At 55.1% G+C, this 70,013-nt stretch overlaps 1 protein-coding gene and 1 pseudogene across 1 annotated transcript; both read left to right on the top strand.

Moving 5' to 3' along the window:
* Window positions 1–11,986: 11,986 nt before the first annotated feature.
* Window positions 11,987–12,855, top strand: LOC101975845 (methylosome subunit pICln pseudogene; annotated as a pseudogene).
* A 5,308-nt stretch (window positions 12,856–18,163) lies between these two features.
* Rspo4 (R-spondin 4) lies at window positions 18,164–52,564 on the top strand. The gene is made up of 5 exons (XM_005320633.4): window positions 18,164–18,407; window positions 44,686–44,874; window positions 45,446–45,586; window positions 48,102–48,287; window positions 50,969–52,564. Exons 1-5 carry the CDS (start codon window positions 18,227–18,229, stop codon window positions 51,073–51,075), a joined length of 804 nt encoding a protein of 267 aa, XP_005320690.2. The 5' UTR covers window positions 18,164–18,226; the 3' UTR covers window positions 51,076–52,564.
* The last annotated feature ends 17,449 nt before the right edge of the window (window positions 52,565–70,013 follow it).

Here is a 70,013-nt window from a genome sequence, read left to right on the forward strand (position 1 = left end):
TAGCAACTGTCCAGCGGTCCCAGCAGGCGCCCAATAACCTGGCTGCCCCCTGAGCTTCCCTCGGTTCCTTCTCACAATTTCATTCTTCTTTCCTTCTCTTGGTCTCTGGTTTTATTACGTCTGCAATAAGCAGATAACTAAATTTTGTTTAATATTATTATTATTATTATTGCAACATGGAGGGACACAAATGATTTTATTTCCTGCTCACAGCAGGCATGATGCTGCTCCAGGAGAGGCAGCAATTTGAGACAGGGCCTCCGGGAGTCAGTGATGTACAGACTGACTCTCCATGCCTAATGGTTCTGTATCTGAAGAGAGGAACCATCCATCAGGTATGGATGGATGGTATTCGCCAAAATTCTTTCATTGTCCAGTGAAAGAAATCCTGTTAAATAAGCAAAGGGAATTGCTTATCCACAAAAGGGGCAAACTCAATGGGCTGCAGGCATGGCTTGATCCAGGCACAGGGGAAAGGGGGCTCTCTCTCCCTGCACACTCAGCTTGGCTTCTCTCTGCCTCTCTTTGCTGGGTGAGATGGTCCTGTCCTGCTTCAGACAGCTTCATTCCATGAGAGGTAAATGCAGCACCAGCAGACCCAAGGCTACACCCCGAGAGTATAAAGAGGGAGCCCCTCCCCTAGGCCCCACAGCAGGAAGGATTCTGATTGGCGCTCCCTGGAAGGCCCTCCCTTGCGTGCAGAGCGTTGGGCATTCAGAATCCTGGACCCGAGGAGAGTCCCCCAGAGACGGGGACGGGGCTGGGAAGGGACGGGTGGGCACCACGTGGAGTCCTGAGAAGCAGAGCGCTCCCCACGGGGAGGAAAGCAACGCTGGTCCCCAGCGGCCAGCCCCCAGGACGGACTCTGGCCTCTCAGTGACGGGGACTTGTCTTTCCCCCACCCCTGAGCTCTGGGGGGCGTCGGTCCGCTCACCCGCCTGCCCCTTCCTGTCACCTTCCAGCCGCCAGCCTTTCTTACAGCCGTGACTGTGCCCAGCTCGGCCAGAAGAGGGGGGCGCCGCTGCCTGCGGGTGCGTTGGATTTGACTGAGATGCACCTTCCAAGGGTGGCTCAGGGGCTCAGAGAGGCCGAAGTTCCCAGTGGAGAAGGCAAAGGACACACCTATCCTGGTCCCCAGGAAATGGAGGCCATGACTATTAGTCACCCACAGTGTGCCCTGCCCGCGGCGTTTTTAATGTGCCCAATCTGCTTTAGGGTCCCCACCCCGGTCAACCGCTGTCAAGTAAATACTAATTTACAGACAAGGAAACTAAAGTTCAGAGAGGGAAAGTGGCTCCCCCAAGATCACACAGCCAGAGTCTCCAAGAACTGGGATCTGAGTTGTCCAAGGGTCCTGTCCTCTTTCCTCCCATCCTCTAATCCACACGCCCCTGTGATTATTAAGGGATGATTCACATGACAGAAATGACTCCCAATTAAATCTGAAAATACAGAAAGCATCTGGAATGTGCTCCGGGAGGCCAGCCTTAGCAGAATTACTTCCATACCCAGAATTTAGTCCTCAGCGATGGAACAGCTGGGTTTTTCTCCTTCCTGTCCCCAGTGAGAGGAGATGACCAGCTCCCAGCCATCTCTCCTTCCCTGGGACGCCTCAGGCCCTCGGTGCCACGGGGACATAGAGATCAACCCATCGACCTGTCACGATGCCTATTGATGAATGAGGAAGTCCCTCCTCTGCTATTGGCTAGGCCTGTTGGGCACTCACTGACCCAAGGTGGACGCTGAGAAGTCCTCAGCCCATGTCCCAAAGTACAGTGACAAGGTTGCTTTGTTCTACAGCCAGCAGTCACAGAACACATCTGCTGTCAAGCTCCTAAAACTGCCTTTCCCTTTCCTACCACACCGAGTGGGACGAGAAGCAGCGAGTTTGAATGTCCTGGCTTCAGCGTCTCTCAGCTGTGTGACCACAGGTGTGTCTTCTCTGAGCCTCTGTTTGTCCATTGGCAGAGAGGTGGTGGGAGCTTCTTCCCGGGGGAGTGAGTGAATCCACAGGGCCTTTCCTTCTGAGGGTCACGAACCATTTCTGTTTTGAAGGATTTGATAGGGGACTGTGTTGGTCAGCTTTCTGTCACTACAACAAAATATCTGAGATAATCCACTTATAAAGACAGAAGGTTTGTTTTGGCTCAGGGTTTCAGTTTCCAGCTTGTGACTGGTTGAACACACTGCTTTCAGGCCTTGATGTGAGGGCCAGAGGGCAATGGTGGGGAGCACAAGCAAGCAAGGTGCTCACCTCAAGACCAGGAAGCAAAAGAGGAAGAGGAAGAGGAAGAGACTGGGGTCCCACAGTCCCTTTGCAGAGCATGCCCTCGATGCCTTAAGAACCTCCCACTAGGCCCCACTTCTCAAAAGTCCCATCACCTCCCAAGAGCACCACCCCCGAGGACCAAGATTTCAAACAGAGACCTTTGAGGGACATTCAGGATCCAAACTGGAAGAGGGACTTAAGAGTTGGGTGATTCTGGTGCCAACTCCTGGCTGTGTGATCTCAAGCAAGCTGCATGACCTCTCTGAGCCTGGGCTTGCTCTTCTGTATGGTGGTTGGGGAATGGTGCTTGGTCACGGTCACCCCTCTCTTCTTCACCTGGCAGGCAGCCTCACCTCCTGCGGACCTCAGCGCCAAATCTTGGCCTCCTAAACTTCCATTTCTGGCCTCAGGTGAGAAAACAAGGAGGCCAGCTGGCCAAGGAGGGTCAGAGAGCACTGTGTTCAGCACTCTGTGGCTGTTCCAGCCCTGGGGAGACCCGTGAGCCAATTCACTCAGAGTAAAGTCCAGTTCCCCACAGGACAGGCCTGGTGAGGGCTGCCGTGACCCAGCCTGGCCTCCTCCGCCTCTTTCCTCCACCCTGTTCCACCCACACTGGCGCATCAAGCTCATTCCACCTCAGGGCCTTTGCACAGCTGTTCCCTCTACCCAGAATGCTCCTCTCCCATGTTGTTGTGGGCTCGATCGCTCCCTTTTCTCAGGTACCTGCTCAACAGTCGCCTGGTCAGTCAGGACTTTCCTGGCTACCACTGGCCTCAGCACTGTGATGTCACAGCTCATGTATGACGTGGTTGGTTTGACTATTTCCACAACCAGAATGTGAGCTGTGTGGGGCAGGACTCTGTCCAGCTCAGAGTCCTGTCTCAGTCCCGGGATCAGTGATGTGGTCGGTGCTCAGCAATCGTGGAATCAATGGGGGGCAGAGAGGCTGGGTGGTCTTCGATGGGACGCTGGCTGGTCATGGGTGGGAGGCTGGGCCAAGGAGCAGCGAGGAAAGGTCACTGGATTTTGCAGTCGGACACTGGCCCTGGCTCCCGTCCCCTCCCGCTCCCTGTGTGACGTCGGCTGAGTTCCTGAGCCCCTGGTCACACATCCCAGGACACACACAGTGGGGTCCTCCCCATGGGCCACTGAGATCCGACGGTGAGACGGCTCCTTCCCTTGGATGCCGGCCTCTTCTCTGTCGATCGGGGCGAGAGCTTCCGTGTGATGGTCCTGAGTCTCAGCCCCCCGCCTTCCTTCCCAGCAAGTGAGCTGAGTGCTCTTTGCACCATGAGCCTAGCAATTATTATGCACCTAGTATGACGTCCAAAACGGGACAGTACGATGTTCCCTGACCCGCTGGAGCCGAACTGAGGCTGAGGCCAAAGGGGAGACCAAGCAGGAATCAACCCAGTCCCCCTGACACCAAGGGCCAGGCATCTGTGGATGTAGAGGGATCCACAAAAGTAGTAATAATAATAACTGTTATCATTATCATTACTATTATCATTATTATTACTATTATTATTATTATTGACCTTGTTGATCTATCAGCAATAGGGCTTGGCCAGAAGGTGCCATTTCTAGTACTTTGAGGCGTGTCTAGGGCCTTCCCGTGGCTCTGGGGTCCTTCTGTGCCTCTCCATCATCCAAGAGACTGGGCAGAGGACAGCTGAGGGGTCAGACCAAGGAAGCTCAGCGGAAGGCGTGGCCCCTCTCACTGTCTCCAGGTGGGAGAGGAGGAAGCTCAAGCCTGAGACTGGAAACGGGAGGGAAGGTGGCCGCGGCGGGACTCGGAAGTCAGAAAGACGACCCACGGCTGGGAACAGGGCTCTGGAGCCAGGACCGGGGTCCAGTCCTGGCTTTGACCTTGACCCGGGCAAGTTGCTTCCCCTGCCTGAGCTGGGGCTTCCTCTGCTTATCACGGTTCTGTTCCTTAGGGAGCTTGTGAGGGCGACATGAGTGGGTGTGAAGGCTGAGCGTGGAGGCCCTCTCCGGGGAACCAGCCGCCATGTTGTGAGGAGGCTGGAGTAGCCCAGGGGAGGTCCACAGGGAGAGGACGGAGAGCCCAGCTCTGGGCCAGCACCCACCCCCTGGCCACTTACCTGTCCCCATGGAGGCAGGTCCCCCAGCCCCAGCAGACCTCTGGCGTGTGCAGTCCCAACTGACCCCCGGACTAAACCTCCCGAGGGACCTGCAGCCAGAAGCACCCACCAAGGCCTCCCTCCCGAATCCCTGGTCCTCGGAGCTGTGGTGAGTCAGTCACCAATTACTGATGTTCAAGCCAGTGAACTTCCTGTAAGGGTCTATACCGTGAATCTTGCCGTCTTCACGGTCATATGTCACCATCCCTCTGCCACTTTAGTGCAGAGCAGCCTACCTGAGAAACAGGTCGCCGTGCGCCCACGAGACTGCTGTCGAAACCGCGGGGGCTGCGGGCTCTCTGACCAACTTTCACTTCAAGCTACTAGAATGAAGGATCCTGGCGTTTCTCGGTGCGTGATGGTCTTGCCAATTCCCTGTGTCCCTCCATTGGACCACTCCGTCTCAGGGCAGGGTCAGCACTGGGGCAGCCCTTGTCCCCACTCTCGGGGCCAGGCATGGAGGAATCCCAACCGCGTTTAGAGGAGCAGGTCAGGCAAAGCTCCAGGCACCGTTTAGGCCCAAGCCGCCTCCGGTCTCTCGCGGCTGCAGCAAGGCTCCAGGGTCAACGAGGGCGAAGGTTTCCTGGGAAGAGAACGTGGCCGGAGTCTTGGAGAGTAGGCGCAACTGAGGCCAGCAAAAGGGAGGCTTGTTTGAGGCCCCGGGGAAGAGCGGGGCCAAGTGTGGAAGGTGGACACTCGGTAGGGAGGCCCGCAGGTCGGGGCCTTGAAGCTTCTTGAACAGAGTTGGAGAGGCTCCTGGGCAGACCCCTGGGGAGAGCCGCTGTGGCCTTCAAAAACCTTTGTGGCTCTGAGGCCATCAAGAGAGTGAGTCGCCAAAGCCACGGACGCCTTGTTAAGCAAGTCACTGACGGGGGCACTGACGGGGCTCGGCTGCAGGCAGAGAAGAGCATCCTCCCAGGCGCCCCCAGCCGGGACGGGGCTGCTTACCCACCACCTCCCACCCCCCCACACCCCCACCCCCCACCTCCCCCCCACCCCCGCACCCCCCCCACCTCCCGGTAGTCGGTGGCCGAGGGCAGCTGGCAGACACCAGCCCCTGCACCTTCAGCCGTAGGCAGGGGGGTTTGCAGAAGGCTCCTTGGGCGTGGAAAGGTGAAGGCTGAGGGGATAGGGACAGGGCAGTGACAGCATGTGCTACAGGTGGGGTGACGCAGCGTCTGTGAGGAGTCACAGCTGAGCAGTTGTGTGTTGGGGTGGGGTTGGGGGCAGGCTGCATTCAGGGGGTAGGGAGCAGGTGCGTGAGCGGGAGGCCCAGCCTCCACAGACAGACGCAACCCGGGTCAGAAGCCAGGAGACCGGAGGCTGATTCTGGTTCTAGACATTCTGGCCTGGGGACGGCCCGGCCAGGTGGATGAAACACAGTGCCTTGGCCGGATCCTCGGCCCAGGGACCAGGGCTCAGTAAAGACTTGCTGAACGGAGGAGTCTAACCCCAGGGAGCCTGCAGGTGCCCAGTCCAGCCGGCCTGTCGGGCACTGCCTGGGCACCCAGGACCCCTCCCCCCACAGGCCTGGAAGTCAGAACCTAACTTTGTTGAAACACAGGCTCTGCTTCTCTGTGTCCCTGCCAGGCCACAAGGACTGTGACAGCAACGATGGTGTCTTGAGCTCTCACTCTGCCCGCACACAGTGGGTGCTTGGTAGTGGATGAAGGAATGAATCCATCCATGAGTGACTAATGGCAGGAATTGAAGTAAGAGGTACGGGGCAGGAGGACATGGGCGCCCAGCGCCCCTCCCTGCACCTCAGGTGAAGTCCTCTCCCTGGAGGGTGCACAGGGTAGGTCTGCATGAAATATTTTTGAACAGATACTAAGAGCTCACACCTGTTGGGCACCAGGCAAAGTTCTAAGTGCTTTGGGCATATTGAATCCCTTAATCCTCATACTGGTCAAGCCCCTGTACAGATGAGGAAACTGAGGCTCATAGTGGTTCAGTAACATGCTCAAGGTCACATACATAGAAAGCAACAGAACCGCTATCTGGCTGGTCTCCATGGTCCATGGAGCCTCAGTGCCTCTCACCTGAGGCAAATAATCACTATGGCAACAACTATCACTTGCATCGGTTCAACGTCAGCACTTGTGCTGGGTGCGTTAAAGACACCTCGCTCCCCTTGACCCATTTAGTGGAGGAAGACCTGAGGCTGGGAGGGAAGGTCACCCAGCAAGGGGCAGCTCTGGTGTCAGTTCCTCCCTGAGGCTGGACCGCGACTTTTCTCCTTCACCTTCTCAGGCCAAGCTCTCCCCTCCGTCTTCTCCACACCCATCACCACCACGTGCAGACCAAGAGCCAGGCTGACGCCCACGTCCCTGTCCCCCAGCCACCAGAGACCTGCTGTCCCCTCATTATGAAGCACCTCTTTGTCCCTCCCCCCTCCCCATCCAATTACCCAGGGGTCAACTTGATTGTGAACACATTTTGGAAATATTTTCACTGTTGTTTTTAAATTTTTTCCTTTGTTTGAAATACCGTTGCAACTTCAGCCACAGGGGCAAGAAAACTGCCCCCGGCTGACCAGGGCTGTGAACCCGAGACCAGAGACGACCGGGCTAATAACCAGAAGGGAAACCCCCGGGCACTGGGACTCCTGGGAGGACTCCGGTCTTTAGGCTGTGCCGCCAGGGTGGGGCCGGAGGGGTCGTGAATACAGGAGGTGAAACGGGGATCCCGCCTCCGGCCACCAACTGTCCGTCTTGCTCGGTTGCCTGGGCTTCCTCCAGAGGGTCCTGACAGTTTTCTCTGGATCTCTTGGAAAGATCCAGGGTGGGACCAGAAGTGGAGTTCCAAGTTAGAGGTTCCTATGGGGGGCTAATCTAGGACCAGAGTAGAGGGCTCAATCTGGCACCAAGATCTTAAGTCAATGTGGGGTCAGAATTAGGACGCCATCTAAGGATCAGGGATCAGCCTGAGGCTGGAGTCAGGGCCTGTTGTGAATTAATATTCAAGGTTCCGACTTAGTCTTGATCAAGACTGGGGCCACAAGAGATCAAAAATAGGGTCAGAGCCCCCCCTGGAACCAAGGTTCTGATTTGGTCTAGGATCAGGTTCAAGTTCCAATGTGTGATGCAGGATCAAGACTCAAGTCTAAGACCAGGATCAGGGCTCAGTGTAAGACCAGGATGGGGCTCATTCTAAGACCAGGATCAAGGCTCAAGTCTAAGACCAGGATCAGGGCTCAGTGTAAGACCAAGATGGGGCTCAGTCTAAGACCAGGACCAAGGCTCAGTCTAAGACCAGGATCAGGGCTCAGTGTAAGACCAGGATGGGGCTCAGTCTAAGACCAGGATGATGGCTCAGTCTAAGACCAGAATCAGGGCTCAGTCTAAGACCAGGATAAGGCTCAGTGTATGTCCAGGGTCAGGATTCCTTCTAGGTCCTCAAACAACCAAAACGGAGTCCTGGCTTTCACTCCCACTTTCCGAGAGCATGAGTCCGTTTATCTATGAGACCCCAGTATTGTCTTCTCTAATCATAACCCTTGTCCTGAATCCTTCCACGGTCAAATGTTAGGCCAAATGAGGTGGCAGGTGCCAGCAAGCCTTGCAAACTGCAGAGTGCTGGGCAGACACTTCTGTGAACACCCCAAAGGATAGAGGTCACTGTGGACAAGTCCGAATGTCACTAAGCCTCCTACCGCCTCTTCTATCTGAGTTTTTCTTCTGCCTATCAAACTAATAATAGCGAACAGTCCTGCAGCACACTGGCTCCCATGTTCTGAGAACTGCATGGGCATCTGACTCATTTCATCCTCTAACAACCCTAGGAAACAGTTTTGGCTCATCTTTGCAGTGGGGAAGCTGAAGCTGAGGTAGGTTAAGTAACTTGCTCGATGTCACACTGAATAACTGGGAAATCCCTGCTTGCAATCAGGACAGTTTGGTTCTCAACTGGGTGCAGAGTTGGGAGCTGGGATGGGGGTCGGGGGTGAGTATTGGGGGTTCTTTGTGGAGCAGACAGATGAGACTGAGAGAGATAAGTCATCTCAAAGGCCGAGGGGTGACTTGTGGCCCCCAGTAGCCTGCACTGGCCCAGGAGGCCAAATCTCCCAGCAGACCCCATTTCCACACCGGGACATGAAAAGGTGGGGGGAAGAATTAGCGGGTGGCTTTTTCAGGCATCTCTTTAAACTTGTTTGTTTATGGAAAGAAATTTCGAGCCAGCTTCTGAAAACCTGTATTTTATGGGTAATTTTTCAATTTATTTCACACTGGTATTAAAACAATGACAACCCGACCCTCCGTGGAGGCTGCGATTCCACGGGTGGGGGGTGCAGGAGGGGACCCTGGCAGGAAGCACCTCCTTTGTGTGCCTGAGCGTCCCTCGGGAACAAGGCCATCTGTCTGTCTTCCTTTGGGAAAAGTCAGGGGGAGCGAGGAGTGAAGACGGGGTGCAGAGTTTGATTTCAGAGAGGAGCGAGATGCAGTCCGGGGAACAGGGACGGCCTAGCTCAGTGTCTCTGTTACACAGATGAGGAGCAGGCCGAGGAGCAGGCACCACCAAAGCCGCAGGAGGACCTCCCCCCGGGTTGGGTGCTGCTGGAGGTCTGGCCTGCGCTGCTGAGAGGTTGTCTTGGGGGTGAGATGTCTTGGTTTGAGGTTTCGAGAAACAGACCCTGACGCCAAGACCTGAGTCAGGAATTGGGAAATGACCCCAAGAAAGATGGCATGAGACAGGAAGAGCGGAACAGGAAGGGGAGGCAGTGGGTTATCCCGACGGCCTTCCACGGGCAGCCGGAGTCGGTCCTCTTGGTCCTGGGAGACAGCACTGGGTGCCTGGGGCTCTCTTGCCCCCTGGATGAGGGAGTCGGGGCGTCTGTCCGTCATCGCGCATGTCCATTAGCAGGTGGGGTGGGTTTTTCCCAATTAGTGCATGTTTCAGGTCGATGATTTCGATTTGATTCTTTCTCATAACTAACTTCTTTGCTGAGATCTTGTACGTTTTCATTTGTTTCAAGATAATTCATCATTTCTTGCCAAAGCATTTTTTGTGATGGATGCTTTAAAATATTTTTCAGATGATCCCAACATCTTCATCATTTTTGAATTCGTTCTTTTTTAGTTATACCTGACAGGAGAGTGTATTCTGACCTATTATCCACACATGGAGTGTGTATATTTTGCTAGGGATATTTAATATGTACATTTGAAGTAGCATTTGCAATTACTAATAACTTCCCATTCTGTGGTCGTACACGATGTGGAGTGACACTCTCGTGGATTCGCATGTAAACCTAGAGAAGATGCGTTCGATTCATTCTACTTTCTTTCGTATTCCCATCCCTTTATTCTCCTTTGTCAAATCCAATCAATATCTTAATATTGGCATCCATTCATTGCATTTTCTCACTAAAAATTCTTATCCCAATTCTTGTGGTGGGGGGTAACTTCCTATTCTATACTGGACACTTTGGCTTTTATGTTAGGACACTTCAGATATTCTTACATCTCTTCTTTGAATGGACAATCTCGCTGTTCAGGTGTAGCAGGTAGGTTCCCAACTGCTCTTGTGGCTGTCCTTGCAATGACCGGTCAGTTGTGTATTCTGGTCCGGTTCGTTCTTCTGATGCTATGGGGGCCAAAAAAGAAAAAAAAGACAGACAAAAAGAACAACAACAAAAGAAATACAGACCAATATCATTGGTGGAAATATTCCCAAAAGTCCCTAGCACAATATGAACTGACACAATTAAACAAATGACAGAAAGAATCAAACCCAATGGCTACGTGAAGTTCATTCCACCATGAGAAGACCGAGTTGGTATTTGAAAAGCAATCAACGTAATGCTCCACATCAATGGGCAAAAGGAGAGAAATGAAATGATTCTGTCAACATACAGGGAAAGTCTGGCAGCATGCAACATCCAGGCGTAAAAAAAAACTCTCAGGAAAAAATAGGAATGGGAACTTCCTCAACTTGATTAAGAGCATCCACAGAAACCTGCCTGCTAACTGCATGCTGAGGCTGAGGACTGAAGGCATTGTCACTCAGGGGAGAACAAGGCAAGGGCATCCGCTCTCATCACTCTTATTCGTCCGGTTCTAGTCAGTTCCATAAGGCAGAAAAAAGAATAAAGGCACAAAGATCAGAAAGAAAGAAAACTGTCCCTATTTGCAGGTGACATCATTGTCTATGTAGAAATATCCAAAAAAACCTATAAAAATACTCCTAGAACTAATGAGTGGATTCAGCAAGTTGACAGGATACAAGATCAACCCACAAAACTCTACTGTATTTCTCTATACCCAGTACTGAATGTGTGGACAGCAAAATTCAAAGTAGCATTTACAGTGACTAAAAGAAGAAAGAATATACTTAGGCATAAATCTAATAGTACATGTAGAAAACTTCTATGCTGCAAATGTTAAAACACTGATGTTAAAAAGAATAAAGATCTGAGTAGAGAGCCAGGCATGATGGTGCAGGACTGTAATCCCAGTGTCTTGGGAGGCTGAGGCAGGAGGATTATAAATTCAAAGCTAGCCTCAGCAATTTAGTGAGGCCCTAAACAACTTGAGACCCTGTCTCAAAAATAAAAACTAAAAAGGGATGGGGATGTTGTTCAGCAGTTAAGCCCCCTTGGGTTCACTCCCTGGTACCCATTCCCCCCCCCCAAAAAAAATTAATAGACTTACCATGTTCATGGATTAGAAGGCTGAACATAGTAAAATGTCAGTTTTCTCCAAGTTGATATACATGTTTAATGCAGTTCTAACCAAATTCCTAGCAAGATGTTTTTTTTGTAGATATAAACGAGGATATTCTAAAATTTAGATGTGAAGTCAAAGGAACTAGAAAAGATAGTTAGAAAAAGACATTAAGAATGAATCGAGATGGATTGGCCAAGTCAATTTCAAGATTTTATGTGACAATGATAAACAAAGTGTGGTATTGGCAGACAGGAAGGTACACAATCCACAGAAAAGAATAGATAAACCCCAAATAAATCCACAAAAATGGGCCCAACTAATTTTTGACAAAGGAGTAAAAGCAACTCAGTGGATGTAGGGATAACCTCTATGTGGAATCTCACTGGAGCAAAGGGACATTCACAGGTAAAAATATGGACCTGGACCTAAACCTCACACCTGACATAAAAGTTAACTGAAAATGGAGAGTCGACTTCAATGTAAACTTACGTAGCTTTTTAGAAAGAAATAGGAGAGAACGTCTTTGAGACGGAGGAATGGAAAATGTTCTTGGACTTGACACTAAACCCGGGTTCCATATCAAGAAAAAAAAAAGTGAGCCCCTGCCCCATAGAAATGAAACACTTTTGCTCTGTGAAAGACTCTACTAAGAAGATGAAAAGGAAAATTACAGACCAGGAGAAAAGACTTGCAAATCACAAGTTTCTCTCTCTAAGATATGCAGAGAGAATTTTTAATATTTATTTCTTAGTTCTCGGCGGACACAACACCTTTGTTGGTATGTGGTGCTGAGGATCGAACCCGGGCCGCACGCATGCCAGGCGAGCGCGCTACCGCTTGAGCCACATCCCCAGCCCTGCAGAGAACTCTTCAGGCCCAACTATAAACAAAAACACCAGGGGCATTGCTGTGTCTTAGTTTTCTGAGAACCTGTTTCAATGCTCCCGGGTACAATGAGCTTCCTAAAGAGTTTCCCACCTCGGGGGCAGGATGAGGGGCTTCGGCAACAGCAGCCAGATACAGAGGCTGTGCTGAACGGAAAGGGCCTCGGTACCGGGTACCGGCACTCTTTACATCACGGAGAGCCGCCTGTCTGGGTTAGATGGTTCTGGATTAGGATTCTCACTGGAATACCCCACCATTAGTTTACATGCGGTGTCCAGGGACCTAAATGCTTATCCTTGAGAGCATTTGTATGTTATGGTGAATGCCAAATTTGGAGAAAGAATCAAAAGAATCTCTTGCTGATGAAGAGGAGGAAGACAGTGATGATGATGTTGAACCTATTACTGGATTTAGATTTGTGCCCAGCGATAAATCAGCATTGGAGGTGAGGTTCCCTGCAATGTGTGAAGGCTAGGCTTTGCATCCAGATCCTGAGGATGAAGACTCAGATGATTATGATGGAGAAGAATCTGAAGTGGAAACACATGAACAAGGGCAGGGGGATATGCCTACATTTTACACCTATGAAGAAGGATTATCCCATTTCACAGCAGAAGGGCAAGCGACACTGGAGAGATTAGAAGGAATGCTTTCTCAGTCTGTGAGCAGCCACCATAACATGGCTGGGATCCCCACGGAAGATTCAATAAAAGATTCTGAAGATGGGATGGAGGTAGATACCACACCAGCAGTTGCTGGACAGTTTGAGGATGCGGATGTTGATCACTGAAAATGATTTATGCTGCTTAAAAGTTCTGCTTATAACAAGGAGAGAACCTGGTGCCTCTTCCACTTTGGAGTGGGGTTGATGAAAGTCTTTCCTTCTCCAAAACTCAACATTTAAACCAGTTCTTTCTCAAGACAGACTATACTGAGACAGCAAGTTGTCACCAGCAGAAGGAACTATGAACTTTATTCACAAAGGTGAATTAATTCATCCAAGGGGGTACTTGTAGTTTATCATTTACCCCAAAACTTTGTGTTAGGTACCCTATGAGTAAGCCTATAATTCCTGCCTTTGCTGTATGAATCATCTGTACGGTAGCAGGCCTGTGGTAAACATGCTCAGGAGCTTGGAGTGTGGGAAGAAAAGGCAAATATCTCAGAGGGATCAGCCTTTGTTATTCTCCACAGAGTCAAGAGTCTTTTACTGATTTGGAGGCCTCTTGGGAAATATCCTAGCTACAGATCCTGCCACTGACAAGAGTGTTTCTAGCTACCTCCTGCTCCTTCTGCCCTCTTTTACCAGTCTACCCTGTTATAGCCTCTTAGGTTATATCATTTAATTTCCACCCTCTTAGGTTAGTTTTCTGTAACACAACAGTGAACTGAAATGAAAATCCTCCAAGTGCTTCTAATGATAATTGTTTTGTCTTCGTAATAACATAACAAATAAATCTACTTTTTCTATTAAAAAAACACCAAAAGAAATTCTTAGACACAAATTGGTGTCAAAATACTTTATATACAACCAGAAATATGAAAAATCGTGCTGTATATATGTAATGAGAACTGTAATGCATTCTGCTGTCATTTATTTTTTTAAATCAATAAAAAAATCTTAAAATGTGCAAAAAATATGTATACACACTTCACCGAAGAGAACATACAGAAATTTATACACAGGTATTTAAGGTAGTTTATTCTTTTTTTTTTTTTTTTTTTTTTTTTTTTTTTAGTAAATGTAGCTGAAGTAAGCACAAGTCCACTTTATGTTAATAGCCAAATGTTGGAAATTACCCAGCGCCCTTCACTGGAGGAATGGCTACACAGATATAATGTCTCCATACCTTGGAAGATGACTCAGCACAAAAAAGCAGCTAACTACAAATACATGCAAAAAATGGAATGGCTCTCAAGGAAATTATGCTGAGTTAAGAAAGCCAATCTCAAAAGGATACAAACTGCATGATTCCATTATAAAACAAAAACTTGTGTACAACATAATTATAGAGATGGAGAACAGATGAGTGGTTGCTAGGGAGTTAGGGCTGAAGAGGAGAGAGAGCAGAACCATAAACGAGCTGTGTGCCGGAGTCTCGTGGTGGTGGTGGAGTTAGGCATCTTGACCTGGTGGTGCTTACAACAAACTCTACGTCAGAGAACGCTGCATCCCAGGAAACCACTCTTCCCTGGAAAATATGAACAGTAGGTCACCTTGGCAGGACCCTCAGTGGTTCTGGGGAAGAGCTTGGTCTTCACCAGGTGGAAGATCCAGGTCTTCAGGCTGCTTAGCGAAAAGAACTTGTGGGGGCCACAGAAGACACAGGCAGGAGAAACTGTTATCACTAGGACAAGAAATGAGGGCCCAATGTGACCAATGAGCCAGATGTTCACCAGACTCATTTGCTTTTCCTCTGGGGTAGAGTCCAGCACACATCTAGACTACATTTCCCAGCTGCCCTTGCGGGTTCACGTGGTCATGTGACTGAGTTCTGGCCAATAGGATGTGGGTAGACCAGCTCTATTCCCTTCCACAAGCCCTACCCCTTCTCAATGAGCTTTAAACCACATAGAAAATCTGCAGATGTGCTGAACTCTTTTTATAATGTTTTTTCCTATATATACACACCCATGGTAAAGTTGAATTTATAAGTTAGGCACAGTAGGAGATTAACAATATCTAGTAAAAAAAATAGAATGATTATAACAACATACTATAATAAAAGTTATGTGAATATGATCTCTCTGAAAATTTCTCACCGTACTTCCACCTTTTCTTTTTAAAGGAAGTACTTTACAGGTTCTCTTTTGGCAACATCACTTCACTTGCACTTTGAAGCCATTTACTAAGAACAATAAGGGTTATACTGAACATAAGCACTGAGAGATGATAATAGTTGATAATAGTCTGATAACCTAGTGATTAACGTTATGTGATTAACGGGCTGGTAGAATATACATAGTGGACATGCTGGACAAAGGGTGGTGTGCATCCAGGGCTGGATGGAACAGGCTGTGTGAGATGTCATCACACTGCTCAGAACAGTGCACAGTCTAAAACCTATTGTTTGTTGCTGGAATTTTCCATTTAATATTTTCAAACTGCTGTCAACTGCAGTTAACTGAAACTGTGGAAAGTGGCACTGTGGATGAGGTGGGGCTCCTGTACTGAAGAGGGTGGAGCACAAGCTGGAGGGAACCCGAGTCCCAGTTATCCCACAGAAGCCTGACTTATCAGGAACACGTGCCAAGCTGCGAGTGCTTGTCCTCCTCTGCTGTCAGTGCCTAGTGTTTCCTTAACTGACATCCCTAAGATGCCCACTTCCTGGGCATGCCATCCACATCACAAGCCCCAGTGTCCTCCCTGGGGACTGTCATCGGGGAATATTTGGGGTGAAAAGGGAGAAGGGTGAGGCAGGGAGGAGACTGAGTCAGCTTTCCCTCTCCTCAGTGTTGATGTGCTGGGTCTCCTCCCGGAGGGCAGCTGAAAAATCCAAATAGCCCACCGTAGCTCCAGAGAATCCCAGCGCCTCTGCGCATCAGACGGGAGGGGCTTGGACCCCAGGCCTTAGAACCCTAGAAATCAGATTTTGGAAAGACTGGAAGAGGTGTCACAAAATCCCATCTGTGCCATTGAACTGAAAGGGAAACGGATCCTGACGTCCCCTAATAAATCAGGGATGAGTGTGTTCTCATTCATCCATTCATCCATTCTTTTATTCAGTACACGGATATTAATTTCTCATGGACCGGGCACACAGGGATCAAACAGAAGGTTCCTGTCTCGAGGAAACCACCCACAAGCCCCTCCCCCACATGAGCAGGCCAGCAGCACTCGGTACAGCAGAGACTAAAGCGAGAGAAGGTGTTAAGGGAAACTGTGTGCTGTTTTTCCTGGCGCCATGAGAGGAGGTGTCTCTGAAGAAGTAGCACTGACCCAGAACAAGCCTTGGGGGCACCTGGGGAAGGGTTTCCCAGGATGAGAGAACAGAAAACCCCTGTGCACACGTAACAGGGGTCTGGGGAATAAGAGGAGGCCGGGTAGCTGGAGCTGTAGGCCTGGGGTCAGGAGGAGAACTGGGAGAAGGGGAGAGGGCTTCATCCTGCAGAGCTGTGTGGCTTGGAGCAGCCCTGGTCTCTGCGTGACTCATTGTCCCTCTTGGACCTGGCTCCTGTGGATGCTGCCCCCTGGATCAGAAATGACTTGGGGCTGGGCGGGGGGGACCTCGTCTCTGTCTGGGAAGAGTGTAGAGGGAGGGACAGATGCCACCATAGTTCCCCAGCTGGTGTGACCAGAACTGTCAGAAGGCATGGGGGAAGCCCGGAGGAGGTACCAGGCCTGGCCTGAGAACCAGGGAAGGAGAGGCATTAGAGGACTGGGCCTGAGTGAGTCCTGGGAAGTGGGGAAGGGACTTAGGCCACCATTCTGTGGAAGCCCCAAGGTGAGAGGCCTGAAATACTGCAAGGAGGGGGGCTCTTTGAGGTGAAAGGGGAGAAGTATGAGGTGGGAAGGAGACTGGGGTCAGAGATGGCAGACCATGTGGCTTTGCAAACCATTGTAGTCAGCACACTGGGCCACCGTGATGCCCACCCCAGCTCTGGCCTGACGGAGGCACCCCCAAGCCTGAAGCCTCTGTGGCTCCATCTGTGAAATGGAACAGCTGGAATCGAATGACCCCTGTTGTCCTCCAGTGTGTGGGGTGCCCCACAGGAAGGATGGCCAGCTGGGGCCGTGTCACACACACCCTGTTTCCCTCTCCCCGACATTCTCCAGTGTCCCTCATTGCATTGGGAGAACTGGAAGAGACACTCTCCTTTTCTTTTGAATCAAACTACACAAGAGCTGGGTGTGGTGGTGCACACCTGTAGTCTCAGTGGCTCGGGAGGCTGAGGCAGGAGGATTGCAAGTTCAAAGCCAGCCTATGCAACTGCAAGGCGCTAAGCAACTTAGTGAGACCCTGTCTCTAAATAAAGTACAAAATAGGGCTGGGGATGTGGCTCAGTGGTTAAGTGCCCCTAAGTTCAATCCCTAGTTTAAAAAAAAGCCACACAGGTAGATTATGCAGCAAGACAGTGTCAAGGGTGAGTTCTTCTGGCCCTCCAAGGCTCTCACTTTTCCGATGGACTGTGCCTTGAGAGTGCCTAGGAGAGGCAAGAACTGCACCCAAGTTGACAGCTGACCTGCTGTGTGGTCTTAGGCAAGTCACTTGGTCTCTCTGAGTTTCCCTTTCCTCCCCTAAAAAGTAGTTCATCAAGACAGAAACAATCTGTGTGTAGAATAACCATCTATAAAGTGTGTCGCCTAACACCAAGCACACAGGCCTTGGAAATGATAGTTAGCATGTTGTTCTCTATTTTGGTGAGAAGAACAATTGGAGGCAGGAGGAAGCTGTTTGGGTTGGAAGAGCAATTTGGCACCGACAGGGTTAAAATGGGACCAGCTGCCCCCAGTCCTGGTGATAAGGTTGGAGGAAACACAGTCCAGGTCCTCTGACCTGTCACAAGCGAATTTATGAGGTGCTGGACACTTTGAGTCAAAAAGTGGAGGCTCGCGACAGCTGCAGCAGGAAACACTCAGGGTCAGTGGCCAGAAGGGGCTCAGGACCCTCTTGAAAGAAAGAAAGAGGCGGGCAGTAGGCGCCGCGCAGACGGCCACCCAACAGGCAGGGAGGCGGAGAGGGATGGGACCCAGGCAGAGGCAGGGGCCCCGCCAGGTGAAGGCAGGGAGACTGAGGCGGGAAAGGACGTGCACTCTGGCGAGAGTGAAGTCCCAAAGTCGGGGAAAGGGGCCGAGTCAGGGCTCAGGATGGAAAACAGAGGGATGGCCCTCGGGCAGGAGGCAGATGCAGAAAGAGGAAAGGAAGGAAGGCCACAGGCGAAGAGCGGGTCAGGATGCGGCCGGAGGGACTCTCGGGTCCGTGCGTCTGTACCTGCGGGTGCGTGTGCGCTTGGCACTTGTCAGGGCCTCCTGGCCGGCGGGGCTGTGTCCACGTGCGGAGGGCAGCGGGGGCGGGGGGGGCATGGGGTGGAGGGAGGGCGGGGACCCGGCGCTGCGATGGGTTGCAGGACAGACCAGGCTCAGGGACCCGCCAGGCGACCCCCCTGCGCCCGGCCCCGCGGGCGATCGCGCCGCCCCCGCGCGCCGGCTCCTCCCCGCGGGGGCAGTGCCCGCTGCGCCGACGCCCTCCCTCGACCTGGCGGCAGCCCCTGGGCGGACAGCGGGTCCCTGGCGGCGGGAGCAACTCCGCGCCCAGCGGATGCGCCCCGCTCTCCCCCGCTCTCGGAGCAGCCCCAGCGCCACCGCCCGGGCCGTCGGGTCGCCCGGGGAGCCCCGCGCCCGCCTGGACCAGGCTGCCCAGATGCGGGCGCCACTCTGCCTGCTGCTGCTCGTCGCCCACGCGGTGGACATGCTCGCCCTGAACCGAAGGAAGAAGCAAGGTACGAGGCGCGACAGGGCAGGCACTGCGGGCAATCGGGATGTCCCTGGGGGCCTCTGCCTGTTGCCTGGTTTCTGGGCTAGTCACTCCTCCAGGTAAACGTCAGACCCAACTGACAGATGGGGAGAGTGAGGCGCCAGGCACCTGGTAAGAGAGCCATTGAGCAAGCGGGACCTGATGGATCTCCAAGGAGGAGAGAGACCCGCAGGACTTGCTCCCTGTCATCCCTGCCCCTCCCCTAAGGTAGCAACTCTGAGCCAGCCTGGGGGATCAGGGACTAGGAGACAGTGGTTGAGAAGCCATCCTAAGCATTCACGTGGAGTCTGGAGGTGACATCTAGAGCTCTGGTCTGAGAATCCAGATGTCCCACTCCCAGCCTCATCACACACCCTGACTCATGGTGTCACCTCCCAGAAGACAGTGATCCCCGGTTGGGCCTCCTCTGGTGAGCTGAGCCAGATGTGAGACCTGAGTTCAAGTTCACTTATTCTGGGATTGACCTGGAAGGAATTCAGTGCCTCCAAGAGCCTCAGTCTTTCCATCCTTCCTCCCAGGGCCACTAAGAAGAAGGACCAAGGTTCAGATTCTAAAGGGGGGGGGGGCCGGCTATGTGCAGGGTCACCTCAGGGTCCTATCCCAAGTCTCTCACTGCTACAGTCAGATCTGCAGGAGGTGACAATGGGCAGAGTCAATTAGCAGAGGAGAGCGGAGGAGAGCAGAGCAGCGAATGTCACCCCTCAGCCCTGGCGCCCCAGGGTGCCTGTCTGAGAATGAGCTGGCAAGTGCAGGCCAGTGTGCCGAGGGTGCTCCGTGCGCTGTTTCGTGGAATCCCGACTACATCCTGCGTCAGAGGCGTCATCTCGTTTTATAAAGCAGGGGACCCGAGGCTCCGTCGGGTTAGGCGGCTAAGCTCCCCAGCACCTGGTGGATGCTGTGATTTCTGTCTCTCCAGCTCGGGCCTGAGCTGGGGAAGAGGGGGAGACAGGTTGCCCTGGGGGGGCTTCTGGTGCTGTGCGGACTCCATCACTCCTGGAATGCAGCAGGAAGGAGGGGGCTGTGGAGAGCCAGTGGGGTGCACAGCAGGCTCCAGCTCCAGCAGGGGCTACACAGAGATGACAGGCAGGGGGCAGAGAGATGGGTGGCCTCAGGCGCACTGGGGAGACTTGGGAGCTTCTGTGGCATCCCTCTTGAATGGCCTTTGTCAGTGACTCAGAGCCATGGACTCTGAAACCTGGGTTCAGATCCCCGTGTCCCCAGCTGCATACCCATGGAGAGGTCACCTGGCTGCTCTGAGCCTCAGTTTACCCACCTGAAGGTCCTGTAGGACACCTCTAAGAGCCTTCTCAGTTGTTAAAAATATATATGTGTTTAAAAAAAAAGAAAGCTTTCTCCTCCCAGACTCATCTTTAAAATGGGAATAAAAATAATTTTAAGACCAGGGGCAGTGGCCCACTCCTGTCATCCCAGCCTCTCGGGAGGCTGAGGCAGGAGGATGGCGAGTTCAAAGCCAGCCTCAGCAACCGTGAGGCCCTAAGCAACTCCGTGAGACCCTGTCTCTAAATAAAGTGTCAAAGAGCCCTGGGATGTGGCTGAGTGGTTAAGCGCCCCTGGGCTCAATCTCCAGTATTAATAATAATAATAATAATATAATTTTTTAAAGTATCCGACTCCTCAGGAAGACGGTGGGTGAGTCTAAACCAGTGAGTGTACACAGTCATTCATTCACTCGTTCATTCAGCAAGTGTGACAGGGCAGCCTCTGTGCCGAGCCCTGTGAACGCCAAGGTGAACACCCCCGGGCCTGCTCCGAAGGCTGCCAGGCTGCAGGGACAGCCCTGCCCTCGCTTCCCCGCTCTCCCCGCAGTGCCACAGCCTGTGACCTCATTCGAGAGGTCAGGGGGAAGGGCTGGCAGGACCCGCAGCCTCCCCGTCTGAGCCTTTGCCCTTGGGGCCTGGCTCCCGCAGACCCGAGCCTCCTCGGAGTCCCACGTCACTGTTCCTTGATGAAACCCAATTTTTCTGTTTCGAAGACAAAAAAGAATGAAAGAAAAGGCTTGAGAAAGGTTCTTGGATCTCAAGTGTCTCTTACAAAACATTTTGATTAATTAAGTAGAAATGAATAAGAACCAGATGGGGACGTTTCTCTTGAAACGTGCCGGGGTGTCCTGGCCGTGCGACAGGCAGAGTGAGGGGCTCTGGTTTGTATCCCCTCCCCTCAGATCTGGAGCTCAATTTAGGGGATGAGGAGAAGCCAGACTGTGACTAACTTTCCCCAACATCCCAGGCCTGCAGGCGAGAGGTCCCCGTGTTCACAGGCGACTCTTAGATCCTTCTAGACCTGAAGCAGCCGGGGCAGAGGGAGGAGCCCTGGAATTCAGGTAGATGGGGATTCACACCCTGAGCCCTCCCGCCCTCGCCCTGTGATCTTGGGGAGGCCACACACCTCTCCATCTGGGAAATGGGAGCCGCTGTACCTGCCTCTGGGCGGTTGGGAAGATTTAGCACTGGCCCAGAGGGAAGGTTCTAGAAGGCACCCAACGGGGGCTTCACAAGGATTCGGCCACTTCCCATCTGACAGCAGAATGGGATGCACATGGCTGGGCGGAGGGGCGTCCCACACCGGTTGAGTCACCTGTGTCTCTGGCTCATTTTGCGACGTCACACAAACCTTCATTCTCTCTGAGCCTCTTTTTCATGTACCGTGAAATCACGGGCCCTGGAGGCCTGAGAGGAGGACAGCAGGTGACACTTCTGTGCACAGTGCAGAGCCTGTGTGCAGAGCCAGGAGGTCCCCACTGTCAGTTGTGGATAAAGCAGGGACCGACACCTGGGCAAGCAGGTGTCTAAAGGCAGAGCTGGGAACAGGTCTTCAGGCCTGGCCATGACTGGGCACAGAACGAGGTGTGTCCCCTGGATGCTGACACCCAGCCAGGTCCAGGTGCACATCAGCAGCTATAGGGCCGAGTAGAGGGGGTCACCTGGACAGCAAGGGCAGGGCAGGCCGTCCTGTCCCCCAAGGGCAGGGTTTCTTTATGAATTGGTCCAGGCGAGAGCTGGAAAGCAGATACTCCACACGGGCTCCGGCTCCCCCTCCCTCTGAAGCCAAGCAAAGGGGGTGCTGCTCCTACTCCTGCTGCTGAGCCCTGGGGGGCGCGCCTCCCTCTCCCAGGGATGGAAGCTGTCCAGCTCCTGAGCTCCTTGAGTGTGAATCCTCACTCGGTCACAGCCTGGTGTGACACCCACTTCCCGGACGTAAGAGAGGCTCGGAGAGGGGCCCTGGCCTGCCCTGGAGCTCACAGCAGCGGAGCTGGGCCCTGGATCCAGGGCTTGGGAGGCTCCATGGCTTGTGCCTGGAAATAGAAATGACTCCTGTCCCCGACTGGCAGTCACAGAGTGGCTGCCAGGGGGGTGTCTCTGACAGTGGTGGCACCATGATTTAGTCAGGTAGAGGTGGCAGTGGCGGGGGGGCCTCCTGCAGGACAAGGGGAGAGTCTAGCCACGTAGGAAGAGCCCAGGGCCCTGTGGCTGGAGGAAGAGGAGGTTCCATGGCAGACGGGGCCAGAGTCCAGTCACGGAGGCCCCGAGTGGATCTATCTGCCACTTTCATCATGAAGAATTATTGCCTGGGCCTCTCCTCCCCTGAGCAGGGCACTGAAAAGGACAGCAGACATGGCGCTCCAGGGTCACTGAGAACGTCACCGCAGGACCCTGTTTCTCCTCCACGTAGCCCAGAGAAGCAGGCTGGCCACAGTCCCAGGCTCAGCTGGGGAATCTGAGGCACCAAGAGGACACACCGCTTGGCTGAAGTGTCCCTTGGATCAAGCTTATTCATCCACCTTCCGCCTGGGGAAAAACCGAAGTTCACATTAATCCAAATAGGTTTGAGCTCATCGAGGGTCAGGGAGATGAACTTAGTTGCCAGCAGCACTTCTGAGCCAAGGGGAACGGACCGGAACAGAGAGGAGAGGAGAGGAGAGGAGAGGAGAGGAGAGGAGAGGAGAGGAGAGGAGAGGAGAGGAGAGGAGAGGAGAGGAGAGGAGAGGAGAGGAGAGGAGAGGAGAGGAGAGGAGAGGAGAGGAGAGGAGAGGAGAGGAGAGGAGAGGAGAGGAGAGGAGAGGGTAGCTCAGCAAGCTCTTTTTTTTTTTTTTTTTTGAGCCAGGGAGTAAACTTCTGGGGCTTTGTGGGTCCCTTAGGATGTGTCACATACCCCACTGCCTCAGCTCCTGGGCTTGCGAAACCGCCCAGATCTGGCCGATAGGCCTTGGTCCATGAGCTCGCATTTCAGAAAATATCAGGATGCATCGCAACCGTTAACGCCGATTACCATTTTGAGAAATGTACTTTGGCTTCTGTGTCTGTGTGACTGTGTGTGTGAGGGGGTGAGGTGGCTGTGTGTGCACACCTCTGTGATGCCAACGAGTGTGTGAGTGGTGCTGTGCGTGTGTGTGCACTGTGTCTGCCCCAGGTGCTGTGTGTGAGCTGACACAAAACTCTAGATCTCACCATTGTCCAAAAGTGTGGACGCCACTCCGTCACCCTTGCTGCTTCTACACCCCCATGGCCAGCCAGGTGACCAGCGCAGGTCTCTATGATTGCAAGATGCAGGGCCTTGGGAAAGCAGGAGGATCCCCATACTCCAGATGAGGAGACTGAGGCCCAGCAGGTTACATGGGGATAGGCAGGGAGCTGGGGGTTGAGCCCTTGGTGTCTGTCCCAGGGACGCTGGAGGTACTTAGTTTAGCCGTTTGTTTCTCGTCACCCTGAATCTGGTGGCCACATCCTTCCAGCATATTTTAGCCCCTGAAAGGTGGAGGGACCCCTCAGGGCCCTCCGTGTCCTCCTGCACCACACACCGCGGGGCAGCCAGTGTGTATCAGGCAGGGCCTGGTCCCTTCACCTGGTCCTCGCCAGGCCCATCCGCTGGCCGCAGTCGCCCTTCTCCTGCCTGCGGAAGATGCAGGCGACTGTGGACTTCTCCAGAAGCCCCCCCAGGCTGCCATGAACCAGCATCACCTCAGAGTTTGAAGACTTCCGTGTGGGGCGGGATCATTGACTAGTGGGGTGTTGAGGCCGAAAAGGTCCATTGAGACCCTAAGACCCATCCCCTGTCCAGCTGGAGACCCCGCGCAGCACCTGTCCTAGGTCATCGGCAGGAGCTAGTGTAGGTGCAGCAGTGCAGGAGGAGGACTCTGTGTGGACAGAAGACAGCCCTCCAGAGCCCACAGGGAAGGAGGACCTTACAGAACATGTCTCCCCCGTGTGACTCCGGGGTGTTCAGTCTGCCTCACCCGCCCCCCACCTCGGGACGGGGTAGAAGTCAGACCAAAGAAACGGAAGGGCTTTCTGCAGATCAGGGCTCTCTGTGGAGACGGCCAGGTAGCCAGAGGCTGGCCAGGGGCATGGCCTCGGAAGGGCCTCTCCAGTTACCTGAGGCGTGTGGAGCCAGCACGGGGTCTGTGGCACAGCCGTGTGGTCCCCAGGAGGGATGGTGCAGAGGCCTGTGCCAGACACAGAGCCATGGTGGCCTCAAGGTGGCCCTTCCCTCAGGTCCCTGGACTGTGGACCCTGCCTGGACACAGAAGGGCCCCAGGCTTGGTGGTGGACAGCCAGAGGCCCAGGCCTCACCCGTACCTCTACACGCATATCTGTGTTCTTAAAAATGTGTTTTTGTTTAAATTTTTTAAAAAGCTGTCCCTCGGTATCCTTGAGGGAATACCCAATTCATCAACCTACAGAAATGGCAGCTTCATGTGCTTCAACCCACACTCCTCTCCCGTAATTCCGTTTCGTCCCCTGAAAAATGTGGCTGATAATGGTCTCCTCAAGGTCAAGTCAGGACGGGGGGCCTTCAGATGCCAGACCTGAGGACGCTCAAGTCCCTGGTGTAAAATGGTGGAGTGATTGCACATAACCCGCGTCCGTTCCCCTTCTACTTTAAATCTTCTCAGGAATAAGTGTAAGACCTGGTGCAAAGTAACATGTCTATAAATAGTTGTTACACTCTATTGTTTAGGGAATGATATCAAGAAAAATGTCTGTTCATGCTCATTACAGACCCAATTTCCTTTTTTAGTTAATATCTACAACTGGAGGTTGGTCAAAACCCTGGATGCCGAAACTGACTCTACTTAACTTTCTCTGGCATCAAAAGGGTAAAAAAGGCTGTTTTGATTCGGTTTTTAATGTTGGGCTTTGGCTCTGTGCCAGGTCTTGCCAGCATTATTTCATTCTGTTTGGCAATGTCAGATTCTGTTCTAGGTTCATTCTGTGTATCGAGTTGATAAGATGCTCTTGATAAACCTGTGAGGTGAGCGCATTATCATGCCTACTTTACAGATGAGAAAACCAGGGCAAAGAGAGGGTAAGTAACTTTACCTAGTCCAAGTCTGCCTGGTCCCAGAGCCTGAGCCCTGACTACTGAGCTTTACTGCCTGGTGGCCGCCTTGGCCCCTCATGGCCACCCAGTGAGGGACCGTTATTATCCACATTTTCTAGAAAAGGAAATAGAACCAAGGGAGAGGATGATTCACTGAAGTCTGTGAGATTGTCATGTTTGTCGAAAACGGTCAGATGTTAGCAAGTTCGTATTTCAAATGCTTGACAGAATGAATTTGGCAAAGCCGGAACTTGAATCAATCATTGAAGGCAGAGCTTCTTGGGGCCATGACCACCATGTCTGGGCTTCTCCCAGTTCATCCACATCACATCACAGCCCCCGAGGTGGCTTGAGCCTATTATTCTCCCTGTTATTCTTGATCCTATTATTCGACAGATGAGGCTGTCCTTGCTCAGAGAGGGGAATCCACTTGTGGAGGTCACACAGCCCGGGCGGGGAGAGGTTGGGATGGATGTAGACTCCCTCCTGAGGATGGCCCACATCTCCGTGGGCTGGAATCTCCTTGGCCCTGAAGAAATCCACACCCTCCAGGACGCACCCACCCCAGCCTCCCCCTGGGATTCCTCCAGATCCCACAGGAAAAGGTCTGCTTCCTGCCTTGGGATGGGCCAGGCTAGCTCTTCCCAGGCTCTGCTGTCCCAGGCTGGACCACCGCATCTGCCTGGAATGCTTTCCTGTCGTGAGGTTGTGCAGCTCCTAGGGCCACCGCTCTGCGTTCCCCAGGCTCCGAGGGCCTGCTGCCGCCGGGGGAATCTGCTTCAAAAGAAAGGCACCTCCGAGCCAGGGGACCCAGACCACGGGGGAACCCGCTTCCTTTCACCAGAGGACTCAATGGCAGGGCCACATCCACCAGGGTGGGGACACGAAGAGAAATGTCCCCGTGGCTCTTCAGAGCCAGCTCTGTTGAGGGATGGGCACAGCTGCCTCAGCACGTCCAGACGGGCCAGGGGGACTCTGCCACTCACTAGCTGAGTGGCTCTGGGGAGGTCATGTCTCATCTGGGCCTCGGTTTGCTGATGTGCAACGCGGGACGTGGACCATGTGTTCCCAGCACATAGGAAGCGGAGCATTCGGTCATGACGATTGGGAGTGCCCGGTGCCAGGGGGGAGGCTGGGGTTGGGGATCTGTCAGGCCTGGGCTCAGCTCCCAGCTCCGCTACTGCCCGGGCTTGGGTGAAAATATTTCCCTCTTGAATGTCAGTGTCGTCCATCAGGATATGGGGCCAAGAACAGCATCTGCTTCCCATGGCCGTCCTGAGGAGGAAGGCTATGCATGTGACCCATCTGGAAGGCAGTGGGTACTTAGTTCATGGTCATAATGGTCATGCATCAGAGGAGGTTGATTTTTCTCTTGTGCAGAATGATCAAGCCTGATGTCACACATGGGCCTGGCTCTGTTTGAAGGTCCTCAACAGACCTGACTCGTCAAAATGTCATTTTAAGGAGCCTAGATTCCAAGTTAAGTGTGGTCCTAAGTGCGGTGCAACTGTGTCATAGTGACCCACCCTCTCTGAGCTTCTGTTCCTTCCTCTATGAAAATTCCTCTTAAAGGATGACAGGGAGGATAGATGGTGCAACGTGTGTGTGTGTGTGTGTGTGTGTGTGTGTGTGTGTGTGTGAGAGAGAGAGAGAGAGAGAGAGAGAGAGAGAGAGAGAGAGAGACATTGACCAGTACAAAATGTATAAATGATATGGCTGTTTGAGGCTGGGGCTATGGTGGGGCCTGACTTCTGCCGGCTGCGCACAGCGCGCTGGAAAACCCGAGTCAGACGGATTTATTTGGGACACGCCTTTCCTTCCTCCTCCCCTTTCAACCACCAATCACCTCCAGGCTTCTGAGTCCAGCAGGCTCCGCCCACCCAGGCATTTGAGCCAATCAGGCTCCTTAATGCATAGCACATTCACAGCGTCAGTCGGCCAAGACCTCGGTCTTGTTTTGGGTTTTCATTTTATTTTTCTGTATTTTTATAATTGTTACCAGTAGCGGGGTTTTCTTATTTTACTCTTAAGACTTTACTTCGTTTATTGAAAAACTTTTATTTAAACCTGCTAAAGTTATTTTTAAAGTTTTAGTTTTTATTAATTTTAAATATAACTTATTTAAGTGTATTTTACAGAATTTCTTTTTTATTTCGCTTTTACATTTTTTTTTGCTTGATCTATGTTTGATCATTTAACTTTGCTTTGAAATGCTATTTTATTGTAGCATTCTTTTAATTATTATTATTTCATTTTTAATTCCTCTTATTTTAATATGCTTATTTTTTGTTTGTTTGTTTTTCTTTAAATTTAATTTAACTTTAATTTTGCCCTTTTAGGGACGACTACTGGGGACTGAACCCAGAAGTGCTTTGCCACTGAGCTACAGTCCCAGCTAAGACAGGGAGGCTGGCCTTGAACTTGGAACCCCCCTGCCTCTGTGGCTGTGTAAGGCTTCCCTGGACTGGGCGAGGTGGCCGTCAGGGAGAGGGAGAGACCCGCTTCTGTGCTGTCTGTAGAGTTAGATGAACGGCCTCTAGTCCATGCTTGTACTAAGTCAATTAATTAGAACAAGGACATCATCAACTTAAATGTCACTAGATTCAAACACCTACACCATCTGTGCACAACTGATTCGTGGTTTGACGGCTTAACCTGGAAGAAACATTCTGAACCCCAAAGAGCTAATGATTGACATGGGATTTGATTTCCACATTAAGTTCACCTGGGAATCTGCACTTATTTTCCCCAAGAAGATCCTATCTGTAGTCTAGAGAGTCCACCCTGGGCGGGTTTCTGTCTTCTCCGCGAGGCTGAGGTGGTGGGGGCTCAGCACCCTGCCTTGCTGGGGGTGGGGGGGTGGGGGGGTGCCTTTGCTTTGATGTCCTTTGAGGAGTCCCCTTGGGCCTTGCTTTCAACACATCCTGAAATTCGTGTAAGTCAAGACCCTGCGAAGACCTAGTTGAGGTCACTGTCCCCTTGGAGTGACCTCATCTGACCCCTGTCCAGTGACAGTATTACTCACGTGCCCAACTCCCCCTTATTTTGACACTGACAATGTCTTCCTGCAGTCTGACACCATCTGCTAACTACGTGTTCCCTTGGAGAGGAGAAGTCACTACATTGCAGACAATTTGGGGTCCATCCCTGGTGGGCCTCAGGCCTGAGAGAGTTCCCAGCTTTTGAAAGCCTACGGGGCAGGAGTCAGCGGAGAGACTGACAGGCCACCAAGCAGGCCTGGCCTAGTGTTGTGGGCTGAGGCCCTGGCTTGCCCCTCGACAGCTCTTTGCTGTGCCACCAAATGCCGCAGTCTGGCTGGGCACAATTCAGGAGCCATTTGTCAAAAGAAATGAGCTTTATTTTTAGAACACACACACCACACCACACAGCTCTTCAGGAAAACCCTCAGAGCCCAACTGCCACCACCAGCTTCCCACAAGCCTCCAATGAGCAGCTCCGTGGTCTGAAAGGGCGGGGAAACAGCCCAATGAGCATCACCACAGAGGAGCCAATCAGTTGGCAGCTGGAAGTTTGCTGGGGCCCTTCGGCTGTGGCTCTCAACATCTTCCCCTCTCTGTTTAAACAATAAGCATGTGGCTTAGGGACTGTGCCTGCCTTAGGTTGTCCAATACTACATATGGTCCTTACCCGTCATCGGATGAGCTGACCTCAGGGCGTCAGCCTCCTGTCTTAGGTTGGTACCACTGCAATTAGATCTTACCCATCATTAACTACCAGTAAGTCACACCTGTGGAGAGGTCTTTGTACCAGCAGGGGCGGGGGGTGAGGTTCTTTGCCTCACCTCTTTTGGCCCCCAGATTTTAGCTGAACGACCATCACAAGCAGAAGGGAGGAGGATACACCAAGCCAATTGACGGCTCCTTTTGGAAAAATTGTACCACCGATGACACCATCAGCAAAAATCCCCCAACACTACCACAAGTCACTGCACCAACAGATAGTTCACCATGCATACAAGTGAGTTCACAATTGTAGCATGTTTCTGGCCTGGCATCCAAAGCCTGTTGCTCTGCAGCTGCCACGACTTGCCCTTGTTCATTAATGTCTCCTCATAGTTTAATATTGGCTCCATAATGCTGGAGCCAGCCCTTGACCTCTCTGAGCATCAGTGTTCATTCATGAGAATGGGGTTAACTGAAGCCCCACCCTTGGGCTTAACTGGCCCCTCCACCCTGAGCACATCTCAGAGAGGCACTTCTGGGGGCCCAGGCCTCCTGTCACTTTGTTTGCACTGTCTGCAATGACCCTGTCCCTGCTGGCATGGAAACTTCCTGAGGGTTAGGGCCGTCGTGTTCACGGGTGTCCCCCTGGTGCCTAGAGCGGAGCCTGGCACACAGTGATGTCCCCAGGGACGGGCTCCAGCACCCCATGGGTGCACAATCCCCAGATGCTCAGTCCCTTTCACAGGTGGCATCGGATCTGTAAAACCCTGCACATCCTCCCCTCCACCTGAGGCCACCTCCGGATTAGTTCTGGTACCTACTTCGAGGCAAATGACGTGAAAAGAGCTGTTCTTAATCTGGGGGTGGCGGGGGCGGGCGGGGGTGACAATGAGAAAGTCTGTGCATATTCAGTCCCGACTTTTGATTTGTTTTTGTTTTTGTTGTGGTTTGCGGTACAGAGGTTTGAACCCAGGGGCAGCCCACCACCAGACCACAGCTCTAGATCTGTTTTTTTTGTTTGTTTGTTTGGTTTTGTTTTGCTGCAGGACCTCACTAAGTTACTGAGGCTAGTCTTGAAATTGTGATCCTCCTGCCTCAGCCTCCCTAGTCAGTGGGATTCCAAGCGTATGCCACCTCACCCAGCTAGACGTTTTTTTCCCAAGTATTTTTGTCATGAGACCCATGGATAGGAGGGATGGCGGGTGTGAGCCTCCCATAAGTATTTGTGGAAAGAACAGTCTTCCAGGGTGGGCGATTGTCCAGTTTCCATGTGAGCAAGCTGAGGTTAGGTGACTGTCCTAGGGTGTCAGGTGTGGGGCTGGGATGGAGAGCAGGTTTATCTGGTCCCAGACCTTGTATTCCCCTTTCTCCTTCTGCCTCACTGCCTCACTCTCTCTGGGGGACAGAGTGGCAGAAGGAGAGACCCCAGGCATCCTCAGCCCCAGAGCAGGGAGCAGCCATGGGAAGGGCTGACCTGGTCTCCCCAGTCAGGGGAGAGGCCAAGCTGGGTACAGTCCCAGGCAGGAAGGAATGGCTAGAGAGAGAGAGAGAGAGAGAGAGAGAGAGAGAGAGAAGCCAAACACACCCATTCAGAGACCTGAGTCCCTGCCCTCACTGTGTGGCTCTGAACACGTTCCTGCCCCTCTCTGAGCTTCAGGGCACCATCTATAAAGTGCCATTACTACCCTGTGTGTTCTGGTGAACAGATACTGCCCAAACTCCCTTGTCCAAATGGGAGACCTTTTGGATCCTGCCTATCTTGTGGGCCATAATAATATTTCATTCTTGTTTTCATCTTCAGTTTGGAAAACTAGTGATGTGGAGCAGCTTCTCATGTGGTTACTGGCTGATTTATCTTTCTTCTTTGAAATACTGGTAATATCTTTGTCCATTCCCACCCTCTTTTTCTTATTGATTTATAGGAGCTCTTTGTATATTAAGGACAGTTACCCTTGACTTGCTTTGTGGGTAACTGGCTTAATGATCAGGAAGTTATAAACACTGCATGTGCTTTTTTCTAAAACCCAATCTTTAATCACTTTGGCCAGACCTCAGAGCTTTTTGGTAACTTTGAGGCATCAAGTAGCCCAATCCAGTGCTAAAATTTTAAAATATAGGTCTGTTCCGAAGCTCTCTCTTCTTCCCAGCAGTAGCTTGGCTCCTGACTCCACCGCCCTGCCTGTGGGGAGCTGGGCCTCGCTCTCACTCCATCCCCTCCTCCTCCTAGGCTCCTTCCTCCCCGGAGCTGGGCAGCTTTTGCCACTAGAATGAAATGCGGGAGGTAATTAACTGGAAAGAGAAATGTTTTATTTCGCTCAAAATTCTGGAAGTTCCACTCCAAACTGGGTGAGCCCATTGCTTTGGGTGCTGGGTGGCAATGGTGGGAAGCAAAAGAGGGAGAAAGAGAGGACAGGGTCCCATGTCCCCCTTTAAGGGAATTCCCCCCGCCCCCCTACAGCCCTCCCAGGCCCCTCCTCCAGGGAGGGACAGAGCCTTCAGCACAGGGACCTCTGGGGGACACTCGTCCTGGCCATGGCACCCTGTGTGTTGGGAACAGAGACGACTGTCACCTACCTCCCGGGTACTCCTGTGGCCTCCCAACCCGAGAACAACAGAAGGGCCAGGCCCACGCGTTCGGGTGCCCCCTCCGTGCCCCCTGCCCTCGCCCATCTGGGCTGGGAACCTGCAGCTTGGGTCAACCCCAGCTGCCCCCCTCAGTGTCCCTTGACTGGGACAGGAAACGGCCCAGGGGTAGTGCCGCTGCCCCAGGACTGGCCTCACCCCTTCTGCATCTCTGCTAAGGCCCCTCATCCTTGAAGGCACAGGGCGGGTCCACAGGTGTCATCCCGGCAGGTCAGCGTGCCCATGCATCACCTTCCCGGCCGTCACACCATGAGTCCGCCTGGGGAGGGCCTGCCCCGCTCCCCGGACAGCCCTGAGGTGCTCTAGGCCAGAGCTGCCACAGCTGGGGCGGCCAGGGGCAGGGACAAGGAGCAGGAGGAGAGGTTGGTCCCCAGCCCCATAGTCCAGGAGGGGGTATTGGCCCCAGTTTGGGATTCATGAGGCGGCTCCCTTTACTGCATAAGTTGGGAGGAAGGGAGGACTCGGGGCTTTGTTTCTAGACATAAGTTCTGCCACAGCAAGGTCAGTACCATTCGTTCATTCATTCAACAAACGCTGGCAGGCCCTGTACCAGGTGCTAGAGGGTCGGTGGTGAGAAAGGCAGAAGTCCTGGGGAGGTTCATCTTTCCACCCGTATGTTCCTGGAGTCTAAAACAGAGCCTGATACATAGTAGGTATTCAAGAAATCTTTGCTGGATGGCTGAGAGAAAAGCTTAAAAACACAGACCTTAGCTGGGCACAATGGCGCTCACCTGTAATCCCAGCAGCTCGGGAAGCTGAGGCAGGAGGATGCAAGTTTGAGGCCCTAAGCAACTTAGTGAGGCCTGTCTCTAAATAAATAAATAAATACAAAGGGCTGGGGATGTGGCTCAGTGGTCACGTGGCCCTGGGTTCAATCCCTGGTACCAAAAAGAAAGAAAGAAAAGAAAAAGGTAAATGAAACACCGAGTGTGACCTTCCATTTGGCAGATGGAGAAACAGAGACCTGGAGACGGGGAGGGAGAGAAGTGGACAGGAATCCTCCTCCGGGTCTCTCCCTCGTGGAGGGCTTAGGGGAGGCGCCTGTGTGGACAGACCAGACTCGTCACAGGAGCCCTGAGATCTCACCCACTCCCGAGGTGGCAGAAGGCTGCACTGGATCCCCAGCTCCCTGGCACCTTGGGACCCATGGGTCCCCAGAGGGTGCTGCCTCAGAGGGGCTGGGGCTGTTCTGCTGAACGGGTCCAGGGCCGAGGCCACCCTGGGGCTACCAGCCCGACCTTTAGACCAGGCCCCGCCCTGGTGCTTAAGGTGGACCTGTTTGGTGGTCTGTGTTCTTCCGGAGATGGCCTGGCTGGACATCCAGCTTGCCCCTCAAGGCTGTGTGAACCTGGGTAACTCACCTACCTTCTCTGTGCCTTATCGTCCCTGTCTCTCAGATGAGTTCATAATACCCACTCTCCAGGGTTGCTGGGACAGTGTGGCCCATGTGGGAGCTCACAGCTGCTCACTGCTGTGACCTGCCATCTGCCAGACTGTTCAGGGGTGAGTCACAAACACCCTGAGGCAGTGGACCTTCAGGACGATGTCTGAAGACAGTTTTATCCCCATTTTACAGACAGGAAAACTGAGGCTCAGGGCGGTTAGGTTGGGTTTGCATCTCTGCCTCTAGCGCTTCCAGCTGCTCCAATCCTGCAGATCTCCTCTCCTGCTGCCGTGGTCGCTGTGGGGCTCTGGCCGGTTCCCAGGCCCTCCAGGGCCACCCTCACAAGTGGACAAAGGGAGGCAGAGGGACCGGGCACAAGGTCCTCACTCTGACCCGCTCCTTGCCTCAGCCACAGCAGCTCTGTGCTTCTCCGCTTCATTAGCTGAGCTCCCGTCCCATATCAAAGCCCTTCATGGAGACAAGCCTCTGTGTTTCAGGTGGGGAAACCGAGGGCCAGCGTCACGGGGCTCTGCCGAGCGAGGGTCACGGGGTGGCGAGGCTCTGCCAGGTCAGGAGTCCTAGCGCTGAGCTGTCTCGGACGCGCCTGGGAGGAGGGAAGCGGGTGTCTGTAGAGCAGACTGCAAAACGGGGGTCTTCCTCGGGCGGGTCTCGGGGCACCTCGCCCCTGCCTTCAGGGGTCCTGGCCCTGCCGTCCTCCCGAGGCTCCTGGGGCTCCCTGGGTTTGGACCCTGGAAACGTCCCCATTCCCTACTTGCAACATGGAGCATCCTGATTGGCCGGACGTGTCCCGCCAGGCTCCCCAGTACTGCAAACACCTGCTGCCCCCGACAAAGCTCTGACACTTCTCCAAGAGCCGCGGAGACACAAGAGGGGTCTCCACCCCACACAGCCCGGGAATCGGACCCCATGGGGGGGAAGGGGGGAGTGGGGGGTGTTTCTTGTCCCCCAGGGCTGCCCGGCCCGGGTCTCACAGTGTTTTCTGACTACGGAGGTTAGAGGATGGAGAGGCAAGGGACCTACCCAAGGTCACCACCAGGCCACCCTGCTGTGGGACAAAGCCACAATTAGAAAGAGCCAGAACCCACGGGGATCTCTGTGGCCCTGGAGAGTCACTCACCAAGTGCTCGCTGAGACCCACTGTGACGAGGTGTGATCATTACAGGAGAAGCTGAGGCACAGGGCACGGTGGCCAGTCACTCGGACATGACAAGGAACTAGCTTCTCCATTATTCCCTGGATGAAGGGCAATGACACCTGCCCAACATGTCACAAACTCGACAACATGGTGACTCTTTTGCACACAAGACACTTCTGTGACATCTCCAGAGACAGACTGCTGTGGTGAGTTTCACACTCAGGGCAGCTTGGTGACAGCTCTGTGCTCTTGGATAACCGGGTGCTGCTCTCCGGAGAAGCGCTCTGGCTCCCTCCCCTGGGTCCAATCTCCTCTGCCTCCCGCAAAGTGCACTAGTGACAGGAATCCCAGGGCAGCCGGCCCCTCCCCTCCCCCATCCAGTGCCTCTGAAGGACACGGTGGCTGCTCTGGGCCGCTCACCACCAGGAGCACAAATGTTCTTCCCCCAATGAGGACTCAGTAGCGGGCAGAGTCCCTCTGGTAGGTCCGGGGCGGGTCCCTACAGCAAGGGGGACGCGGAGGGTCGCCCTGGGAGGGAGCTGGGTGCCGCAGCTGCTCTGCCTGCACTGTCCCCACGCGGGTCCCAGAAAGGCCTGACAAGGGCGGCCCAGGGCTGGGGTCAGGCCTTCTCCGAGCTTCAGCCCCGGACACCAGGGTCCTTTAGGGGTGGGTCTCACCCCACGCCTGCCACTGTCCTGGGGCACACGGGGACCCACCAACCCTGTCCTTCCTTCCAGGGACAGCAAGGACTGTAACCAACTCAAGCTACTTGGGAAAATGACCCTCCCATGGGTGGTGACAGGAGTCAGGTTGCCCCTCCCAAATATCAGCCCAACCTGCCCCCCCCCCCCCCGCCGCCCATCAAAGGACACAAGGGCCAGGTGCGGGGACCTGGTGGAGCCGGGGTCCGCTCAGCGAGGGTCCAGTCTAGCTCCACCACATGCACTTTCGGTCTTTGAGCCTTTGCTTTCCCAGCTGTGAAGTGGGGAGTCACAATAGTGTCCCACAGCGAGGCCCGGGAGCCACACCACCCGCTTGGAGGTGGGGGACTGGCAGGCCCCGCCTTTGGTCCTCTGCATCAAACCCACCTTTAAACCCTGGACTCCTGAGCTCACTGTGTGCACATGGCAGTGTGGGAAGCCAGACGACCCCTAGAATGATTTTTGAGGATCTCACAAGTCTATGCCCGTACACCCCCAGGCACACAGGGTGCTCTTGCTGTTCCCCCTGGGCTTAGAGAGGTGGGATGGTGGACAGTCCAGCGAGAGTCTGTCTTAGACACTGGCTTTCAATGGACCAGTGATGGAGAGGGCATGGTAGAGTCAGGGTTCAAACCTACTTCTGCTGCTCTCCTGGCCAACGGTGACCCTCAGATTAACATCACGTCAGAATCACCTGAGGTGCCAGGCGCGGTGGCACACGCCTGCAATCCCAGTGGCTCGGGAGGCTGAGGCAGGAGGATCACATTCAGAGCCAGCCTCAGCAACTCAGTGAGACCTAAAGCAACTCAGTGGGACCCTGTCTCTAAGTACAATACAACATGGGGCTGGGATGTGGCTCGAGTGCCCCTGGGTTCCATCCCTCAGTACCTGGCTGGCTTTGCCCCCCAGGCTTCTCCTCCTGGTGGAATGCACCCTTGACCTCTTGGGGGGAGGAAAGAAGGCGGGAGAAAGGTCAGCGGCCTGTCCTTCCTGGGCAGCCTTCCTGCCTCCGTTAAAATGTTAAAATCACGTGGATCCTGCGGGAGGCAGTGGCCTCAGCCCAGCCCGGGGACAGCTGGGCTCGCAAGGCCTGTCGCTCGGCATGGGGACTAAGGGGGCACCCGGGAGGCACTGGCTGGAGGCAGCAAGGCTGGAGGTCACCCCATCACCGTCTGCTGCACATGTGCCCTTCAGGGACCACCAGTCCAGCCCTGGGAAGAGGCCCGTGGGCTAGAGGCCTCGCACTCTGTGTCCTGGAGTCTCCTCAGGGGACGCATCTCCAGGACCCACCCCTGGCTGGGCATGGCGCAATCTGCCCCCATGGCGGGAATGTGCCGGGGGCCCTCTGAGCCAGCCCCCAGTGGTGGCGACTGCCTCCCAGATGTGGCTGTCTCGGCGGGCCTCCAGATGTTGTTTATTTCCCTTGGTCATCAGTGACAGGCGTCCCCACTGCCAGGAGGGAGCTGGGGTGAGCTGCCGGGCGCTGCCTGTGTGGGGCCCTCTTGTGTGGCTCGGGATCCTCCCCAAGGACAGAGCAGGACGGGGCAGGCAGGGCCTGGGTCCTCGGAGGCTCACTCCCTGGGGCGAGGGGCAGTGGTCCTTCTGCCCGCTCACCCTCTCAGCCCCAGGGAGCCCTTCAGGACAGCTGTAGGACATCCTGAGTCCACCAGAACTAATGATGTTCTCATGCAAGACGCGCTTCCCTGGGCACACCCCAATTACGAAGAAACTCTACCCCAAAAAATGTTGGCGTCAAAGAAAAAGCACTGATGGTCCAAGGCATTCCAGAATCTCAGATGCCCGTGGAGGCAGGGCAGGTGGTGAAGGTCGCCGTAGTAACAGTGATGTCATGGAGACCCTCTCACACGGTCAGACCCCGCCCGGCTCCTCACGACATGCCTTGGAAGCCTGCCAGCAGGGTGACAGGTGGGAAACCTCTGGCCCAGAGAGGTTCACCCAGGAGTACCAGGTCACATGGGCAAGGGCTAAGGGACAGAGCTGGGATTGGAACCCAAACTGTCTGACCTTTAACCCTGCTCCACACTCGGGGTTTCCAAAGTGTGGTTCTGGGACCAACAGCATCGCCATCCCCTGGGAACCCATTAGCAATGCAGACTCCCAGGCTCGGCCCAGGGAGGCCAGAGCAGCAGGTCTGCAGGGAGGCCCAGCGCGGTGCTTTCCACAAGCTCTGGGCGAATCTGGTGCCTGCCCAAGGCTGAGGACTCCTACGGCCCGGCACAGGGGCTCACCTGTAGTCCCAGCTACTCGGAGGCCAAGGCAGGAGGACTGCGAGAGCTCAGGAGTTCTAGGCCATGTAGCAAGGCCTGTGTCTGAAGAAAAATAAAAAAACAAGAGTCCCCGCTGGGCAGAATGAGCTCCTAGGGGTGAAGAGGGCGCAGGAGGCAGCTCAGGCAGGAGAAGGATCAGCAGTGACCCTTGCCCTCAGGAGCACAAGAGGGAGTGGGAGGTCTGCGGCTAGCTGGAGCGAGCACCCTCCAGTTACGTAACCGCAGCCAATCCTGCCCTGCGAGGATGCAGGCCCAGCGTTGGCAGATGTTCTGGCTTTTTCCAGAGAAATCCGAATTCCAACTTTTTATTTGAAATCTCTTGATTTTATAAATATTGGCAATCTGTCCAAATGAGTCCTAAAGAGTGGGGCTGGAGGCCTTGGCCTGGGCAGCGAGGATAGGCCCGTCCCAGGCTTGCCAGGCGGCAGCGGGGAGCTGTCTGGGGTAACAGGTCATTCCCAGGGTCCCGGGTGCCCTCCCCCCAGCCTTTGCAACCCCTCCAGGGAAGAGCTGCAGGGTGGAAGTGGATGTGGCAGAGGTGACTTTAGATCCACCCACAAGGAAAAGAACACAGAGGTCACTTGCAAATGTTGAGGCCCCGATTCCTGGAAAACAAGGTGCTGAGGCCCGTTTTCAGGATGTGGCTGACGGGAGGCTGGGGATTTGTCTTAAGAGCAACAATCTTTCCTTGTTCCCAACAGAAAGAATAAACCTAGCTGGGCACAGTGGCACATGCCTGTAATCCCAATGGCCTCGGAGGCTGAGGGAGGAGGATCCCAGGTTCAAAGCCAGCCTCAGCAACTTAGCGAGGCTGTGAGCAACCTGGAGAGAGGCTGTCTCTAAATAAAAAATAAAAAGGGCTGGGGATGTGGCTCAGTGGTTAGGCGCTCCTGGGTCCAGTCCCCAGGACCAAAACCAAACAAAAAGAATAAACCTGTCTCTCACCCAAAACCAAGACAGCCCACAGTGTCTCTGCCAGGGACTCTTCCCCCTTCATGTCCTTGGTCCCTGCTGTTCACCTTCCAGCTTCACCAGTGTCTCTGGCCTCTGTGAAAGGAGGGAGGGGACAGAGGGTGGTTCCCGGTCCCACTGTGTATCATAACAGGGCGGGAGCAGGAAGGGAGTGTGGGTGTTAAAGGAGCACCTACTATGTGCAGGACACTTTCTGAGTCATTGGCAACTGTTGCTGTCACAGTTTTTCACATGGGGAAACTGAGACCTTCAGAGATAAAGGGACTTGTCCAAGGTCACTTGATGAGTGCTAAAGCCAGAATTTCCACCTGGGCACCTGCACCGTGACACCTGTTTTGGATTTTTGAGACCCTTGCAGGCAGAAACACATTGCCCTTCAACATAATATCAACGCTCCAATGTGTTGGGCGCCTGCCATGTGCTAGGCTCCAAGAGTTTTCCGTGTACTTCTCCTTTAATCATGACAATCCTGCAAGGTAAGCATTATTATCCCCATTTTTTAAAATTTTTATCTTTTAGTTGGACACAAGACCTTTACCTTTATTTTACTTATTTTTATGTGGTGCTGAGGATGAAACCCAGGGCCTCTCACGTGCTAGGTGAGCACTCTGCTGCTGAGCCACAACCCAGCCCTACTATCCCCATTTTACAGCTTGAAAAACGGAGGCACAGTAGAGTAGCAGAGCCACAACAGCCAGGGAGCCTCTAACCCTGGACCTGACACACGATAGAGGTCCAGAACTACTTGTTGAATGAATGAATGATCACTCAACCCGGCGGGTAACCCATGCGGTCAGAGGTGCAGAGCTGACGTTGCTGTGGAAACTGTCAAGTCCGCATGATCATCGTTCTCTAAAGTGGACATCCAAGTCTCAGCTCATCCCCCTGGGTGCTTGGGGAAAGACGAGTGACTCAGATGTCATTCAAGCCTCTCCAGCTGCTGGAGCCATGCAGGGCCATACATAGCGGGCCAACTGGCATCTGGACTTGGAGAAGATGGGCTTGGTTATGGCAGACAGTTGCTAAGTTACATAAGGTGCCGTCTACTCATGAGGCCCCAAGAAAACTCAGAAGGTTGCAATTAGAGCTTAAAGGCTTTTATCTAGAAGCACACATCTGAGTGGGCAGGAGAGCAGTGATGAGGTCAGGATTCTCCCGAGGTAGAGAAGGATCCAGTGGTTTTCAAAGTGTGGTCCCTGGAACCCCCGGGTTCCTTGGGACACTAGGTTAGGTGGGTGAGCTCCAGTCCCCTCTATCCTGTAGAAGCAGAGCTGCTCCTCGATGATCTGTTTCCTATCTAGTGAGCTCCGTGCATTTGATTGTAAGTTGACAGAACAGAATTAGTTCAAGTGGAAAAGTGACTTTCTGCAGAGCCACGGGGCAGGCCAAGCCTTGGGAGGGACTGGAAGGTGTTCAGAAGCTGTGTCTGTCTTTTGGAGCCCGGGAGGTTTCTGGTTGTTGCTTCTCTTTCTGCATCTGATTTGTTTGTTCTCTGTCTCTCTCTCTGCTTCTGTATTAGTCAGAAATCATTTGGTTGCAAGTGACAGAAAATCTAAGTCAAAGTGGCTTAGGAAAGTCAAGCAGGTCTGGGTTGCCTGCGTTAGATCCGTGCGCAGATGGCTCTTTCTGGAATCTGTCTTCATTTCCTGGCTCTGCTGCTGCTGTGTGTGTGGCCTCGTTCTTAGTGTGGTGTCACCTACCACCTCTGATCTACATCCTCTAGATCCACAGGGTGGAAGAGAAACACACATACACACACATGCATGTGCAAACATATTCACCTACTGACTTAAGCAAAAATTCCAAGACCAGCTCTGTTTGGGACACATGCCTGTATCTGAACCTGTGCCACTGAGGCCAAGGGGACCTGTGCCAGAGTGGAGATGGCCCCACATGAACCTCAAAGTCAGGGAGCATGGAGGATGAGCCTCTGTTAGCCAAGTGAGTGGCCTGCTCACTTGGTGCTGGGGCCTGCTGGTGTCTTTTGGCCACCTTACCTTGGGGAAAATGTGTACAGGCTGTCCTTCCCACATGGGACTGTCCTTAGGTCAAAAGGCCAGTCCAGATGATTGCCTTATCATCCTCCAATCAATCTCAAGAGAGATGAACTAATGGACCAGCCTGGATGAGCCATCAGTCAAGGTCAAGGTCATAATATACAAGCATGGTTGCTAGCACCAGTTCTCAAGGCAGGGAGACTGATCAGAGAAGACATCTCTCAGATACCTATTACACTTATTTGGGGCCTGTTAAAATGCACATTCCAAGACCCAAACCAGATACTTTGTAAACCTCCCTAGGATTCTGATGCATGATCAAACTGAAGAACCACTGAGTTTGGATCTTTCTAGAGCAGTACTGTACGAATTCTAGTTGTCATCACTTATCAAAATAAAGTAATGACAGCTACACCCTGACCCTGGGCGGATATCATTGGGGTTTTCTAATGAGATGGGATAAAAGGCCCAGTAAGGCCATCTTTTGGAGCCCGGGAGGTTTCTGGTTGTTGAATTCAGTTGTCAGAGATGCCATTACAACTTGGTGGCACTAGAGGGCACCCTACCAACTGCCAGGCCTAGGATGCAGCAGGAGACAGCCACCTCCCTTCAAAATGTTAAGATCCATCCGGCGCGCACGCACACACACGCACGCGCAAACTGATACCCTCCGAGGTCAAAGAAAAGTCTTAATTGGTCTCTTGCCTTCAGCACATTGAGTCATTATTCCATAAATAGTGCTGTCGCCTAACTGGGGCTTCCTTGGGGAAGGCTGCACCCCTTTCAACTGGGTCCCCAGTGAAATTGCAGGGATAAGGCTCAGTGATACTTAACCTCTTAAGCAATTTAACAGTTTTGCCTTGTCCTGATCTCGGGTCCCTTAGCTCAGCCTCTTTGCTCTCACTTCTGTGTCCTTCCCGTCGGGTTGTGAGTCTGGGGTCAGAGGCCCTGGGTGGCTCACCCCTGCTGCCCCAGGCTCTGCCCGAAATGCTCCAGGAGAGCTCCGTGGGGCAGACTGATCTGGGACCCTGCCCCAATTGATTCTGCATGACCCAGGGTGGCATTTTACCTCCCTGAGCCTGATTTTCTCAGCTGCAAAAATGGCCAACACACCCATGTCATGGCATCTCGGTCCACGAACTCAGTCTGCAGGAAACACCACCTTGTTTTTCTACAACTGAACGTTAATTTGAACTCCTGTTTTGCGGGGTGACAGAGATCACCTCAAGTCAATCACGGGAACCTTTGCCCGTTGTCAGTGCCCTGGAGCATCTTGGCTCCAGGGGGCACACACACTGCTGAGGCACCGAGGAGGGCACCCTGGTCCCCACTGATGTCACTCTGACCTGCCATCAATCATTCTATGTCACAAAGACCCAGTAACCCAAACAGGATGACCACGCTTTCCTCCCAGTCCCATGAAAGAATCTCTGCAGCAGCAGTCCCGGGCTGGTGGAATTGCACCGTGATGTTGTGGCAATCAAATGTCTCTGCTGCTCGCTATTCTTGTAGCGACCAAAAATCCGGGAGCTAGGAGTTGGTGGAAGAAATAGGGTCTTATTCAAAACCCTGGAGAAGACAGAGGGGCTTGTTTTCACCCCAAATCTCTAACGTTGGGGACTCAGGGCGCAAAACGCTTTTTAAGAGAAAAAAGAGGTACCGCGAACAGAAAGGCTATGTCCTGGGCCGGGCCTCGGTCATCCCGAGGTGGGTATGTCCTCTTGTGGGGACCTTTGACCCCCTCGGCCAGTTAACTGAAACCTGAGGGAGAGCGTCTCTTCAGCACAAAGGAGGGGCGGAAGGCAAAAGGGAGAGGAGGGCGAGGAAGGGACAGTTTCAGACAAAGTTCTGTAAGGCCCTTGTACCCCCAAATCTGCCGCGTCTCTGGCTACCGACCATGCAGCGAGACCGGCAGAAGAAGCCAGGAGCAAAGAGCGCAAGTGTTTCCTGGGGTTGCCCCGGCACGCCCACTCGCCTCCCATTGGCCAGAGTTAAGACATGTGACTACGTGTAGCTGCAAAGGAGCCTGGGAAATGGAGTCTTTCTTGAATTGCGTGAACCCCGCTAGAAATCAGAGTTCCGTTCCTTAGACAGACAGGGAGAAGGAACACAGGGGACACCTAGTGCAGTGCCCACTCTCCAGAATTGGCCCCCTTCCCTTGCCCCAAATCTCAGCTTGAGGATGAGGCAGAGCTTGGCTTGGGGATCTGGGGAAGAAACGAGAGAAAGAAAGTGGTCCTCCCCAGCTCAAGGGCGCCTGAGGGGCTAAATGCTTTTCCTTTAAGAGGATTTTTGTTGTGAACTGTTTCATACCTACAGTGAAGAATAAAAAAAATTAATGAAAATTCACTGTTGCATCTGATTTTAAGAAATGAAATATTACAGATAAAACGAAATCCCTAGTCATCTTTCCCATCCCTTACCCGATGCCTGGGCCCAGAGGTGCCACCATCCTGAATTCAGTGTGTGTTCATCCCTTATGTGGTTTTTACTCTCCACGCACATTTCTGTATCACAAATATTACAAAGTGTGGTTCTGAAGCCATTTGAATTTGATAGAAATGGTCCTTACTGCGTGATTCATGGTGCAAGTTGCTTTTCCTTTCAGCATGTCTTTGAGTTGGGGCCACAATGATAACTGTAACTCTACCTCAGTCATGTATCATGACTGGGTTGTGTATGTGGCGTTTGGATTGTGGTATGTGACTACACCACCAAGAATTTATTCTTTTGCTGGAGAGTTCATCTTTCACAATTGTTTGCTATTAAACCATTCTGCAGTAAACATCTCTGTACATGTATCTTTGTGCACATATAAAAGAGTTTCTCCAGCCTAGTGATTCTCAAAGTGTGATTGATCCCTGGACCAGCGGATAAGATCACCTGGGATTCTGATAGCAATGCATATTCCCAGGCCCCTCTGAAGACCTGCAGAATCAGTGCTCCAGGGAGGAACTCTGTGCTCTGTAGGTAGGAGCTAGTGATGTGCTAAGGGTTATAGCAGATGTAGAATTGCTGTATTTGAAGAGGCACGTCTTCTAGTTACTAGACACTGCTAGATTTTTCCCCAAATTTTCCATGCATATCAGAAGCAAAAGTTTCCCTTGTCCTGAGCCATCTTTGGTATCACAGAATTTAAAATGTGTTACCAAGTGAGTGGGAAGACTGGGCTCTGTTAAAATCTGTGGATGTGGTTCTCTCGGGTCCTGGGAATCCCTCTTTCAAAAGCGTCACACTTTCTCTTTGTTCTCAGGGCCCTGCAGGCCTACAGTTTGGGAGATTAAAAAAAAAAACAAACCACTTTACCCTCCTGTTAGAGTTTTCCTTTCTAGAGCAAGAGAATGAAGGTGCATATTAGTTACTGTATGTGTCTGTCTGCCTTAGTCAGGCTTCTCAGTTGCAAGCAACAGAAATGAGGTAATCAGCAGCATCAGTTGGGGGGCTCATGAATTCGGGGGGGCTGAAGATCAGGTTTGGGAAAGGTCATGCTCATCCCAGGGACAGAGAGGGGAGACAGAGGTCCCAGACAGGTATGGGCTGAGAGCCTGCTCTGCCCCCAGCATGGACCCGGTCCCTGTGTGTCCTGGCCACACCAGGAACCACCCTCTGCTGACTTGAGGAAGGGCCGGGCCTCCTTGGTTCCTGCTCCAGGGACAGGCACCCAGGAGGATGCCTCCACAGGGAAGATGGGGCACTGGGAGGAACAGGAGAGAGGCTGAGAGTGCGAGAGCTAAGAATGTCCCCTGCTGGGTGGCACCAGGGAGCTGTGATGAATGATCAGCTCATTAAACAGTGTGGCCTTGGTGGGGGGTGAACGTGAAGCTGTTTAATGTTCCCTCGGTTGCTTCCTATAGGAAGCCACCTGTCCTTCACTTTCCCCCCATCTCCTACCCCCAGGGGCTTACACCGCTGCCTCTTTCTGCAGGGCACCTGCCAGCCACCAGCCTGTGTGAGGCAGCAGCAGAAGCCATGCCAGCCTGGCTCCTCTAAGGTGCCCTTGCCACCAAGAGCCCCTTTGTGCCTTCCCTGAAAGTCAGGCGGCCTCTGCTGCTGCTGTCTCTGCTCTCATCTCTGCCCTTTTCTCCTGGCCACTTTTCTGTGCTCAAAAAGGTGTGGAAAGGAGACAGATCTGAAAGGCTTAGGTCCAGCTGGAGCAGAAGAGGCCAGCACCTCCTTGCAGATGCCCCACAGTCATGCTGGTACAGGAGTTCTGCCTTCCTCAGAGGCCCAGGCTCCTTTGATCTTGCTTCTCTATCATCCTCAGGGCAGGGATTTCACCTTATGACCCAAAATGACTGCTCGTGCTCCAACCATCATGTTCACATTGTGCCGGGTTTCTGTTCTCGCGACTAAAAGGCTCAGGGGTCACTCCAGTTAAACTGGGCTAACTGGGCTGCACAAAATAACCACACGAGAGACACGAATACCTTTTTCTTTGGGGTTGCTATGACGGCTCCTCTGACCTTAAGGGTCCGCAGGAAGAGAGAGAGCGAGAGCACCGTTGACCCCTTTTATTGAGGAGAAGCTATTCAAATGAGGCAAGGGGTCAGGTTTCAGGGGGCTGAGTCTATCTTCATGATGTCCACTGTCAGCAGGTTGACTGACACCTGGGTAGGCCACACCCAAGGGCACAGTAAAGGAAGGGGACACACACAAGGCACTTCCATGGAAGATTCTATCCTAAACAGGGCAAGGGGTTATATTACAAAGGAGCAGGTGAGTGTAGCTTCACCCATGGGGCTGTAGCAGGACACACCCATTTCTGTGACTGAGCGCCTCAGCACCCAGCCAAGGAGTGTGACTCAGTCATGTGTAAGGTTGGTCTCGTACAGCATTCCACCCAATAGACAAGATGAGGGGATGTCAAAAGGGCACCCCCTTCGTTCTTTAAGGCGGCTTTCTAGATGCACTGTGCTTTACCTTGCACTCCATGGCCACATTTGGGAAGCTGGGAAATGTAGTCTTTTTTTAGGGTACCATGCACCCAGTTAATACCCCAAGGAGACCGTCTGAGCTGCTCACACATGGCTTGACCATCTCTCTCCCTCTCCTCCTCCTTCCTCCCTGGTCTGGCTGGCAGTGGGCACTGGCCTGGGGGGTAACTGCACGGGCTGTGTCATCTGCTCAGAGGAGAATGGCTGCTCCACCTGCCAGCAGAGGCTCTTCCTGTTCATCCGCCGGGAAGGAATCCGCCAGTATGGCAAGTGCGTGCACGACTGTCCCCTGGGCTTCTTCGGCATCCGCGGCCAGGAGGTCAACAGGTGCAAAAGTACGTGGATCCTGTCTCGTCCTGGGCTGGAGGTGGGCTTCTGGGCAGTGCTGTCCCACCCTGTACCCCAGCACATCCAGAGGGGAGCTGGAATCTGACTGAGGCCAAACTTGGATCCCTGCTTGGTTCCAGACAGTCTCTGAGGCCCTACGCCAGCCAATCCCCTGTGACTCCTGCTCTAGTTTGCTGTGTGGCCTTAGGCAATTACTCACCTTCTCTGGGATTAGCTCAAATTGGGAAAGGAGTCCTACCTCTTAACTCTGTTTTTGCTGTGACCTGGGACAAATCATCTCTCTCTCCAACCCTTGGTGAAAATAGAGCCTGGGGGTCCTCACTCCCAGCCTAGATTTGCTGTGTGACTTCAAGCTAGTCGCTAGTCCCTTGAGCCTCAGCTCAGAGGAGAAAGGGAAAGCTCCTCACACGCAGTCCAGGTTGACTTTGCCAAGTCTGAAGTTCAGAGGCGACGCTGAGTCCTGAGCCAGTGTCACCTAACCCGGGGCTGCTCAGGCAGACTCCCGAGGTCCCCCGCCCACAGCAGTCCTCACAGGGGTTGTCCCTGACTCTGTTACAGAATGTGGGGCCACCTGTGAGAGCTGCTTCAGCCAGGACTTCTGCATCCGGTGCAAGCGGCGGTTCTACCTGTACAAGGGGAAGTGCCTGCCCAGCTGCCCACCAGGCACCTTGACCCACCAGAATACGCGCGAGTGCCAGGGTGAGTGGGGCCCCTGGAGCAGGGCGTGGGGAGAGGAGTCCAGAGACCAGGAAGCTAACATGGCAGAAGGCCACGTGGCCATGGGAGCCCAGCACCGCTGAGGCGGGTGATCTGGGGAGAGCTACAGTTTGGGAATCAAACAGATCTCCATCAAACGCCCGCTTTAAAACCTGCCCATTAGTGAGCTCAAGCAAGTCACTATGCTCCCTGTCCCTTGATTTCTCCAAAGGTTAAAAAGAAAATCACAGTAGAATCCAGAACCTACCCCACGGAGAGGCTGAAGAATTAAATGAGTTAAATGTTACGAACATTAAATGTATTGCTGCGACTTGGGGCTTAACAAGCCCGGTGCATGCTAATGTCATTATTATCGCTGCTCCGTTTACTCACTCACAGCAGCTTATCAAACCCCGCAGTGGTCCGCCCTTACCCCGGGCTGTGCCTTGGCATTCTGACCGGAACCAGGCATCTCTGCCCGCACGGCCCCGGGCACAAGGTCATGGTCCTTCCAGCCGCAGAGGGCTCCCGACTCCCTGTCCCCCTGAGCAGCAGCCCCACAGCCCACCTGCCTCTGGGGGTTCCTTCCCCTTCCCCACCTCTCAGGAGGCTCCTCCCCATTGCCCGCCCCTCTGGAGGCTCCTCCCCCTTGCCCGCCCCTCTGGAGGCTCCTCCCTATTCCCCGCCCCTCTGGAGGCTCCTCCCTATTCCCCGCCCCTCTGGAGGCTCCTCCCCCTTGCCCGCCCCTCTGGAGGCTCCTCCCTATTCCCCGCCCCTCTGGAGGCTCCTCCCCCTTGCCCGCCCCTCTAGAGGCTCCTCCCTATTCCCCGCCCCTCTGGAGGCTCCTCCTCATTCCCTGTCCCCAGCTTGTGCTTCCCCTGGGTTCCTTCTATCAGTAAGCAGCTCCAAGAGTCCTGGGTGGTCACGCCCATGACCCAGGCGTCACCCTCCCCTCAACCTAGGAATCACTAGTGCACCTGCCCTGGCCAGGCTCTTTCCTAAGCGATAGGACCTGAGTCAGCAAAGCAGCCTCTGCTCTCATGGGCGGGTCTCTCAGCGGGGAGACAGGAGAATTAGTGCATGATATGTTGGTGGCAGAACTTCAGAGGAAAATCTGAAGCAGCAGAAAGCCCCCAAACACGCCCACCTGTCACCCTTGACCCCCACTCCACCTCCACCTCCCACATCTCCACCCTCTGCCGTCTCCCTCCCTTGGCTCCCTGTCCTGCCAGTGTGACTGTTTCAAGACGATAGTCTGTTCAGGTTTCTCTCCTGCTCAAGGCCCTTCTGTGGCTCCCATTGACCTTGGGCAGAACATCCACGCCCTAGCCTGGGCAGTCTGGCCCCTTCTGGAGCCTCTCCCCTTCCCTCACTCGACTCCTCTCTGTTCGGGCTCCAGTTTGCCCGTTCTAGGAGAGTCCCGGGTGGAATCACCCTGGGGACCTTGCTGGGATTATCCCTCTACCTGGAGCATCTCCTGCCCTCCCTGTGCCTGGACGACCCCACAACGTGCCACTTAATGACTCAGTTCAGGAGCCCCTCCAGGAAGCCTTCCTGGTCCCCCAGGCTGCGACCCGCGTCCCCTCTGCTGGCTGTGCCTCCCTGGTGCACTGAGCATGTGGCCCTCCTGGCCTGATGTCTTTGGTGACAGTTTCCAGGAGGCAGACTGGGTGTGCCTCGTCTTCAGCTGCCCTCTGCCCACAACGGCACTGGAGTGGCACATGGGCACTCTGGACTCATCACAGAATGTATCTAGTGTCGGGACCAACATCCTAGGTTCTGGAAACCTGCTTTCTGGGCCCCGCTGCATCTCAAACCTGCTGTGCGAGAGCCCCAACCAAAGCCCTTTACTACTCCAGGCCTCAGTGTCCCCGTCTGCAAAATGGGGGTACTCACAACTACCTCCTGTGTTCTGTGTCTCCTCCAAGTCAAATGTGGAAAAAAGAACTGTGAGCGTGTGTACGCACATGCGCATGTGCATGTGTAAATAAATTACCTCTATTAAGAAGTGCATGTCTGTGACCTGACTTTCCCTCACAGCAGCTTTGGGTAGCTTCTACATTATGGTTGATGGAAGGCAGGTGATCAGGTGCAAAACCCGTGTCTTTTTTGGAAGGCTTCCCAGCCAGCCTCCAGCCCCATCTCCGCCCGCCCCTCTGGACCTTCACCCCCACTCTAGCCACCCGGCTTCCAGCACAGGGAGCCAGGGCTTTGCAGACGGACTTCCCCTCCCTCGCTGGAGGAGCGTGTCACCTCCCCTGGGGTGCCTCCTTCAAAACCACAAGGTTCTCTCTCTGGCTTTGGGCCCAGAGCAGGCTCCGCAAGCCTCCACATGCTTCATCCCAGGCTCTTTAGAATATTAGAATATTTTTTTAAGGTGTCCCTCCATTCCTAGCGACAGACTGAGCCAATGCAGATGGAGACGGTGTCCTCAGAACCCTAGACCCTACCTTGGGACTGGAGGGCCCTCGCTTTCAGAGGCCTCATCTGTCTGTCTGTCTCTCCCTTCGCCCCGCAGAGGAGTGTGAACTGGGCCCCTGGGGCAGCTGGAGCTCCTGCACGCACAATGGGAAGACCTGTGGCTCCGCCTGGGGCCTGGAGACCCGAGTGCGAGAGGCTGGCCGGGCCGGGCAGGAGGAGACGGCCACCTGCCAGCTGCTGTCTGAGTCAAGGAAATGTCCCCTCCAGAGGCCCTGCCCAGGAGGTGAGTGCAGGGCTGCCTGTGGGTGAGTGCACCGTGATGTCTAGTGGCCTTGAGACATTGTCCCCACAGGTGGTACCTGCAAAGCCAGGTGAAGTCCTCCAGCAGCCACGCCTTCCTTAAGATGACTCAGCCCTTCCCCCACTGACCACTCCCCTTTCCATCACGCGGACTTTGGAACCTGCTGTTTACTGATCTGAAATGAAATTCATGGATAATGTGACCCACTGACACAGGTCACTTTTGGAATATCCGCGTAGTTCCCTAACTGGAGTATAAAAGGGAAAGAAATGAAATTCCATGATGGAAGCACTTTGGCCCCACATAGGAGAGGACACTCGGGGAGTAGAATCAGAGTGTGGGTACGGCTGTGGCCCGTGTCTCTGGAGGGTGCACTTGGCCATCAGAGTTGTGGCTTCCCAAATGGGGACCAGTGATGAGGAAGATCACACTGTCTGATGCCACACAGACAGTCCTAGAATATTCCACGAGAGAAAGTGTCCCAGATGCTCGGCATTCACATGAAGCAGCTCAGCTCTGAGCAACATGAGGGTGGAGCGGAAATAGGGGACCACTGCCCATGCAGCACCCCCATCCTTGTCCACTGAATGCCGTGGCACCCCCTTCATTGAGGCAGCCAACACCCTGCACAGATTTCCAAATACTGGGGGCAGGCATTAGGAACCACGGATTTAAACAGAAGAGGGGGTGCAGGGGTGGAGGGCATATGTGACAGTGGACACCAATAATAGGGAATTGGCAATGTTAACTGTGCTTATACTACGTACCAGGCCACTGCACTAATTTTTTCTACAGTTGTTGACTCATTTAACCTACATAATGATGCTATGAGGTAGGTATTCTAAATATGCCCCTTTGACAGATGAGGAGATGGAGACCTAGCTAGAGAGGCTGAGTCACTTGGGACTCACTGTCAGGTGAAGGTAGACCTGGAATTCCAACACAGATGGGTGCGTGCAAAGAGGAATTTAACATCATGGTTAAGGGTGAGACACCCGATGCAGGCCACTCAGGGCACACTGCCGGGACAGGGTGGAACCAGGATCCGAACCCCAGGACACCCCTGGTTTCTGAAAGACTTGTGGTGACTGTGAGATGGAGACAGGACCAAAGAAACAAGGATACCCCAGATCCAGGGAAGCAGCTTACAGACAGACGACAATTCTGTACAGCCCTTATGACTGTGGCTAAACCTCACACGGATCTGAGAGCTGACAGCTGATGGATTGTTGGGGCTGCAAGCCGAGATCTCTTCCCTGGATGACCACAGCAGCAGCAGCAGCAGCAGCAGCAGCGGCAGCAGCGGGGACAGGCATACCACACTGGCCACATGCTGGGGGCTGCACTTGGTAAATCCGGCTCCCTGGATTCTCATGACCCGTGGTGGCTCCCTGAACCATCCGGGTCTTTGCTCGGATGCCTCCTCTGCAGAGAACTCTTCTAGGTCCCTCACACCAGGGCATAAACACCTTTCTGAAGCAGCCTTGCTGGTTCCGTGGCAGCCTGTGTCCTCACCAGACCACGGTTTCCAAGGACAGCCAGTCTTTGCCCACCTCGTGCACATTCATCTCTCTCGTGCCTCATACGGGGCCTGTAGGTGTCCAGTTAACTTTTGTTGGCTGGCTGCGTGAGGAGGGTGGGGGGATGGGCGGGTGGGTGCATGAACCAATGGGATAGGGGCAGCTGTCAGGATGAGGATCCAAACCAGCCACCCAGCTCCCCCACTTCCAAACCAGCAAGGGGACCCACCATGCCTGTGCCCAGATGCTGTGCTCACCCCAGCCCTAACAGCCTGCAGCGGAGAGTGGGAGCCTGGCTTCAGTGGCCCTGAGCACTCACAGTGGGTGTGGGAGCCCCAGAAAGGGGCAGCCCAGTCTAAGCGCGTGACCCTGACACTGCCCTGCGGAGAGGTGAGTTGGAGCTGGAGCTTTGGCCCTGACTTGGGAGAAGATGGGCACACAGTTGACACCAAAGGAATACCCTGCCCTCCCCTCATCCTGTCTGTTGTTTGCCCTTGGAAGGGGGCTCCCTTCCAAGGTCAAGGTCATCAAGTTCATCAGCCGGCACTGGGCTGGCCAGGAGGAGAGGAAGCAGAGACGCCCAAACCCTTATGCTCTTAAAGAGCCCGTGCTCGGACTATGTCCGTGTCTCCCACATCTGGTCGATGGTCACTCAGTTTGTCCCCTCTGCCCTAGTGTGCCACCTAGAAGGAAAAGCACAGGACTGGACTCCAGAAACTCTAGTTCAGGGTGTGCCACTGGCCTCCTAGCTGTGCCTCGGCCACCCCCCGCCCCATACAGTGGGATGTTCACATTAGACATCCAGGGGGTGGGACTCAGGGGGTCAACCAGGAAGCTGCCCCTTGTTGGGGGTGACTGGGGACATGGTTACGGGTGCTGTCTCCAGCACGCAGCCCGTCCACAGTAGGTGGGCACGCGTGCGAGGGTCAAGGGGGCACCCAGAGGCCACCGAGATGCCACCCTGAGGCCTAACTGGGGACGTCCCTGACGCTAGCGCCCTCCCCCCCCCGCCCCCAGCCGCTGCGCTGCGGGGACAGCGCCCCCTGCAGGCCGGAGCCCGAGTGTCCCACCCCGGGGCCTGGGCAGGGCGCCCCGTCCATCAGGTCTGTCAGACGGACAGACAGGCCCGCGCTTCTCTTGCAGAACGAAGCCCCCGCCAGAAGAAGGGCCGGAAGGACGGGCGGCCGCGCAAGGACCGGAAGCTGGAGCGCAGGCCCGACGGGAGGCCACGCCAGCCCGGGGCGCAGTGACCAGTGACCGGCGCCGCGCTCCGCGGGCCCTCCCCGCCGCCCCTGCTCGCTCGGCCACCGCCTCCTTTCCCTGGGGCGACCTCGCTTTTCCCCTTGTTTTCTTCCATCCTGTTTTCCTCTTCCCTCCCTCCTCCTCCCCTCCCGCTTCCTCCTCTCCCCCTTTCTTTCCCTTTTCTCCTTTTTCCCTGTTCTCCACCATCAACATCTCCTCCCCCCCCCCCACACACACACAGGTTTTTAGAGAGAGCTCCACGCTCCGCCCTCCCCTGGGCGCTCTCTGCATCTCATAGAAGTTTTAAGAAGGTCTTCAAGGTTTCTCTAGATCTTTCCCTGACCCCGTCCTGACCCCACCTTGGCAGAAAGGCAGTTTACAAGGGAACAGCGGGCAGGCCACCTGAGTCCTCACACGTGAGCTCCTACACCAGGGAGCCCCCAGAACCCAGGGTGTGACCCCTCTGTCCCCTGGCCAATCCCGAGAGGCCATTTCCACACCCCTCAGCCACCAGCTCCCACAGGAGGAGGTGCAGGGCCTCCTGGGGCCCAGCCTGGACACCTTCCCCAGCTGGCCTTGGGGGAGCTCCTGGGGCCCCTGCTGCAGCCCACCAGCTCAGCCCAGGGCCTTCCTCAGGGGCCCATCCCTGCCAGCTGACCACTCCCAGGGCCTCCAGGGACCCGGCACTGGATCCGCTGGGGCGTCACTGCTGGGGGAACGAGCAGTTCTTACCAGAAGAGCCATGGAAGCGAGTGGGACTCGTCCCCACCCCCGCCTCCTGCCGGCTGTACTATGGAGGCCCGGGGAAGTCCCAAGGGGACCACATGTTCTGCTGGCTCTTGGCGGTGGCCCTGCTGGGCGCATCTAGAGCTGAGAGGAAACTTGGAGGATCTCTCAGGGAAGAAAGGAGGGAAATTGATGGGTCAGAAGCCAAGGAGACCCCTCCTACCCACATTCATGGGATACCCCCGGATACCCCCGAGCCTTTGGGTCTCACAGCGACACCCCACAGCCCAGGAAGGAGGTGTGCTGGGGGAGGCTCCAGGTTAGACCAAGCTCTCACTGCCTGTCAGTCTGTCTCAGCAGGCCCTGCTCCCCAGAACCCCCAGACAGGTCTCCTGGTTAGCACTGGCCACAGGGTCCAGCAGCTGGGAGCAGAGGGGGGCAGAGAAAGAGTCTGAGCCCCAAGGGCCCAGGGTGGGGAAGGAAGAGGCTGCAGGTTGGGGTGAAGCCTCGACTGGCGAAACATCACCTCCTCCACCGAAGACAGAGACACCTGCCTTCCACCTGGCAGACGGGGTCCCCAGCAAGCACTGCTGCTACCTGGCCCTCACTCCCCTCATCTCGCCTCCCTGAGGACAGCTAGAGCCCTTCCTCACCTGGCCAGGCCACCGGCTTCCCGTCTGCAGAAGTGTGTGCCTCTGAAATGCTTTATCATTTTTTTGTTTTAAGACCCCAACTTTTTTTTAAATAAAAGAAAAAATTTGCATTTGCAAATTTGGGCATCAAGCAGGAGTTACAAAACCATGATGCTAATGAGTTTGGAGTAGCAGAATCTAAACCATGTGGGGTGGTTTCCGCTGGAATGCTCTGGTGAGAGGGGTCAGGGTGCCTGGGGACAGGGGAGGGTTTCAGCTGGAGGAGGGAGGCTGGAAAAGAGGAGGGGCCTGCAGCCGCTCCCAGCCCTTGTCAAAAAGTGGGCTCATCCAGAGGCTGGAGAGGGCGACACCATGTCCCCAGCACCTCTCTGCCCCTTGAATCACAGAAGTGGCTCCAGGAATCCATGTGTGCTCCTTACGGCTTGTCTGAGGGTCAGGCGGGGGCGGGGGATCTAGGAAGTGGACAGTCCCACAAAGCACCAGACGCCGTGGCCACCTGTGACGTGGAAGCCCAGGTGTGAGTCCCAGCCTGCCACCAGCTAGTTGTGAGGTCTAGACAAGTCATTTCGTCTTGGTGTCCCCATTGGATGAGTGAAGAGGAGACAAGACTGGATTAAATTTGCTGTCCACATCTGGGAGCCCTCACAGCCTCTCCTGGAGATTTCTTAGAAATTCAGATTCCAGGGCGGCTCCCCGGACCTACTGGTGGGGAGCAAGTTCCGGAGAGGCCCTGGGAGCCAGTGCTCTCCAGGAGGACCCGGGACAGGGCGCCTCCCAGAGCCTCCCCAGCTGAGCCCTGGGGCCTGGATTGAGGGCTGCGGCTGCAACATCAGAGTCCCCCCATGTATATTCTATCTTCTGCTCATACCCAGACCCTGGCTGCAGAGGGTCCAAACTCCACAGTTCTAAAAAGACCAGGGTAGGGCAGAAGGTTCCAGACCTTCCTTTTTCTAGACGTGTTTCCCCGCACCCCCAGGGGAAAGGCCTGGTCCTCTGTCCCGGCTGGAGGCTGTGGACCGTGCATTGGAACGTTCTCACATAAAAGGGTGAAGTTCCTTCAAGGCCCAAGGCCTCCTGTAACCTTGTCACCTTTGGATCCCAGAGGGTCCCTCCTGCCAGCTCCTGACCCTTTCAAATCCCAGCCGCTCCCACTTCTGAGGATCCAGGCACCTTCCTGGGAAGGAGACCCTCGACTGCCAGGTGAACCTGCAGACATTCACTGAGAAGCCCGGGAAGTGGCGGAGGTCACCCGGCCAAATGGAGTCAGCCAGGGTGAAGCCCCGAGGGAGGCTCCGGTGGCGACCGGGGGCCCTTCTGGATGCTGTTCCCGTGGGAGAGAATAGCTTGGCCTGAGCTGAGGAATTTCTGCTGCCTCCTTCCAGCCCCCCATCCCAGCTGAGCCACACCAGGGCCTTTGCCGGTCCCATCCCAGGCTGACCCTTCACCCAGGCGCTGCCTGTTGTTCCCACATCCACCTCTTGCCACTAGAGGGCGCTGCTCAATCAAGAACAGGGCAGCCGCGGGCACTGTGACTTTGTCAAGTGGGGACAAGTTGCTGTCCTGGAGGGCTGGGGAGCTTGCCCTGCTCAAGCTGAACAGCAGCTGTTGCCATGGTGACTTCTGGTGAATGGTGTTCACAACAGCACACAATGTCAGACTCCAAGGTGCAGGACCAAGACCCTCATTGCACAGAATAGAGACCTGAGGAGGACCAGGAGTGCCCAGCAGCCCAGGAAAGTCACCATGACACGAACTTCTGCCAAGACATTAGCCCTGGGTGATGTGAAACATCACACCTCTCCATTTTTACCTACAGAAAATTTCCTTCATCCTGTGTGATCCTTCTGATTTGAGAATGTGCATTCTGATAATAATAACAGTGATGAGGATGCTGATGATGATGATGTCTTCTATTTAGTGAGCACTTACTATGTGCTGGACACTGCAAACAGCCTTGTGCACCTGTCTCCTTTCCCGTGCTTCTTTCTCCTCCATGCAGATCATAGTAACCCCCATTCTGACTTCTGCCTGTGTACCCCACATCTCCACGTCCTTTGTCTCCACCTGCACAGCCACACTGCAGGCCAACCCACAGAAGAGGAAACTGAGGCTCGCATTAGAGTCATTCAAATCCGTCCGTCTCAGCTATTCGCCCCTTCATTAGATATGCATAAAGTGCCCACTGTGTGCCAGGGACTGTGCAGGGTGCTGGTGATAAGGATCCCAGCTTTGTCCCCAGTGTCCCATGTGTAGATGTGAAAGACCTTTCTCAGAGGACAGGACCTAAGAGAAGGGACAGAAACCCACCCACAGCCCAGGGGTCAGGGAGCTCCTCCCACAGGGCCAGAGAGCCCCGAGGACTGAAGGATGAGGGCACAGATGGGATGGGCGGGAGGGTCCAGGTTGAGGAGCCGCACATGTGCAGCCTTGGAGGAGGAGCGTCAGACCTCAGAGGCTGCAGGTCATGGACCACGGACGTGGCCCTGGGGGCTGCTCCCCACACAGCCTCCACGCCTCCCAGCCTCACCCACAGCCTCCACGCCTCCCAGCCTCACCCACAGCCCTGTCTTCCCAGGCAAACTGCCATCCACGAGGTGGGACAGACCCAGCCAGGCCTCGGGAGCCATCTGGGTGGTGGGTCCCTGGTCCGGCAGCTCCAGCCGCGCCCCCCCCCTTACAGAATCTTCACGGCCCAGCAGAATCAGGCCGCCCCTCCTTGCCCAGTCGGAGCACCCACTGGTCCTCAGAGCCTGTGAGCATCGTGCAGAGGAGACTGTTCTGTGTAAGGCTGGGAGGGTGGTTTCACAGCCGGCTCTGGGTCCATCCTGGCACCTGTCTCCTAGGGTGAGGGGACAAAAGTGAGATATGTGAGGGAGCAGACAGAGGACCGCCGGTGCGTGTTCATCCTGACCAGCTATGAACCTATGCACAAGATCCTACAGGTCTCCCTGAGCCTCAGCTTCCTAATCTGTAGAAGGGAGGAATAGGAGTACCATCCTTGGTGTTGCCGTGGGGTTTACATAGGTTAATGCATGAGGAAGGTTTTAGATAATACATGCTCAATAAAAGTTTTTTAAATTACACATCGTTCATTTATTCATTCAACAAACTTTTCCTAAGCACACAGTCTGAGCAGGGAACTGTGCCAGACACTCAGCATGAAACACTCAAATCCTTCCTCCCCAGAGCCCTCTGAAGTGAGTTCTATTATTATTTGCTTTTTTTTTTTTTTAAATAAACAGGGAATCCAAGGCTTAGAGAGTGAGTAGTGAACTAGGAACCAAAACCCTGTACTGGAGCCACTTCACACACGGGTGCCCAGAGGGGCGAGTCCCTCTGGGCCCAGGGAGAGGGGCTCCTGTGGCAGGACTGCAGTCCCTCCTGCTGAGCAGCTCGGTACCTCTGCCTCCAGAAGAGGAATCCACACACCTAGGGGCCTCAGAAGAGATGCTCCGTCCTACCAGGATCACGTGACAAGAGGACCACACAGAGCCGCCACCTGTCACCTATCTGACTAGTAAAGAGCCCGAACACAGGACGCCGCTGGGCTGGGGGACAGCCCCTCTCCTGCTTCCTGGGGAAGTGACCGGGCCCAGCCCCGCAGAAGGCAAGAGGGAACCTGCTGCCCAAACAGTTGTGAGGATCGCAGGTTCAAGGCCAGCCTCAGCAACTCAGAGAGACCCCGTCTCTAAATAAAACATAAAAAGGGCTGGGGGCGCGGCTCCGTGGTGAAGTACCCCTGGGTTCAATCCCTGGTACCAAAAAAAAAAAAAAAATCGCCAAGAGCGTGACCTTGACCAGAGCCAGGAGCCACCTCTAGGGATTCGTCCTCCCGTCACCCCGTCCCCTGCAGTCCCGGGCTCCTGGGTGCCCCCCTGCGCTGTGTGATCGCGGAGCACCCTCCCGTCTGGAGCAGCTGCCTCCTTGCCCTCCAGGGGGCGCCCCGCGGCTGTGAAGCACCTGGGGAGAGGCGCCCAAGAGGAGGCCCCAGGAGACGGAGGCCCCCAAGAGGAGGCGCCAGGGCTCAGGAGGCTGCCGCGAAGGGCGGGGAAGAGAGGAGGAAAGAGTCTGCACGGGTCTGTGGGACTGGCCTCTGTGCCAAACCTGCATGTGAGAGGACACCCTGGAGACCAGCGACCTGGCGGCTCTGGGGACAGGGTGCAGGGAGGGCTGGGGGGCAGGGGGCGGGAAGGAGACTGGCTTGTCTCCTCGTGCCTTTTGCATTTTAAGCCAAGGAAATATAGGACTAAATCCAAAAGAACAAGAAAGGCAGGCTTTGGGGACCTTCTGGAATCCGGTCTTTAAAGACCCTTAAGGATTCAGAGGACTTTGGCATAAATTCCAGAATGGAGCAATTTTCGGCATCGTGGGGACATGTCCTGGAGCTTGGGGAGGGAACCACCAGCCTGAACCCTCTGTGTGGGGCCTAGCTGCCTGCCAGAGGGCAGGGGTCCAGCCCTGGAGGCCAGTCCCCACACCCTGCCATCCCAGCTTCCTCCGGTTCTCGCTGGTCCACCTCCAGCCCCTGGGCTGTGAAACTCTGCTGAGACACCACCAGCACCCAGACGCAGGGACGATCCTAACCTGTCTAAAGCCCAGGTCCCCTGGGTTCCTTGGTCCCCCCAACAGTGGGGTGACAGAAGGTACCGGCTGTGCCAATCTGGGTGCCCCCCTGGCTGGTTTCCCAGCTGTCTGCTTGACCCCGGGCAAGTCACTTTACCCCAGGGGCCTCCCTTTCTGCAGCTGCAAGTGAGGCCAAGAGCAATGGTTCTGAATCCCCCCTGCTCCTGGATAGCAGAATCAATATTGCTCAAATAGCCCTGCCACCAAAAGCTCTACACAGACTTAACGCAACCCCTATTAAAATCCCAATGACGTTCTTCACAGAAATAGAAAGAGCAATCATGAAATTCATTTGGAAAAACAAGAGACCCAGAATAGCCAAAGCAATCCTTAGCAGGAAAAGTAAAGCAGGAGGCATCTCAATTCCAGATCCTAACTATGCTTCAGAGCTATAGTAACAAAAATGTCATGGTATTGGCACCAAAACAGACCCATAGACCAAAGGTACAGAATAGAAGGCCCAGAGACAAACCCACTTAAATACGGTTATCTCATACTAGACAAAGGTGCCAAAAACATACATTGGAGAAAAAGATAGTCTCTTCAATAAATGGTGCTGGGAAAACTGGAAATCCATATGCAGCAAAATAAAATTAGAATTCTATCTCTCACCCTGCACAAAACTCAACTCAAAGTGGATCAAGAATTTAGACACTAGAACAGAGACCCCGTGCCTAGCAGAAGAAAAAGTAGGCCTCAGTCTCCACCATGTTCAGAACTGACTTCCTTAACAAGACCCCTAAGGCGCAAGAAGTAAATCAAGAATCAAAAAAAAAATAGGATGGATTCAAACTAAAAATCTTCTTCCCAGCAAAGGAAACAATCAAGAATGTGAAGAGAGAGCCTACAGAATGGGAGAGAGTCTTTACCACAGGCACCCCAGAGAGAGCATTAGTCTTCAGGATATATAAAGAACTCCAAAAACTTAACACCAAAAAAGCCGAATAATCCAATCAGTAAATGGGCTAAGGAACTGAACAGATACTTCACAGAAGAAGAAATACAATTGATCAACAAATATATTTTTAAAATGTTCAACATCTCTAGCAATTAGAGAAATACAAATCAAAACTACACTGAGCCGGGCGCCAGGGTCACACCTGTAACCCCAGCGGCTCAGGAGGCTGAGACAGGAAGATGAAAGCCAGCAACAGCCAGGTGCTAAGCGACTCAGTGAGACCTGTCTCTAAATAAAACACAAAATAGGGCTGGGGATGTGGCTCAGTGGTCAAGTGCCCTGAGTTCAAGCCCCAGTACAAAAAAAAAAAATACCAAACTCACTGTGATTTCATCTGACTCCTATCAGAATGACAATTATCAAGAATATAAGCAATAATAAATGCCGGCAAAGGTGTGGGGGAAAAGGTACACTCCTGCATTGCTGGTGGGACTGCAAATAGGTGCAACCAGTATGGACAGCACTTTGGAGATGCCTCAGAAAACTTGGAATGGAACCACCCTTTGACCCAGCTATCCCACTCCTCAGTTTATACCCAAAGGACTTAAAATCAGCTTACTACAGTGACACAGCCACATCAATGTTTATAGAAGTTCAATTCACAATAGCTAAACTCTGGAACCAACCTAGCTGCCCTTCAACAGATGAATGGATAAAGAAAATGTGGTACATGGACACAATGGAATACTATTCAACCTTAAAGAAGAATGAAATTAAATGGATGAAGCTGGAGAATCTCATGCTAAGCAAAATAAGCCAATTCCAAAAAACCAAAGGCGGAATGTTTTCTCTGATATGCGGATGCCAATTCCCAATGAGGGGGTGGGGGTTAGGGAAGAATAGATAATATAATCCACAGTAGTGGATTATAGGGGGGGGGATGAAGGGAGGGGAGGCCAGGGGTGGATTTCCATTCCTCCTGAGCCCTATGACTGTCTCGGCCACCAGGGGGCAGCACTGTCCAGGCAGCCTGAGTTGCCAGCTGGAACTCTCCTTGGAGGCTGCAGGGAGCCCCGCCCTCAGCTCCATCTGCGCAGCCCCACTGTGTGCCAGGCCCCTACCGAGGGCTCGGCTGGCTTCAGCTCACCGGCGCCTCTCTGCTGCCCCTCGAGGAAGGCACCGGTATGGCCGCCTTCCTCCACCTCTTCACCTTGGTTAACTGTGGTGCCAAGAATCGCAGTAACCTTCTCAATTCTTTGGAACCCCTCTGTTGCTTAATTTAATTAATTTGATTTCCTTCTTGATGCTCCCCTGCCGGTCCCCTCCCGCCAGGCATCCACTCTCCTGAGTCTGTTCTGTGTCCTTGCAGATGCACAAATCCCTGTAACCCGGGTGGGGACCTGGTGCAGGGGCGTATGGTTTCCGTGCGCAGAGGTGGCCTTGCGCTGTGCTCTCCTGGCTCTGCCTGCTCCCCGCCACCCACTGGGGTTTCTGAAACACACCGCGGCTCCCACTTCCTGGCCCACCTGCTGCCGCAGTGACCCTGACCCCTTACCGGCTCCACCTTGCCCAGCAGACTTTCTTCAGGTGGACACCCTGGAGACCGCAGGGTCATGAACTGCCTCCTGCCTGCGATTCCCAGGGACTGTCCCTGCCCAGCACCCAGCAGAGCCTGGATTCCACCTCTCACGCCCTGGGAGCTGGCGCTTGGCTGTTCGGGGAGGCTGCGCTTCGTGGGGAATGGGGCGGTGCGTCGGGACAGGTCTGGGGGAGGCTAAGCCTGTCCATAGAGGTTGACAAACACGGAGAGGGGACCAGGAGCCACAGGACCAAGACCCCGGAGGGTGCCTGGCCCACGCCAGGGCCTGTGCAAGCTGGGTGTTCCTGGGCTTTTGCAATAGCTCCCTCCTTCCCTGGGGACCGAGGGCCTCCGGCACCTGCCCCCACTCCCTCTCTGAACCTCCCTGCTGCCCGCGCCAGCCGCACTCCCCTCTTTGGTTCTTTAAGCACATAAGCTTCTCCTGGCTTCAGCCCCTCTGCCGGGAATGCTCTCCCCCTGGATCCCCACATGGCTGGCTCTTTCTCTTCCTCAAATGCCACCTCTTCAGAGGGGCCCTCCCTGATCAGTCCTCTAAATGATCTTGATTCTGTCCAAGTCATTTTCTGTTGAGCACATTTTAATTTCTTTTCTTTCCAGCCCTTTCTGTGATTGACAATGACCTTGGTTGACCTAGTGGCTTACGCCCTGCTTGTCCTCCCCCGGGGCCACGCAGGGGTGAATCTGCCTCATGGACACAGCCCCAGGACCCGGATGAGCACCCACCCGTGGCAGACTCTCAATCGACAGCCACGGGGTGAAGGAAGGAAGGAAGGAAGGACTGAGGGGGCACCAGGTTCCTTCTGAGCACCCCTAGGTTCACCCCTCAAACAGCCCAACAGAGAAGGACGCGTGGCACAGAATGGGGAACAGAGTGGGCACAGGGACTCGGTCCTCCACTGGGCCACGCAGCTCGAGGGGCGGCCGGGCTCCGAAGCTGCGCGTGGTCCTCGTCTCTCCTTCTGTCCTGCACCGAGGAGGCCTGTGTCCTCAGCCAGGGGTGGCACGGCACCATGATCCCACGGTCCTTGCAGAGGCCCGTCTCCATCTCGAAGGGCCCCCTTCTGAGCCTGGCTTCTGGCCCGCACCAGGCCTTGGAGGGGCCCTGCACGCGGCTGGGCCGGGTCCATGAGCAGTGCTCCGCCGTCTGTCTGTCCCCGCGAGCAGAGAATGGCCTTCAGTGGGGCCGATGAGAGGGCAGACTGCTGTAAAGGCGTCTGTGCGGGTTTTTATGGAACGTGGGCTTCACTTTGTCCTACCTTAGGGTGGACAGTGGTCCCCACGGTGAGTATGTGATGGATTTTTTAAAAAATTCTCAAACGGGGAGCTGGACTGGGGCTCAGTGGTAGAGCGCTTGCCTGGCATGTGTGAGGCCCTGGGTTCGATTCTCAGCGCCACATGTAAATAGATAAAATAAAGGTCCATCAAAACGAAAAACATATTTTTTAAAAAAAATCCCAAACTGTTGTCCAAAGTTCTGGTTGCTAAGTAGCCTCCTTATCAGTTATTTTTAATGTCTTCCATTCTAATAGGGAGTTGTGGCATCCCCTGTGGCCTCGATTTGCGTTTCTATGATAACTCATAATGTGGAGGCTCTCTTCCTGTGCTTATTCACCCTCAGATACTTTTCTATTTTGGGGTACAATATCTTTTTTTGTTGTTTTTGTTGTTGTTACTGGGGGTTTAACCTAGGGGACAATTTTCCACTGAGTCACACCCCTACCCCTTTTTAAATTTTTTTTATTTCGAGACAGGTTCTCACTCAGGTGCTTAGGACCAGGCGAAGTGGCTGAGGCTGGCCTCAGACTTGCAATCCTCCTACCCCAGCCTCCTGAACAGCCAGGATTACGGGTGTGCACCACCACACCTGGCTTGGAGCAGTGTCTTTTGAACCTCTTGCCCATTTTTGCTGGCTGGCTTCTTTTTTGATGACTGAGCCGTGGATGCTCGGTGTCTGTATTCTGGGTGCAGGACTTTTATCAGACATGGATTTTGCAAAGGTCCTCTTCCAGTCTGGGGCTTATCTGTTCATCACCAGGGTCATTAGAAGAGCAGGACCATTAAATCTTAGGTCAAATTCATCATTTTTTAATGACTCAGAGTTTTTATGTCTTTTAAAGAAAACCTGCCCCATTCAAGGCTACAGAGATTCTCCTCCTGTTTTTGTGTGGGAATGTGCTGGTCCAGTGGACCTGGGTCCATTTCAAGTCAGCCCCTGTGTGCGGCATGAGGTAGGGGTGGGTTGGCTTTTAACCGATGGATGCAGTTTCACTTCTAGAGAATTCCCTCCCTATCTTGCCCCACAAAGGTATGAGATGGACACTCATCGCCACCTGGACAGGAAGAGAAGACACTGGAAATCAACTGGGGCCTTCCCTTCAGGACCCCTCTCGGGCGGTCGGTCCCTCCGAGAGACACAACTTCGAGCACAGAGCTGGCGTCCGGCCCTCGGCCCTGCAGCTGGACAGACCCCACCCGGCTTCCCAGCGGCCAGTGCCTGGAGCAGGCTTCTCTCTCCCACGGGGAAACCCCGGCTCTGAGCAGGGACGACATTCCCCGGGGACAGCGTCAGGCATGGACAGGGCCCGGGGGACTGAGAGCCAGGGAGGGCGCTGGGGACCCGGCCGGAGTCCCTTGGGGTGCTGCACAGGGCAGAGCCAGCTGGAGGCCACCGCCACCCCACCCCACCCGGGCTGCAGAGGAGGTGGGTGGGCCGGCCCGCAGCTGGGCCTCGTCAGGCCGGAGCCGTGGACGGGGGGGGGCCAGCTCTGGAATCCCAGTCCCCGCCACACGGGGCCACCCTGGGCAGCCTCTCCCCACCGCGCTCCAGCTCCCCACGGGGCAGGGGAGAGGTGGCCCAGGGAGCGGCCGGCTGGCCCCTCACCTCACAGGCTCCCCGCACTGACGCCAGGCATGCTGGACGGTCAGCGCCCACTGGTGAGAGCGGTCATTGTCTCTAGATGGCCCTCCTGGCCTGGGACCACCTGCAGGTGACCCAGTAACAGTACCAACAGCCCACGGGCCCAGGGCGGCCAGTCAAGGACTAGTCCATCCACACTGCAGTGGTCAACTGAGCTACATATTCCTCCCACTTGGTTTTTCTGATGACTCTGCTGAGGCTCAAAGACACTGAGTAACTCGTCCAACGTCACACAGCCCACAGACGGCAGAGGGCACCTGGCTCCGGAGCGCCCACTCCAAGGCCCTCCCTGTGCTGCCTCGGTGTTCCCACACCTCTTTCCCCCTGGTGCTCGATGCCTGGGGGACCTGTGACAGTGTCCCCTGAATGGAGATGAACACAGGTCTCCACCAGTGTGGCTGGCTGGAGCCATGGGACGGGGGACTGTGGCCATTTGGAGGGACTGGAGCAGCCCAAGACAGAGGGCTGGGGGTCACAGGCGCCTTGCCCCTGGGGGCACAGTTGTCTGGGTCAGCCTGGGGGGAGGCGGGACTGGACAGACCCCACCTGGGGCCTTCCGTGTGGACCAGGAGACACTCACCAGGACTTTCCTGCAGCCCTGTCAGAACAGAAGGATCCTGGCCACAGCCCAGGGGTCTCTCAGCAGCAGATGGCGCACAGAGGGTGGCCCAGCCACACTGCGGAAAACTATGCAGTGACGAAAAAGGCCTGACGCAGGCCCCTGTGCCGACAGGGCTCCTCCAAGCCCATTGTTCTGAGGACAGAGGACGCGGCTGGGCAGCAGTGCAGTGCGCAACCAGGGCAACCGTGTGCGTGTGCGCAGGCAGCTGGGAGCGGGCGGAACACGGGGCCAGGAGGGGAGGGGTGGACGCACTTTTAACCCTTCTAGAACTTTTTCCCACAGAACTAACAATTGTTAGATTGAGGTGCAGAGAGTGGGCAGCCCCCGGCCTGGCACCATGGAACAGCCCGAATCCCAGGGAGGCGTCTGGAGCCCCTGGTGGCGGGGGCTGGGGCTCAGGTGTGGAGGCCCCGACCCTGGAGGTGGCCCCGTCCCTGGAGGCGGCCCCATGTGCCTCGTTAGGAGCAGTTTTGGTGGGGAGCTGGGGCCAGGGTCGGGGGACGGTGGGACAGTGGAGTGGGGGGCCGCCAAGCACTTGCTCATCAGGCTCCTCCTACGGGTGGGACTGTCCTTGTCATTCCACTTTACAGACCAGGAGCCGCGAGGGCTTACCCCCTTCACAGCAAGCAACAGAACCGTGGGCTGCAGGCCGAGGCCACCTGACACCAACCACCGCCAGCCCTGCCTCCGGGGGGACCCCGGGCTGCCCACCCCACCGTCCACCCCAGACTTCCCACCTGGCCTGGACCTGGGGCCGGGAGTCTGCAGCCTGGCTTGTGGTCCACTCTGGCCCCTGCTCCCTCGTCCCTTCCAGAGTCGGAGAAGGGCAGCCAGGAGCCGCCGGCCAGTCAGCCAAGAAGGCTGGGAGTGACCACGGCCGGCAGAGCCAAGCGTCCTGGAGGGACAGGCTTCTGCATCTTAATGGACAGGCAGAGAGCCCAGCTCAAGTTGCTGCTCTGCTGGAGGCTGGGGGACAGGAGAAGGAGGGAGAGACTGGGGCCGCCGGGGCTGGGAGCTGGAGGAGCGGGGAGGCCGGCTCCTGGAGGCAGCGGGCAGGCAAGGCCTTCTCCTCCTGCCCAGGCCTCCTTGCCTCCTTCCAGGCTCCGAAACCCACTGCTCCCTCCACCTCCATCAGCCCTCGTGGCCTGCTGGGCCTTGGGGACAATTCCCGGCCATCCCCTCCCTTCCTGGTGGAGACTTTTCCAGGAGTAAACCTTGAGTCGCTGCACAAGAGCTGGCAGGCAGGACGGGAGAGGTAGATGGACACTGTCCCCGGTACTGACCACGGAACCTGGCCAGTGTGAGAGCCAGTAGGGACCCCAGCCAGGATCTGCACTGATGGCAGGACGGTGACACTAGCAAAGGCCACAGGGCAGCAAGGGGACGAGAGCGACAGGAGTTTCTGTGCTCGCCATAGTTTAACCCCAGGAACCGGATGAGGCTCAGAGAGGTTGATAACTTGCCCAAGAACACACAGCTGGAAAATGATGGTGAGAGATCAGCTCCCTCCTCAAATAGAGAAGAAGAGCGAGGCTCAGAGAAGGGCAGAGACCAACTCCAAGTCACACAGCGAGTCAGAGGCAAGGCAGGGGCCCTGACTCGCAAGACAGTGCCCTCCCTCTGCTCCATGCCAGGCCCCTGTTATTCCAAAAGCCTGGACCCCAGCCTGAGCCTCATTCTCTCAAGGAATCCAGCCTCTACTCACAGAGGCTTGGGGGACAGAAAAAGAGGGAGACAGCCTCTTCTGACCTGTTCCTCTTGGGACATTCCCTCCCCACACGCCCCATACCCACCCTGGAGCTGGTACACAGATGAGTCCTTACAGGGGACTCCGTGCCTCCCCCTCTGGTCACCAAAGCCTGCCCTCTGTGCTGTCCCCGCTCCCCCTGCCACCCACCACCCACTGCTCCTCCACTCCAGCCACGCCTCTGTCCTTTCTGTCCCCTCCCCCTGCAGCCTGACAGGCCCATTCCAGACTCAGGGCCTTTGCACGTGCCGCTCCCTCTGCCAGGAACCCTCTCCCCAGCCTCCCACAGCTCCCTCCTGGGCTCCAGTGCGCCGGCAGCGTCCTCGGGCCTCATGCTCCTCTGAGTCCTCTTGTCTGTGCCCGTTGCCCTGAGCTGGAGGCTCGGCTGGGCCAAGTCCAGGTGCCACCTGTTCTTCCCACATCGTGCTCATCTGGGACACACGGCCCCAAGGGGCTGAAGGATAGGCCCAAGGCCATGCAGGGAGGTGGCCAGGGAGGCGGCCAGCAGGGCCCTGCCGAGCGGCTCACGCTCTGGAAATGGCAGCAACGGCCGTCACTACTGTCCTGGTCACTACTGTCCTGGTCACTACCGTCCTGGTCACTACCGTCCTGGTCACTACCGTCCTGGTCACCACCGTCCTGGTCACTACCGTCCTGGGCGTGGTTGATGTCCGAGGCCCGTCGGGGGCTGCAGTCAGGGAGCCCAGTGGGGGCCCGAGGCCAGTCTGGGCTCAGCCTCCCCCACTCCCTCTGCCCCCACCCAGTGCTCATCCTGCAGACCTCTGGAGGGTGTCCCCTGCGGTGGCTGCAAGGTGACATTAGTCCACAAAGACACAATGCACCCCGCGCCAGAGTCTTGCCTCTCGTTCACCAGAGTCCAGGCCCGGCTCCCAGAGCAGCAGCCTCGGGCTCCCTTCACCCCTTCACCCCACACCTCCCCCAGGCTCCTGGGTCTCGGGTCCCGTGCTTCAAGCCCGTGGAAGGAGAAGGAGGCTGCACCGTGGGACTCAGTCCCAAGGCCACAGCAAGGGAGGCTGGGGACGCCGGGCCACGGGCCGGGGGGTTGCTCAGGGCCTCCCTAAGTTGCTGAGGCTGGCTCTGAACTCGCGATCCTCCTGCCTCAGCCTCTGGGTGGGTGGGATCACACACATGCACCACCACAGCAGATTTCCTACGGGGCCCTGGGACCGCAGGGAAGGATCTGCAGAGAAAGGCTGTGTGGCTGCTGGCCACAGGGCCCCAGGCTGGTGCGTGGTGCCCCCTTTCTCCTGCCAGCCTCCTGGGCCACAAAAGTGAGTCTCTTGTCCCCTCTGTGGAGCCACAGGTGCGATAGGTGCCAGGTCACCCCCTGCGGGCGGGAGGGGCAGGTGGGGACGCAGGTGCGCTGGCTGAGACTCCTCCAGGCAGGGCAGAGGCTGGGGGTGAGGGCCTCATCTTCTCGGGGTCACAGGACAGAGGAGGGTCAGGATGGGCCAGTGTCCTGGCGAGGCCACCGCCGGGCCTGAGCGCGGGGCAGACGCGGCCCAGAGGAGCCTGACGCACTTTTCATGGCTTGTCCTCTGTCCGCAGGACGGTCCCCTCGCTGGACGGCTCCTCTGAGTCACCCTTCCCTGTGAGGAGCCGCGGGTAAAGGACCACGGGGGTCCCTGCTGCCACACACCCAGGCCCTGGCTCCACCCCAGCACCCCCAACACCAGAGAAAGGAGCTGGCGCATGTCCCCGTCGGGCAGGAGGTGCCCAGGGCGTGGGAGGCTGGCCTGACGGGAGTGGCCATCGGCCGACGCAGCACTTCCCGGGAGTCATGGGGACTTGGGACGGAAAGGCACATCCCTCTGTGGAGCGTTTGGATACTAAGGAACAGGGACTTAGCGGACTCGCAAAGCACAACCGCCACTTCCTCCAGCTTAGGGCTCACTGGTCCACACTTGTCACATGGCCGCTCAGCTGTCTGAGAGACAGAAAGGGGGACATTTGACCACCCAGCCTTGGTGACAGGAGGAGGCAGATGGGCTCTGAATTAATCAACCCCCCATGAGGCACTTCTACCCCTGGGTCTTGGTCCTTCAAGGAGGAGGGGACATTGGAAGACACAGTCCACTGCGACACGAGAGCCCCTCTAAGAATGGAATCGATTCTAGTGAGTTGTTAGAGATGCTGGATCCAGCCACACCTGAAGGTCGCCACTCCTGGACGTCTGTATTACACATGCAAAATAATAACAATAATGATTACACATAGACAGTCCTCTGCTGACCCCACTGAAGCTGGGCCTGACCTCTTCCCCTCGGCAGGAGAGGCCCCGTGGTGGAGAGGCTGGCCCTGGAAGTTTGGAATCTGGCCGTCCGGTCCCAGTCCTCCTGCTGCCAGCAGTTTGCTTTGGGCAGTTTCACCTCCGAGTTCTTGATGCTCAACCTCTACAGGGGGCTGCTGTGTGGAGCAGGTGAACCGCCCCATGATGGACGGGCCCTGGTGACTGCCTCCTTGCCCCCGCTGTGTGGATAGTTGAGGAGCTGGAGGTGCCAGCTCCAGCTGTGCCCACTGTGGGGCTCATCTCTTCCCTTCACAGCAGAGTTCTGGACGCCCAGGACTCTGCCCAAGTATTTCTATGCCCCTAGCCCAAGGCAGGGCACACAGTAGGTGCTCAGGAAATGCTGGAATGAGAGAGCACAATACTTCCTCCATCTAATCCATAAACATGTATTTAGCACCTACTGTATGCAAGGTACACTGAAGGCAAGCGGGATGCAGGGGTGAGGGCTCAGGTGGAGCTCTTGCTCTCCAGAGCTCAGGGCCCCACGGAGGAGAGCTGGGTCTAAACGGGTGACCCCACCCCTGAATTCACGTGCTGCAGCGGAACCCCCAGGGTGACAGTGTCAGGAGGCGGGCCTCTGAGGTGACCGGGCCACGGCAGTGCGTCCCTCTTGACTGGAAACAGCTCCCTTATGAGAGAGGCCCGAGAGACCCCTGGGCCCCACGTGAGGTCCCAGCGAGAAGTCCCCGTGGGGACCAGAAGGTGGGTGCGCTCGGGCGCTCTGCCTGCGCCTTCCCCGCGGCCCCGCAGCCTGGGCACTGAGAGCCGAGCTGCCGCGGTTCCTAGGCCTCCCGGGCGCAGCCTGCGCAGACCCCGGGGAGGAGGACCAGCAAACCCCGAGCAGAGGACCTGGGAACAGTGACCGGTGGCCAGGTGGCGCAGAGACGCCAAAGCGAGGACAGGAAAGGGCTCATGGGGGCGCGCCCCTGCAGGGACCTGGGAGCCCCCCGGGGTGGCCACACGCGCCAGGAACCGGGCTTCCGGGCCCAGGAGAGCCCTGCAGAGCCCCGAGGTGGGCTTCAGTGACCGGAAGCCGGCAGATGAGCAGAGAGGTGGGGAAGCTGCGCAGGCGCCGGCCTCTCCTCCCCCGTGTGGGCCTCGCGGGGCCTCCTCCTCGGCTGCCAACGCTCAGAACGGCCTTTGCCAAGGAGGCGACATCTGCAGGAGCACACGGCCTTTGGGGCTTCCAGGGGGCCTGGCCCGTCCTGCCCCGGGCTGCACCCCGCGGGTCTCCACAGCGCAGTCCTGCGGGAGGGGAATTGCTGAGTCATGAGGTAAGTGTATGTTAACTTCACAAGAGGCTGTCCATCTGTCTCCCACAATGGCCACCACTTTGCATTTCCACCCGTGATGGGCAACTCAGTTCCTCTTCCTCCCCGCCTCCCAGCACCTGTCGCCAGCGACTGAACCTGAGGGTGGTTAACCTCTGAGCCACATCCCCAGCCCTTTTTATTTGGAAACAGAGACTCGCCAGGTTGTTTAGGGCCTTGCTAAATTGCTGAGGCTGGCCTCCAACTTTCCTGGGAGTTGCATCCCAGGGTCGCCTGATCCTGAACACCTGTTCACGTGGGTCTTGGCCATGTCTCTTCTTTCATTGAGCTTTTGTTCAAAACTTGGCCCGTCTTTTCTTTGGGTTGTTTTCTTATTACTGCATCTTGAGATCTCTGTGCATCTTCCAGACGTACATTATGAAATTTATGCTTTACAAATATCTTCTTCTAGTCTGTGGCTTGTTCTTCTCCTTATTATCTTATTAGTATCTTCAGAGGAATGAAAATGATTCATTCTGATGACGTTTAATTCACCCATCTTCCATGATTCACGGCCTGATCTGAGAAGTCTTGGCTGAAGTTTTGTGTTTTTAAACCTTAATGATAGACCACAAACCTCTTCGTCCAATATTCTCGCTTTTAACAACCCTGTAAGACCCCATGCCATGAGCCTGCAATGTTTTCCTGCTGTGAAGGAGGAAGTTCTAGGCAGAGGGCCGCCAAGTCCCAAGACTGGACCTGCGGGCTTCCCAGAGGCTCAGCTGACCGCCGGGCGCCCGTGGACACACGGTCCACCACCGCTCAGTCAGGACAGGCCTGCGGGGAAGTGTCCTTGTCCTCCGGAAACAAGCTCAACATGGAGCCTGAGGGTCGCAGCCAGGAGCTGGGCCATCAGAGGGGGAGCTGGGCGGGGGGCATCAGCTCTTCCCTCTAGCGCTGCCCCAAGGCTGGTGGCTTAAAGCAAAAGTCACCCTTTCTCAGCTCTCTGGGTCCCCGAGCTGGCCAGAGTCTAGGCTGGCCCTGGGCTGCTCGGTCGGGGGGGGGGGGGGGGGGAGGGATGGAGGCCTCGGGTGCATTCACCTGGTGGTCACGCCCCTCCAGGGAGCATGCGCGGGAGAGTCCCAGCGCAGGACCCTGCCCAAGCCTGGCCTTGGAAAAACGTCGCCAGAGCCAAACAGTTCACAGGGCCAAAGCCAGGGCGAGGGAGGAGGCCCTGCAGCAGAGAGGCCGGCAGGGACCAGCGGGTCTGGGGTGGGGTTCAAGTCTCCCACAGAAGCAAACCCTGGTGTCCAACCAGGAGGGATCACGGGGAAGATCCCTGCAGGCAGCCCCCGCGTCACCCTGACCCGGCGCTTAGAGACAGACATTGCGCTGAGGAGGGCAGTTCCTGATCCGAGTCCACGAGAAGAGGTGACTGTCCTGTTAGGTTACCTTTGCTGGCCAGCAGGTTGGCCCCGCGGGAAAGCCAAGTCCCGGGTGGACCGCAACAGCAGCAGGCGAGGAGGAATGGAAGAACCGAACCGGCCCAGAGATCCGTCCGCCGAGGGCTGGGTAAACAAACAGCGGCTAATGATAGAT

This window comes from Ictidomys tridecemlineatus, chromosome 5 (genome assembly GCF_052094955.1).
Source record: "Ictidomys tridecemlineatus isolate mIctTri1 chromosome 5, mIctTri1.hap1, whole genome shotgun sequence".
NCBI lineage: Eukaryota > Metazoa > Chordata > Mammalia > Rodentia > Sciuridae > Ictidomys > Ictidomys tridecemlineatus.

Excerpts from the sequence above, each read along its gene's own strand:
- Rspo4 (XM_005320633.4), top strand. The coding sequence starts at position 18,227 with ATGCGCCCCGCTCTCCCCCGCTCTCGGAGCAGCCCCAGCGCCACCGCC. Across the intron at positions 18,408-44,685 it reads GAACCGAAGGAAGAAGCAAG|TGGGCACTGGCCTGGGGGGT; the intron begins GTACGAGGCGCG and ends TCTGGCTGGCAG. Across the intron at positions 44,875-45,445 it reads GGAGGTCAACAGGTGCAAAA|AATGTGGGGCCACCTGTGAG; the intron begins GTACGTGGATCC and ends ACTCTGTTACAG.